Below are 72,089 nucleotides of genomic sequence, written 5' to 3' on the forward strand. Positions count from 1 at the left end.
TCAAATTTCAGATCTCTCCTTGTTTTGTGTCTTAGAAACCATAATTTCCAAATGAGCCCAAAATTTGCACGTATATAGAACATAACCAGACAATTATATCTCATAATTTCATCAAGTTCATATAAGGCCTTCTTGGGTATGGAAATGAGTATCAAAATACAAATACTAGTATCGCATTGTTTTCTATCTCACAAACCATTAGTCTGAATGAGCCTGAATTTTGTAGGCATCCAAAACGTGATCCCACAATAATATGTCGAAATAGTTCAGATATCGTTTTTGTATAAAGAGTGAAACTACTGGTCCAAATTCGTCTACATTTTGTATGCGGATAGATCATGACTAAACAATCATTTCTTGTAATAAAACCAAGGTCGTATTACGTCATCTTCACTAATCAAATTAGGGTTATTTTTCACACTTTCAATATCAATTTAGTGGTGAAGATGACCTTGAAAAAGTATAGTGTCGGAATCGGTCTACTCAATAATAATCATATTTGGGAACAACCTACCAGTCCAAGTTTAAAAGTCAACTGCATATATAATCATCCATCGTATCTGCGTCTGTATGACGCTGATGGCGTATCACCTAACTTGTCTCAGTGACAAGTTCAGTATAGTTTTTATTGGTTATTTTATAGTAGTTTTCAAAGTCAGCACTGCTGCTATATTGAATCGCGCGATGCAGCCAGAGGCGCTCCACTTGTTTATTTCTAGCTGTGAGGTCCTCGACGATGGACATTTTCTGACCTTTCAGCTTGCGTCGCTTCGAGATGAACTTGAATTAGCACTTAATCTCTGAATCAAGCATTATCAAATACGTAAATTCCTGGTCGAAGTGTATCCCACACTCACATTTTAGGAGAAGAAGTGGCCTGTAGCTCTACTTACTACTTACTTCTCCCGAATTTCCAGAATAAAGTGTACTTTTAAAAAGGCGGGGCAAAAAAGGTCAAATTTTTAACATCACTGGGCATTTATACTGTCCACATATATTGCTTATATATATATATATATATATATATTGCTTAATATATATCCAAACATGTTAATGAAAACTAATAATTGGGTAACAAATTTGCTCAAATAATTGCCTAGAATATATATATATATATATATATATATATATATATATATATATATATATATATATATATTACCAACATACATTACCAAACACAGTGAAAAGTATGTTGCCCAACATTTTAAGCGTAGTATTATTGATATCATCGATATCATTCAAGTCGTGTGAATTATTTCTTCTACAAAAATAGAAAAATGAATTCGTCCGATGGTGCATTCTAATACAAAAATATATGTGGGTCGGTCGCACCGCCCACGCCCCTTCGCCCAATCTTCCTTTAACAGTGGGAATGTATTTTAATCTCGACAAATTCTTACGTCTTGTATTTACTGCATTACGATAGATCGGGTCCAATGAATCCTTTCTTAATTGTGTGTTGACATTATGATTCATTTTTCTAAAGGCATTCATATTCTTTGTAATCTGACGCCCTCTCTCTGCATAAAGAACCATATTCCACTCTTATATCACATTTGTTAAGTGAAAATGTATAGAAATAAGGTATGAAAAAATCTTCACGCTTGATTTTAGCAAACTGTAAATTATTCCCATTACTTAAAGGACAAGTCTACCCCAACAAAAAGTTGATTTGAATAAAAAGAGAAAAATCCAAAAAGCATAACACTGAAAATTTTATAAAAATCGGATGTAAAAAAGAAAGTTATGGCCTGTTAAAGTTTTGCTTAATTTCACAAAACAGTTATATGCACATCCTGGTGGGTATGCAAATGAGGATATTGATGACATCATCCAATCACTATTTCTTTTGTATTTTATTATATGAAATAGGGAATATTTATTTTCCTCCTTATTGTCAAGTAAAACGATTAATTCCTCCCTGAACATGTGAAATGAGCATTGTATAATACTATATGATTTATTCAAAGTGGTCATTGTTGTCAAACTATAAAAAAATAAATATTGTACAATTCAAACAATAAACAAAAACATAAGAAATAGTGAGTGAAAGATATCATCGACTGGCACAGTTGAGTTGTTTTATTGTTTTAATGAAATCTTAGCAAAACTTTGAAATGTCATAACTTTCCTTTTTTTTACATCCGATTTTAACGAAATTTTCAGCGTTTTGCTAGTTTGATTTTTCTCTATTTATTCAAATCAACATTTTCTGGGGTGGACTTGACCTTAAAGGACAAGTCCACCACAACCAAAAATATTATTTGAATAAAAAGAGAAAAATCCAACAAGCATAACACTGAAAATTTCTTGAAAATTGGATGTTAAATAATAAGAAAGCTATGACATTTTTAAGTTTCGCTTAATTAGAAAAATACACCCTGGTCGGTATGCAAATGAGGACACTGATGACATCACTCACTATTTGTTTTGTTATCTTGTTATATGAAATATTAAATATTCTAATTTCCTCCTCATTGTCCTGTGAAACAAATTTTAATTTCTCCCTGAACATGTGGTATTACCACTGTTTTATCATTTTATGTTTCAGTCAAGTTGGTCCTTATTGTCAAATCTGCAAAAGCATTGAAATATCGTATATTAATTCAAACAATAGAAATCGAAAAAACTAGTGAGGGACATCATCGACTCTCTCATTTGCATGTCACTGAGTTGTGCGTTTAACTATTTTGTGAAAAATAAGCAAAACATTCAAATGTCATAACTTTCTTAATTTACATCCGATTTTGATGAAACTTTCAGCAGTATGTTTGTCTTTTTTTCTCTCTATTGATTCAAATCAACATTTTTTGGGGGTGGGCTTGACCTTTAAGTGTCATTTCGTCATTGATAAATCACTCCCTATTTTCTCTTGAATGTTATCCATTTGCATTATAGGAGTTTATCAAGGGTTGATTCTTAAAAAAGGGAAACGTAAAACAGGAGATGATAATATAGTCTTTTTGTAATGGCAGTTGAAACCTATCCCCAAATGTGTTTCTCTATTACCCGGCGCACATTACACGATCCGATACGGTGCGACTTTGAATCACATTCTGCATTAAATTTCGAAAAATCCAGGAAGTAAAATTATTGAATTTGACTTTTGACAGAATGCTCGGAATAATAGGATCAGGGGCCCGTTCCATAAAAATTATTGAAATAAAAAATAACAACAACAGTTACAAGCTGCTGAAATCTTTCAATCTGATTGGCTGATAGCGTATTTGTTATATAAATTTTGCATTTGTTATCATAACAAGTCTTTATGAAGCGGGATCCTGAACTTAGTTTTGCTGGAGGCCTTGTTGTCAGAGTGAAGCCAAAATCAGGTCAAAGTCGCAGTCGATGATGACGTAATTACGATTTGGAATTGAATTTGCTTTTATTTCCACTGAGAGTCTCGTAATACACTGATTCATGTTCATTCTAGTACTCATACCACTTTACAGGACTTTGATTGTTGATATTGAATTGGTTTGGAATGTCCGTATCACAAATTCTTTGAAAACTGGATCGCAAAGAATCGTGTGCACCAAATTCGACTTTTACGGGCTTTTACGTCGTACAATGAGACAATGCATGATATGTTTAGGTTCTAAACCTAATCCTAGCCCTAACCCTTAGTTTAGACGATAAACTTCTTTGGTATGATCATGTAGAAACACGTTAGTAAAAAAGTATGTTCTGCTCTCGCCATACTGAAAAGTGCTAATCCATTCATTGATGTTACAACGGCAAAACTAGTTTACAACTGTTCAATCCAAAGTCAAATTGACTATTGTTGTGTATTGGGTTTACGATTTATAACACAAACGAATCAAATAATAAAACTTCATAAACGTGCTGCCAGAATAATACTCAAAGCTAACGTCCTCACCCCATCTGATCAATTTTATATATAAAAAACAAGAATGGTTCTCCTATCCCCAAAAGTAATGTAATAGTATTTTATTTCGATTTATATTTAAGAGTTTAAATAATCTATCCTCCGACTTCTTTAATGATAACTTTAAAGTAGTATCCGAAAAACATAACGCAAATACAAGATTTGCCTCCAACCTACAACTCGATGTCCCAAACTGCAATACTGAATACTATAAATGCTCGTTCATTATATCCTCAATATCAACGCTTAATCACTTCCTTGCCCCTTCATTAAAACACCCTATCCACCCTGTCTAGTTTTAAAAAAGAACCCAAATCATATATTATGTCTAGCAAATGTTAAATTGTCAATGGTTCCTGTGTTACAAATATGTTAATGACTTCGACTATATGCCTGTCTGTATTCTAATATGTATGATTTATATAATGTATTTACTATGTATATTTTTTATCACTTGTATGTACTGTTTTGTTTTTATGCTTGTAGAGCACCTTTTAATACCAGCTTTTGTTGAAAGGGCACCCTATTGAAATACTGTTTAAATAAATAATTAAATAAATGAATAAATAAATAAATGAATAAAAGGCCTTGGAATTAAATTCAATTTATATTGATCGAGATGAAAATAGATGTAGTAATTTTCGATGACATTACTGTTTTATGAATAGATATTAATTTTCAGCTATCATGTGAGCAAGCAAAAAGTAATGATTAGATATAAATACATATCTTGTGTTGACTGGTAATCATTCGATTAATATCATATAAACTAGAACTATGATAAATTTCCCAACGAAACTTCCGACGTCATGAATAATACAAAAACACTCAGATCATTTCCTTGTTGTAAAAACATGCATGTATATTGTTTTACAATCAGAAAGGACGCTTTGATATTGACCTGGGACATGTGGTTTTGATGCCTGCGTCATTAAAAGGTCAGGAAATACATTGGCATAAGTTACAAGGACAGTCAGTGGTCTAGCATGTCCAAAAATCCAAGATTGCTTAAAAAAATTGAGACTAAAATTACTGCTCTTACTTAAAAATTAACATATTTTATTAAAATCCATTTGAAGATATGATGTTGGTGTCTTCACTGTAGTTTAAACGGTAAAATACTTTTGGTCTTGTTACAATGATATGCAGTTGTCCATTTTGCAAAAAAAAAAAAAAAAAAAAAAAAAAATCGAAAAGGGTTTTCAAAATGGCGTCCTACTTGTTTCCAGGAGTATCTTGCTCGGAGGATGGTCGGGGTTACTCTGTCCAAACTGGCATTACTACAACCTTTCTTTCGACCAAAACAGCCTCCGTCTGGGTCATTATCAGATAAATATCTTTGGAATTTAAATTCATTCTTAATATAATTTCACTCCGATTAGGATCCGAAGTCTGAACGAGGTTAGTGATGTATAAATGAAGAACAATCCATTCACCTTAAAGCCTGTCGTATAAAATTGGTAATTTCCCCCCATATTCCATGTCACTATTTAATGTCATTACTAGATTGTGTTTTATGCATGTGCTCCAAATCGGTTGTGGTGTTAAGCATATAAAACTAAAAGTTTACTTTATTGGACAAATTCAGGATTTTACTACCAAAATCTATTTGGGCCGGATCTAAATAGAATATCTGCATATTTTGTCTTATTTATCTTAAAAAAAAACCTTATCAAGCATGGAATGGGCTGAAAATTTCAGGATATAATCTTAGTCGGATGCTTTTATAAAATCCAATCACTAAATATTTCTAATGTAATGTGCTCGAACGGCAATTTGAATGAAAATAAAAGCATTAACGAGAGAGGGCGCAAAAATGCCATATTTAGTTTCTGATTGGTAAACATATTTGTACTACGCCTTGTTACATTGCAATGTTCAACGGTAATAGAGTATATTTCACATTACTCACACTACTGTATACCAAAGCCAGGCTTTAAAAGTAAAACATTTGCGCTTTCAGTTTCAATGATAAGGTTCTGCGATATCCGGTTTCAAGGCCTAACGACCCATAAATGAATGTCATTCGATAACATATTTACCTTCATCTTATAGACAATTAAAAAATAATGAAATTAAAAATAACCCCGGAAAATATAGAATGTGGGTTTCATCATGAAATTTTACTTCCTTGTCTTACTGAGGTATCACGAAGCCATCATTGATTATCCTGTACTTACTAAGAGTTGAAGTCTATCGACGATCTGTGTCAATTCCATCTCTATAAAGCAATACGAATACTTAATTGCACTTCAATCACGCAAAAGTACTCGGAGTCAGAAAAAACCGACGGTAAATATAACATTGTCCTTCTTTTGTCTTTAGATATGATTTATTATTTGTTTTACTATATATTTGTTTCCATTAGTTAATATCTACATTAGATATGAAGTATATATGGTCATAATGCGTGTTCCAAACATTCACCATTCTTTCAAACTACTCTTGGACTTATGTTAATACCCTTCCATTCAATATTAGAATGATGTTCAAATTTTATGTATACTATTATTATAATGATAATAAAAAAGATCGTGATTACAAAATAGTCTTGGAGATAGGGGCTTTATTCAGAATTTTCGGTGGGGAAGGATTGACAAGCTTATCCGGGGTAAGTATTTTGTGCTGAGTCCGAGAACAAGTGGAAGGCCTCTGGCAGTCTCGCCTGCATTACGCGATTTAATATATCAGCAGTGCTAACTTTGAAAACTACTATAAGATAATCATTCACAAAAACACCATTCATATAATGACATAATACCACGTTCATTGACCCTAGATGACATTTGAATGGTGGCTTAAGACTTGTCAACAGAACTGCACCCATGTCCACATTTCATTCACTCTATCCATAAACTTTCAAAGTTATGATGGCAATTCAACAATTACCCCAACATGACCTAAGTTTATTGACATTTGACCTTGGTTTTGTGACCTGAAACTCACAGGGGATGTTCAGTGATACTTGATTACTCTTATATCCCAATTTTTATGAAATAGATCCATAAACTTCAGAGTTAGGATGGTAATTCAACAAATACCCCCAACACAGCAAAAGTTAATTGAACTTAAATGACCATTGACCATGGTCATGTTACCTAAAACTCGCACAGGATATTCAGTGGTACTTGATTAACCTAATGTCCAAGTTTCATGAACTAGATCCATAAATCTTCAAAGTTATGAAGGTAATTCAACAAATACCCCCAACTTGGCCAAAGTTCATTGACCCTAAATGACATTTGACCTTGGTCATGTGACCTGAAACTCAGGCAGGATGTTCACTAATACTTGATTAACCTTATGTCCAAGTTTCATGAACTAGATCCATAAATTTTCAAAGTTATGATAGTAATTCAACAAATACCCCCAACTTGACCAAAGTTCATTGACCCTAAATGACCTTTGACCTTGGTCATGTGACCTGAAACTCGAGCAGGATGTTCACTAATACTTGATTAACATTACGCCCAAGTTTCATGAACTAGGTTCATATAATAATAATAATATAATAATAATAATAATAATAATAATATATGTGATTTGTAATGCGCCAAATCCACTCGGCAGAGTGCCCAAGGCGCAGTGAAAGAAGAGAGAAAGAACGAAAGAGAAAAAGTACAAATATAATAGTAATAGATTCAGGAGCAATTAAGAGTAAGAGGCATTGAATAGACGAGTCTTAAGGTAACGTTTAAATTTGCCAATGGACGTGCATTCACGGATTGTCAGGGAAAGATCATTCCAGAGAATAGGGCCAGCGTGAGCAAAAGCCCGAACCCCCCATGTCTTAACGGATTTAGGAATAACTAGGGAACCAGAGTTGGATGAACGTAGGGACCTGACTGGAGTGTATTTGCTGATTAGATTAATATTGTACTGTGGAGCAGAGCCATTAATTGCGTGGAAAACAAGGAGAAGGATTTTGAAGATGATGCGATCGTTGACCTTTAACCAATGAAGAGATTTCAGAATGGGTGTGATGTGAACATGTTTTTTAGATAGGGTGACCAAACGTGCTGCAGCGTTCTGGAGCTTTTGGAGTTTAGACAACTGGGTGTTGGGTAAATTGTACAGTAAGGCATTCCCGAAATCAAGTCGTGAAGAAATCAGAGCATGAACCAATTTTTCAGTAGCAGATTTTGACAAATATTTCTGATGAACCCAATATTACGGAGCTGATACCTTACAGACCTACAAATGTTGGTTATTTGATTTGACATAGACATTCCACAATCTAACATAACACCTAGGTTACGACACGTCTGGGACACATTAATGGTACATCCCGAAAAAGAGACGGATGACAACTTGACCTTACAAAGTTGAGCCCTTGAACCAAATAGAAGGAACTCAGTTTTGGAGGGATTCAATTTCAATGAATGACTATCCAGCCAGGAGTGAATGTCAGCTAAACAATTCTCAAGAAGGGCGATTGCATTTGTTGCATCAGCCTGATTTGGTTTGAAGGAGAGATAGAGTTGGATGTCATCGGCATATATATGATAATTGATGTTGTGGCGTTGTAAGATATGTCCCAAACTAATCAAGAAAATCGAAAACAAAGTGGGCCCGCCCACAGAACCTTGCGGTACACCGTGAGAGAGAGGCATACTTCTAGATTTGCAGTCATTAATACAGACAATCTGCGAGTGACAGGAAAGATAAGACTGGAACCATTCATATGCCTGACCCCTAACACCAAATGAACTGAGTGTATTAAGTAGAACAGTATGATTGACGGTATCGAAAGCGGAAGACAAGTCGAGTAAGAACATGGCTGAGATATTTCCTTTGTCCATACCCTGAAGAATAGAGTTGGACACATTGACCAGGAGAGTTTCCACACTATGGTTGGGACGATATGCAGATTGAAAGGGATCAAATAAATTGTTGTCCGAAAAATAATCAGTAAGTCTAGAAAAAACAACCCTTTCAAGAATTTTTAATAAGAATGGCAGATTAGATACAGGACGGTAATTTTGCAGTACCCCTGGATCAAGAGAACTTTTCTTCAGAAGTGGAGTGATATAGGCAACCTTCAAACAAGTGGGAACTTCAGCCTGATCAATACTTAAGTTAACTATCTGTGAAATAATGGGAGCAAATGTAGAGGAACAATCTTTTAACAAAATGGTAGGAATCGGGTCTAACTGGCATGATTTAGGGGGTATTTTGCTAAGAATTAATTGAATCTCATCTGGATTGGTAGGATGTAGAGTCTCAAGCAAGGTCGCAGTGAAAGGTTGAGGACAGGACTCATCTGGATGAAGAGTGTCGCAGATAGTCCGAACTTTCGCTTGGAAGAACTGGATGAACGTCTCAGCCATAACATGACTATCAGTGTGACGCGGTAGAGGGGTAGACTGCTTGCGATTCAAAAGACGGTTAGCAAGAGAGAAGAGCTTGCGTGAGTCGCTACCACAGTCGTCAACGAGACCAACATAATGTGAGCGTTTCGCCTTCATCAGCATGGAGTTTACCAAGTTCTTCTGAGCACACCATAGTTCTCTGTCGATGTGTAGCTTACCGTTGGAACGCCATTTACGTTCAAGTCTCCTGCGTTTCCTCTTAGCTGCGGAAATATCAGGATTGAACCAAAGACAGTCGTTACGTTTCTTGATGGTTCTCGTCTTGGCCGGTGCATGAGAATCCAGGAGTGTGCCGAGCTGTAGATTGTACAATCGCACAGCATTGCATACACTGTCCGTATCAGAGGCTGTAATGGTGCAGCTGGCAACGTCATTGGCAAACGTTTCTCTGTTTATTGCCTTGATGTTGCGACAGGTAAACGTGGAGTCAGTCCGAAGAGGCCTTTTATGACGAAGCTGGCAGGTGATGGCAGATTTGTTTGAAATACCAGGAATAACTTTCAGACCAGAGCAAAGCATGCAAGTTTCATGAACTAGGTCCATATACTTTCTAAGTTATGATGTCATTTCAAAAACTTAATCTTAGATTAAGATTTGATGTTGACGCCGCCGCCGCCGCCGCCGTCGGAAAAGCGGCGCATATAGTCTCGCTATGCTATGCAGGCGAGACAAAAATGAGAGTCTTGTTGACTGTCCTCACGACAGTCTGGCCAATTTTGACCAAAAATTACTATTTTGACCAATCTTTGGAAAATGGTACCTCAACAGAATGCTTTTGAAACCACATCCAATTAACAGGGTCTTTCCTAAGTAAAAATGCACCCGGATTCAAGATAAAGTAGTTTCATTTGCCAAATCAGAATAGAAGTGGTAATTTCAGCCATGTTTTGACGAAAAATGACAATCTTCATGATTTTTTTGTTGTCCGAAACATGTTACAAATATTGATCAGAATTACAATTAGATGTCTTTAGAAAAACACATTTATTTTTAAAATGTGTGTTGGATCATAACTATCAACCTTATGTAATTTGTTTTGTCAGTTTTGACATTTCAGGGTCATTTTGGGTACTTAAGACATAAATGACCATTCGCGCAGTTTTGCATTATAAACTGTGCAAATTGGCAGGAAATTCAGCATGATTTATCTCCTTCCCTTATCAAATGGGAATGTATTCAAAGGTCCATCTTAAGTAGAATATCATGCTGATTCATAATATATCAGTCTTAATGACCCTTCAGGGGCCGCGGAAGCGGGGGGGGGGGGGCTTCAGCCCCCACCTTTTTTTCCCAAAACCGTGTACAAAAACGTAAAAATGACCATATTATTATTATTTTTTTTTGAATAATATGATTGTGATTTTTTACATGGTCAGTCCGCCCTCTTTTGGCTCAGCCCCCCCCCCCCACTTTGAAAACCGTTCCGCGGCCCCTGCCCTATGCAACATCTTACGGTCATGTCATCAGTTCAATTTATCCAAAAATACTTCGAATGTTAACTGTGCAAATAGACAAAAAAATTTGAATAAAGCCCTCTATCCCTTAAAAATTTAACACAGTTGATTGTGACGATGATGATAAACAACGGAAACAACAATAATAATAATAATAATAATAATCATAATTGTAATAATGATTTAAAAAACAACAACTCATATTTCATTGAGAGTTTATGTTCGATCTCTTGTTTCAGGCTGGAATCTTTCATCATGGCTCACTTCTCCCTACTTCTCCATGTATCAGTTGTCTTGATTCAATGTTCACAAAGCCTTACAACCCATCTCCATCTGAGCCCGCGAAGATGTCATGAAGACTTGAAAGAAAAGACTGCAATGTGTGGTAAAATGGGGTTTAATTCTGTTCCTCAACATCCCCCAGATGGCATCGAGGTTCTACAACTGGAATACAACAACATCTCTTCTCTACTGAATTTTTCATTTACAAGATATCCTCTCATTGCCAAACTGGATCTTTCCACTAATCGCATTAGCGTGATAGAAAATGCAGCTTTCCACCCTCTAAAGAATTTACTGCGACTGATCCTTTCTTGGAACCCACTCTATGTGTTTGAAGGTACAGGTATTTTCAAATACACAAGGAATCTATCGTACTTAGATATGTCATACTTAGGTTTGAAGTCAATCCCTTATGATATGCTGGCATGGATTCCCAAACTGGATACTTTAAATCTTGAGTTTAATCTGCTCACCGTTATAAATTAAAGCTCGTGTGGTAGGGTAAAGACCGTCGATCTGACAGATAACTTGATTACAAACTTAACAGTAAATACTTTCAATTTCTCCTGCAATACTGATACTTCAAAGATTTATGGGAACTTCATCAGATCAGTGGACCACCAAAGTTATTGCGTCACTTCATGTGAAATCTTTAAGATTTCTATCTGATACAATGACAACAAAGACGTTGAGTAGCATATTAAGAGGAATATCCAATTCGTCAATAAAGAGTTTAAAAATATCAAATGGTATCAATATTAACTTCTCTTCGCCAGGCTTATTTGATCCACTGCGAGATTGTTCTCTAGAAAACCTCGACCTCTCTCAAAACGTTATACGCTCTCTATCTCCTAATATTTTTTCAAATCTGACAAGCTTGAGGAAATTTATCCTTAATAACAACGATTTCGTTGTTATAAAACCCGAATTCTTCTTCGGCATGAAAAATCTAAGAGTATTAGAAATTGAATATACTCAGCTTAAAAGCATAGATAACCATTTGGTACCATGGCCATGGAGCTCGGGATTGTCTGAGTTACGTTTATCTAATAATGATTTGATTAGTATTAATGAATATACGTTTATGGGGCTGCCCAACCTCACGCTTTTATATTTGTCCTCAAACGAATTTCTAATCTACATAGAAGACGGTTCCTTTGCTCATCTGAAGAGCATTGAACTAATGATTTGCCTGAATGCAACATCGTAAACTTTCCAAGCATGATGATTCCAAGGTTAAAATCTCTCTACCTTAACAATTTGATATCGTTAGATCCTATATCACATTATGCTTTTAGTAATATGCAGCATCTTGAAAATTTAGAGATGATGAGTGCGGACGTTTTTTTATATCAACCTATGGAACAAAAAATCGAATGCATATTTTTTCGACGGTTTGTCCAATCTCAGGACTTTGAATCTGAGCAAAAATCGACTATCGGGTTTACAAGGTGGAGATAATCTGCCTCCCGGAGTTCTGCAACAGCTCTCAGCTTTAGAAAGTCTCAATTTAGAAGAATGTGACCTGTCAGATATTCATCCCGAAGCCTTCACAGGACTGAAATCGCTGCAAGTCTTAGTACTGGGAAACAACAAACTTAAACATTTACCCGTTGTTCTATTTCAGAAATTAATTCATATAATAACTATTGATCTCAATGACAACATTCTGACGAGCCTCGAAAGATAATTTTTTTTGAATAACCGAAGGCTTGAAGTGCTTCTTCTTTCTAATAACAAATTAACGCGTCTTGACCAAAATGCCTTTAAACCGATATATTCCTCCCTTTTATTGATCGATCTTTCGATGAACCCTATAAGCTGTAACTGTGATCTCGGGTGGTTTCTTGACTGGTTAAGCAGATCACTTATCCTCCAAAATAGCAATAAAACTATTTGTGCGTCGGATTCTTTAGAGCCTCTTCAGGACCAGCACCTGCTTGATTTTGATCCTAAAGAATTTTGCAGCATCGACATCGTCCCCATCCTCCTTCCTTCCCTAGCAATAATTAGCCTAATTTTAATCGTTGGACTCACTTATCACAACCGTTGGCAGTTAAGGTACAAATTGATTCTTGTGAAACTAGCAGCCATTGGCTACAAGGAGATGCGAGATGCTCGGGATCATAATGACTATGAGTTTGATCTGAACGTCATTTTTTACGATGACAATGAACCAACCGGCTATCGCAGAACGGCTTCCGCAGTTTCAGAGAAATGTCTTTGGCGATGATGAACTCGTGCTGGGAATGTATTACTTAGACGCAGTTGACTACGTGGTGAGCCACAGTTACAAGACAGTCGTTATCCTTAGCAGAGCTGCAATTCTTGATCGGTGGTTTATACTTAAATTCCGTACAGCTATGGACCATGTCAGCGATACCCGAACATAATTTGTAGTGATGATCTTCCGTGAGGACATCCCAGATGATGAGATGCCATTCTTGGTGAGGTTGTTCCTTAGCGATGGCAGACCTTATATTTACTGGACAGAGGATGTGGGAGGACAGGAGTATTTCTTCGAAGAATTGACCAAACATCTTACCATTAATCTGCGCACCAATGATAGGCTACCTGTCGAATAAATCTGATGTGGTTTCGTTTCAAGTAAGCTGGTATGGAGAAAACGAGGATTCTGATTTTTTTTAATTAGCACATAATCCATGAATCGAGCATTATCAAAGGTGTAAATCCCGGTGCATGGTGTATCCCACCCTTAATTTTTTTAGGAGAAGAAGCGGCCTAGAAACTGTTACCTCTCACACCTTTTCAGAAAAAGTTGTATTTTTCAGAGTATCAAGTAATTGATATTTCTAATTCAAGTTGTATGAAATCATCTTTCTTTAAGATGCAAATAACATGGCTAAAACAGAAAATTGAATACGCCCAACTATGCATTCTAAAATGGAAAGACTCTTTTTCGGTCGCAACGCTATCTCGCCTTATAACACAACGTGAATATATTTTAGTCCCGACAAATTCCTGCGCCTGTTACAAAGCTTGTAAATGCACTGCACCACGATAGAACGCTTGTCATGTAATTATGTAATGTGTGTTGACGGTATGATATTTTTTTCAAAAGACCTAAATATTATACAGATATTGCCTACCTACACTGTAAAAACTGTGGTGTTAAAACTGACACCAGTTGGTGTTAATAGAGGACCACACCTCGAGGTGTTAAAATTACACCCTAGAGATTGAACATAACACCAAAGAGTGTAAATGTAACAACCAAAGGTGTTGTAATAACACCTATAGATGTTAAACTAACACCATCAATTTAACACCGGAGTAAAATAACTGGTGTGGTCCTCTATGTACACCGGTTAACACCACAGTTTTTGATGTGTAGAGTTTGAATATAACATTTCCTCTCCCCGACGGAGTTATATTTTACCCAAGGGATTATATTTCCCCGAAGCGCGCAGCGCTGAGGGAAAATATTCTCCCGAGGGAAAAATATAGCTTCGGAGGGGAGTTGAAATGTTATTTATTAAAATGATAGACCAGGCAATATCTGTTATATTACATAGTCTATGTGGATTCGCCATCAGAGATTGCATTCATCATCTGGCTCCAACCCGAAATTCTGGCTACAGCTCTGATCCATTAACGTCATAATAGACTTTTCTTTGAAAATACATCAAGCGCATTCTCCATGCAATCAACGCGTTAACACTAGCGCGTACATCATTACACAACTTGTGATGCTAAGTTCACACCAACGGCGAATGCCGCGCTTTAAATCGGCGATCAATTCGGCGTCATTTTTGTGTAATTTTCAAAAAAATCTCACGATCTCCTCAGATATGTTATGCTCTGATAAGCTCTGATACGCTCTGATGCGAAGTTCGTTCCCGCTTTGATCGACAAATTATTTTCCGAATCGCTACGGCTTCTCACGCTTTGATGCCGATTGATCAAGATTTATTACGCTTTAAATCACGCTTTGATATGCTTTATTACTCTTTGATAAGCTTTGATGCGCCTTTCACGCTTGAAATAACGCTCTGATACGATTATCAAGCTCTCTTGTGCATTGATAGGCTATGTTAAGCTCTGTTACGCAATGACAAAATTCGAGATTCTGATTGCAACCCGCCTCTGATCCAGAGTATATAGCAGATACACGAAATCATTGCACCTTTGCGAGAAGAACAAGATATGGAAGTTCAATATGAACCAGAGTATGAACCATCTTATGATGTAGACATGACTTTTGTCTCCCTGCTATATAACTAGCCCTCGAGGCAGAGGAGAGAGAGGAAGAACAGCAAAGACAAGAGGAGATTGAACTACCAGCAGGAGGGAGAAGACCATTCATCAGGTGCTGCTGGACCAGGCCATGGCTCACTGAAGAAAAAAGACAGCAGTATGACCAGTACACTATCCTCTTGGACACACAACTGAGGTTAGAGGACCCTGTTGCCTTCACACACTTCACTAGAGTGACCCTTTAGGTGTTCGATGAGACCCTTGCGAGAGTGGCACCAGTCATCCAGAAGCAAAAGACTAACTACAGACACCCTTTGTCAGCTGGCCTCAAACTGGCAATCACCTTGAGACATCTGGCCACTGGGGACAACTACAGATCACTGGCATACGGTTTTAGATGTGGTATCTCAACCATATCAGAGCTGATTCCAGGAGTGTGCAGGGCCATTGTAGAGGCATATAAAGATGAGGTCTTCAACATACCTACCACTCCTGAAGCATGGAGCGCCCTTGCCCAGCAGTTTTGAACAGAGATGGAATATCCCCTATGCAATTGGTGCCTTGGATGGAAAGCACATAGGCATTAAGAAGCCTCTTCTCTATACCACAACTGGCATTGGTAGATGCAGAGTACAAGTTCATCTTGATTGAGCTGGGAGGTAAAGGACACATGTCTGACTCCCAGATATTCACAGACTCTGAGCTCTTCGAATGCCTAGAAGATGGGTCCATAGGGCTGCCCCCACCATGCCCTCTCCCTGGAGAAAATCAGCCTGATATTCCCTACTTCATCCTGGGTGACGATGCTTTTGCCCTGAAGAGCTACATGATGAAGCCATACAGTAGAAGAGGAATGACAGATGAACAGAGGATCTGCAACTACAGGATCTCAAGGGGGAGAAGAGTGGTGGAGAATGCCTTTGGCATCATGGCCAACAGGTTCCGGTGCCTATTGGGAACACTGGAACAGAAGGTAGATAACGTCAGAGATTTGGTAGAGACTGCTGTGGTGCTCCATAACCTGCTAAGGAAGAGGGTGGCGCTGGCAGCCAATGCGGTGGACCACGAAGATGAAGAGCACAACTTCGCACCAGGGGCCTGGAGAGATGGACCTCACTGGGAAGATGTTCCGCAACCACCTGCAAGAGGGAACCTCGCCACTCTGGATGCCAGACATCAGAGCGATCATCTCAGAGAATACTTCGTCTCTCCAGTGGGTGCTGTTGACTGGCAACAAAGAATGGCTGGGGTGGTACTTCCTGGTTGAGTTAAGAAAGGAATGGCTCAGATATCGTCAGAAGCAGATGATTAAAATAAAGACTTTTGTGTCTGAAAATAAGAACATTCTCCCATATGCACACTTTGTTTATTTTTAATATAATTTTGAAATAAGTTTTGTATTATGTGTATTTGTGAAGATGTTATTATAATTATTGATGTTATTGGTGTTGTTATGTATTTCATCTGCTTGTAAAAAATATAAATACAGAAAAAATCAGATAATACTACTATTGTGATTCAGGAGTGAAAATTTAAAGGAATCAAGTTGCAGAATTTGAAATTAAGATATGTGCGATAAGATATCTTGAAAAAACGCAATTTTTTGTTAAATTGATTATTACAAATTATTACAAATTGATTTTCTTACTAATTAAAAAATTAGTAAGAAAATCAAATTTAATATGTGAAATAAATAACCCTTATTGTAACAGAAAAAATAAAACAAAGAAAATAAAGTATAAGACATTATAAAATTAAAAAAATAAATATAATAAAAAAATAAATAGGAAAAGCTTTGTGGAAAACTCAAAGTTTTCAACAGAGTTTGTCTATTTATTGTTTTTTTGTATTGCCTTTTCTATCTTATTATGTTTTATACAGGGTGTCCCATAAAAAATGCCCGGTACACTTCCGGTCGTTTTTTTGTTTCATTATTTTTTTATTCATTGAAGAGACCAACTCTTCATTTAGTAACTGATCCAATAATACCAAAATCACATTCAGTGGTTTTTGTGTTATAATACTTCTTGCAAAGGTCTGTAAGCGGTAAAAATCAGGCTGATCCTTAACTGTAGGGCCTACGGGCAAATTATCAAAAGTACATGATTTTATTGCTTGCATCCCTTTGCAAAAAGTGTAATAAAATAAAAAATTACCAAATCATATTTCGTGATGTTTTGGTCAGTTACTTATAAAATGCTGCTCTTTCCAATGATATAACACTGTTGTGCATTCCGGACCGGAAATGTGAAGGGCGTTTTTTTTGTAGGACACTCTGTGTTTTTATTTCTTTTGTTTTATTTTTATTATTTAAAGGAAGACTTGAAATCATGGTTACGTATGTTTCACAGGCTTTTGCAACAAATTTGATTTGTAAAATAATTAAATTGAATAGTTTTCAATGATATGTATTTTTATTTTAACATGTAGGCTTATAGCTTAATTTGTTTTAGAAAAAGTTTTAATAATAAAAGATCGTGCTTTAATTTACATTACATAAACATATCGGCAAACTTATTGATTTGCGACATTCTGTTTTTGTCGGGTCTGATGAATGGGTAACTTCCGAAATAATCATAATTTGATGTTCAAATTTTCGGCAGTACAAGTTAACAATATAATAAAGAAAACTTTTACCGACAACTTTCGATAATCGGTCATTACTTTATTTTTTTGGGGTAAAACTATTGCGACAAGTATTTCACTGAATTGTACATATTTAGTCGTTTCGAACCTTTAATATGATACATTTAAACGTTTCAAAGCAAACATTATGATCACTGTTTCCAAATCATTATAATATATCCAACTTGATATAACACATATACAACTTTCAAAGCAAACATTATTAAATTTTCCAAAACATTGTAACAAACAAAAATCCTTCTTTGTCTTATCATACATAATACAATGTACAGACAAATATTATAACATCAAACTATAAAAAGTACATGTAGCATAAAAAATTGAAAAATCTCCCGTGTCAATTCAAAAAAAGCTACTGAATTCACTTCTTGGTGGTGTCATCTTCCGGTCCTGGAGGAAATCCCAGAGGAGTCAGAGGAGATGGTGGCCTGGTGGAGATACCTGCAGCGGTTATGGCACTGTTTACCATGTCAGTCGGATTCAGGGAGTCGGTAGTATTGTCAGCAGCGGCAGTAGCATCAGCACCATACCCTTGGGAGCTGGTAGCAGTGAAGGGAGTGGATGATCTTGGTATGGGTGAGACGGGGCGTGTTGTTCCCGTGTCCAGGTCCACGAGGACGGGGGATCTCAACGATCGTTGTGAGTACATGGCAGGGAACTGTGAACTCATGAACTGAGGGTCCTGGGAGCGCCAGAGACTGGTCTGTTGTCCTGTCATCTGGATTGGCCACTGGGATGGTGGAGGCTGCCATTGGTGATTCTGTGAAATCAATCTGGAGGGATCATGCCTACTGGTGGAGCTTGGAAGGTTCGGCTGAGGGTGTGGCTGGAAGGGGCGACCTGTTGCTGCTGCTGTGGGAAGGTATGCTGCAGTATACTAGGCACCCGCTGCTGCATCTCCTGGCGCTCTTCAGCCTGTTTCTGCCCCTCATGAAGAACGGTCATCAACTTCATCTGTGTTGTGCGTCTGATGTCGATGGGAAGCTCAGTGAGTCCCTCGCCTATATGTCTGGCAAAGGGGGAGGAACCCACTTTCTTGGAACCAGAAATGTACTCCATCAGAGTTTGTTTGAGGTCAGCACTCTCTTTGTAATGTCTTCGAGAGGAGGGGTCTGTAGACTGTGACTCTGACCCAAAGTTTGACTGGATGTTGGTGCTGTCCTGCCTGCTACCCTCCCAGTTGTGCCATGGATGCTGACGACGTTTCTGCGCTCAACTGTCTCGATGTGATCCTTTAGAAATGAGAAGTTTTCCCAGATCCATCGATCAGTAGCAGACAGGTCCTCCAGAGCATCTGTACCATCATCAGACGTCCCAACACTCTTCTTCAGGCGGCTCAGTTGGGTTCTGTTTGATTTGTAGAAGGTTTGCAGGGCTGCCACCTCCAAACCCATCGCTTTGGCTTTGTCTTCCCATAGCTTCTCCTTTTCGGGTGCGTCTTTGAACTCAGTCAGCCTCTTGGAGTAGATGCACGGGTTCTGTTTTAACCAATCAATCAACTCTTCCTTCTGAGCCTCTGTCAGCTGGGCATAATAATATGGCTTATTCTTACGCCTTTTGCGGGCTGCTGAAACTGATGGGATTTCTGGGAGATCTTCCCCAGACTCTATGACAGGCTGTGGCTGCTCTGGCACCAGTATGTCTTCTTCTGGCTACGGTGGAGTTGGAGATCTAGCCCTCTGAATCTCAACGACATGGCCTCTTCGTCCCCCTCTCTGGTTCTTCCTGGTTGTGTCTCGACCTCTCTCGGGTCCCATATTTTTACTTTATAGTAGATTTAGGGTTCACCAGATTTAGAACTTCTTTCACTTGGACAATTGGAATTGTAAGAACTCGAGTCCCATCGGTATTTATAGGGATGGTGACAGAGCGTGTGTGTCGTGGAAGAGCGTGACAGAGCCTGACAAAGCGTGTCAATCCTTGATGAAAGCGTGGAAAATCGTGTCAATCCTTGGTGAAAGCGTGGAAAAACGTGTCAATCCTCGGTGAAAGCGTGTCAAGTCTTGATGCCAGATCTTATCAAATCTTAAGACATCTTAACAAAGCGTGTCAAGTGGTGAAAGAGCGTACAAAGTGGGGTCACCGCTTTGAACCAAGCTCTCTTAAACTCTGTTAAGCTTTCCTACGACTTTGTTAAGCTTTGTGACGCTTTGATAAGCTTTAATACGCTCTCCCCGCTTTAAGCAATCCGTGATAGATCGCCTCAAAATTTTAAACAGTTTAAACAAATTTGGCGCTCTTGCCGAATGTACCGAATTGCTCAAAACTTTCTCATGCTCTATTACGGTCTTTACGCTTTAATTACGCTTTGCCGCCGCTTTAAAGCGCCATCAAAGCGCCGTTGGTGTGAACCTAGCATGAGCAGCGAGTGACGTCACCTTAGTGAATATAACGCCGCAATTGACAATGTAACACCGCAATTGACAATACAACGCAGTTATATTCACTGAGGTGACGTCAAAACCTGGAATATAACAAATGCGATCCTCGCAGCTATGGTCACGTGATGGCGTATTGACCTATCACTGATTTGAAACTACATAACCTATGTAATATTCTTGTTTACACTACGCTATTACATTCTCATCTCATATTTATCAGTGAGAAACTCTACAAGTAAGTAAAGCATGCCTTAACGCTCGCTCGATTTCAATAGCAAACTGCTGTTTCTTTCCCTAGTCATTTCGTCATTGAAAAGTGATTCCTATTTTTCTCTTGAATTTCTGTCCATTTGCATATAGGAGTTTATCAAGACTTATTTCATAGAAAATGGTAAACGTTAAACAGAGATGATACTGTAGTTTGCAGTCAATTTGTAATTCCAGTTGCTTCTTACCACGAAATGTGTTTCCCGATCGATGTTTTTTTTCTGAAATAAACTTTTCCTTAAAACATCACATTTTAAGCCCGGCGAACATTACACGATCCGATATATTTTTAACAAATGGTATTTGTATTAAAATGAGTTCCATGAAGTAAAATGTAGTTCAGCATAATGTTAGGAAAGTTAAAATCGAAATTCTGTTTGGCTGCAATTGTGGTTGGGTTAAAATCGCAGTCGGCTTCAAGTCGCAGCCGATGATGGTATCATTGCGATTCGGAATTGAAATTGCTTGTATTAAGCTAGGGTTACACCATAAGCGAATCAGCTACGAATTCATCCGAATACACGTATGTATTTGGGTGGTTCCGGGAGTATTTTGTTCTCCCTCCGCGAATGCGAGAAAACTTGGGAACATTCGAATCCACCGTATTCGGGCAGAATCAGTCCGAACTTACTCGGGAGAATTCGCCTTTGGTGTAACCCGGCCTTAACGAGACAAAGATGCTCAAAATAGATTGGAGTTTCGATTTCAGTATTCATAACACTATTCGGGACTTAGATCGTTAAGATTTTATAGGTTGTAATTTTCGGATCAAATACTATAATTACAAATTCTTTGAAAACCGGATCGCAGAGAATCATGTAGTGTGCACCGGGTTTTACAATGAGAATCGATGCGAGCGAACAAAATACTTGTTGGGATATTGCATGATAAATCGACTTCTATATTGTATCATAACAGACTTCGTCATAAAGGTCTTCGAATGTAACCAAATCTGATTTGATCGACATGATCGAGATGAAAATATGTTATCTTCGATGGCCTTACTTTCTTGATATAGATATGGATTTTCAGCTGTTATGTGAGCAACCAAAGTGTGGTGATTAGATATAAATAGGTCGTGTTGACTGGTAATCATTCGATTACAAGCATATAAAATGTGATGAATTTCATAACGAAATTCTAACGTCATGAATAACGCAAACCACTCAGATCATTTCATTGTTGGAAATACAATGTATATTGTGTTAAAATCACAAAAGACGCTCCCGAGGCAGAGTGGCGCTATTAAAATGTTACTCTACATTCAATAAACGCGCCCTTTTCATCTAATAAGAGCACAGTTTATTCTCGTATAAGGGTCTTTTTCTCTCCTACTAAGTGCGCTTTAACCTTTTGATATGGGCCCTAACACGGGGTGGTTGTCCGGGGTAGTTGTCCGTATACAATGAAAAAGGCGTCACATATATTCAGCTTTTATTTTAATAATCGAATTTATTAATTCATTATGATACAGTTAAAAAACCATGAGTCTTACCATCAACCATTAGGGGTATCAAATCACTTCATTCATTTTTAAACCTTCGTACTTCTGTGAGACTAACTTTCACTGATGATTTGTCCTCATTCCTATACTCCTCTCCAAACCTGCCTCATTTATTTTCTCCGTCATTCTTTATTCCTTTCCCTCCCCCTCCAACTTCAAGTCACCCTACCTCAATCTCTCATTTTTCTCCCTCTCTCTCGCCCTCTTTCTCTCCCTCTCTCATTCATATATATAATTTTTCTCTATTTTTTGTTTATCTCTCTGTCAGGGGCGTAACAGGGACCGATGGCCGGAGGGGGGGGGGGGGGGGGGGGGCAAGAGCCAAACATTTCTCGGTCATACCATGGTATGAACAGGCAGTGGCACAGTGAGGCAAAAATCATTTTTTTGAAGGGGCGTATAGAGCAAAAAATTTTTTTTTTAAGTTGTGAGCAAGCAAAAATTTGGATATTGTTATTACAAAAATCGAATTTTGTGATAATTTTTTTTGGTAATTTTTGTGATAACATTCAGAAAATAATAAACTATTTCATCAATCTCTCTTTCCCTTTGTCTTGTTTTCTCTAGGCCTGTATTTCAATTCAATTCTTATTCCATTTCCATTCAAAACATAATACAAAGTAATATAAAGTAATACAAATCAAGTACAATTTTACAGACGAACATTCTTACTTCGTAAAACAAAAAAAGTATAATATTGAGCATAAATGGAAATGAGGGGGTCCACTAAAAAGCAAAGCTTGAAAAGTGTGGATCCCCCTTGCAAATGAAGAAAATATAGTCGACTTATTCATATATGCGTATATATACAGGAAAGAAAAAAGATAAGGAACAGAAAGGTCGAAATCATATTGATGTTAAAATAATTACTGAACAAATGCAAAGCTATTCACACCAAAGAGGTCTTCGTTGTGAAGGATATGTTGCGCAAGACAGAAGAAAAGCAGAAAGAGAAAGTAGCTGTACGCTATACCGTGACGAGGATTTTTTTTCATGATTGTATGTGAGCATTTTATTTATAGGGCGAAGTTCTGTGCGGCAGTTGTTTTTATGTTTTTATGTGTTAGATTTCTTTTAATCTTTTCTCTTCCTCCCTTTCTTCCTTTTGTTTCCATATCTTTCTCTCTATTTCATTCTTTCTCCCTTTTCTCTTTTCTCCGTTGTTGTTTATTTCCCCGGTGAAATCCCCTTGCCCCCGCCTGTTTCGCCACTGCTCTCTCTCTCTCTTTCTGTCATGTCTATATATTTTATATATACATACTGTATATATCTACCCCTCTTCCTTTCACTTCCTATCAAAATTGATAACCATGATAACGTAATTTCGTCCGATATGAACAAAATCATTCTCGTTTTGATGAAGTGACACACCTGTAATTACAACCCCACCCTAAGCTTACCCGGAATAGCCAATTTCGAAGGATTGTCACAAAAATTACAATGTCAGGGTCGGTTAGGCATCATTAGAACAAACCTTAAACCAAACAGGTGCACAAATTAGACAAAATTGATTACACTTTACAAATAGGAATTTCCATTGGTTCTTTTTAATTTTCGTTTAAAAGGTTTACGAGTTGTTACCACCCATAAAAGAAAATTGTAATGACTATGCGATTTACAATTATTACTTATTTATGAATACATTTTGCTAATGCACTTTATTCACGTCCAGTATATTTGTTGATATAAAGGAAATATATCGCCAATAATTATTACGGACTAATTTGTTTTCAAGGATATGTTTCTTACACGTTGGCTAGAGCATAAATCAGCCCTTTTTTGAGGGGGCACCTCAACGTAAAGTATATTTCAATAAAATCAGAAAATTCGATAAATATAGTGTGGCGATAATACATAACAAATAAGAGAATCATATTATAATAAAAGTAAATTCCACCAGAAAAAATGATTTGAATCGATAGAGACAAATCAAACAAGCAATGGGCTGAAAATTCCTTCGAAATTGGATGTAAAATAAGAAAGCTATGACATATTGAACTTTTCGCTTATTTTTCACAAAACAGTTACATGCACAACTCAGTGACATACAAATGAGAGAGTCGATGATGTCCCTCGCTCACTATTTTTTTTTAATTATAAAATATTTCAATTTTAACAGATTTGATAATACGGATCAACTTGACCATAAAATATTAAAACAATGGTAACACCACATGTTTGGGGAGGGATAAAGCTTTGATTTACATAACAATGAGGAGAAAATTCGAATATTTTATATTTCAGATGATATGAGATACAAAATAAATAGTAAATGGTTGATGTCATTAGTCCCTTCATTTGCGTAACGACCAGGGATCCGCAACACAAATGTTTGCAATCCCGCGAAACTTAAAAATGTCTTAACTTTCTTGTTTTACACTCAATTTTGGTGAAATGTGTATTGTTATGCTTGTTGGATTTTTTTCTCTTTTTATTCAGATCAACTTCTTGATGGGGTGTACTTGTCCTTTAAGTTCCAAAGTTTTAATTTGTAACATCCTACCCAAGCAGCTACATGTATATCACAGACTGTCTTTACAATGACGATTCAATATATGTTTTTATAGAAGTATCAAAACATACATCGTCTAAATATAATTGAATGCAAATATAAAATCATTTTGATTTTCCAAGAGCATAGAAATTTAGGGAATAGATTGACCCAGTCGCATGACATATGAGGACGCTGCTCGCATGTGATATCACAAATTCAAATAAAGAATTATGATTTAAAAAATATTACTGATATTCTCTAATCAATTTATCCCATTGTTCTTAGCTATCGTAATTCCATGGAGAGGTTTATTGTCGTCATGTCTGTAAGATAGAAATATAAATCAACATTAATGATAATGAAATTACTTAATGACATCATTGAATCTTCCATTTATATATCACTGTGTTGTACATATATACATGTTGCTTTTTGTGAATAATGAACGAAACTTTACGATGTCATAACTTTAGTATTTTACATCCGACTTTGGTTAAATTTTCAGCATCAAACACATTTGAATTTTCTCTATTTATTAAAATCAATTTTTGGGGCATGGTCTTGATCTTTAAATGAATACATTAATTAAATCTTGGGCATCAGTATACATCAAGACAAAATGATGACATTACTAGGTGTCGCCATAATACATGTACGATAAGATTCAAATAATTATATCATTACCTAAACTTTAATGTCTTTTACAATCGTTATGATTATTCTATACTGACATTTTCGTCATCTTTCCATAATTATGTTCTATTTTGATATTTTTTAATTTACAATCTTGAGTCCGCCTGCAATCACCGATTATGCCATGGTAATAAGGAACAAAAAGTACAATCTGAAACGAAATACAATTATATATTTGGAACAAACTCCCTCCATCTCTTCGAAACCTCTCTTCTCTTGACCTCTTCAAAAAACATCTCAAAACACACTTATATAACCATAAACCTTAACTTGTCTTATGCAATCAACAGCGCTTTGTATCCTCTGGAAAAAGCGCTATATAAATCCAATTATTATTATTATAAGGTTCATCCGTAAAATTTGTATCTTATCTATATTATATTATGTTACATTATATTATGCTTGAATGGAAATAAGGAATTTGATTACAACAATTAATCGTTCTAAACAAGGACCATACCTTTGTTTCCATTCCCCTGCCATTAAGAATAGTTTCACTATTAGTTTCTTATTGTTATTTTTTGAAATATATAATTGTATTTCGTTTCAGATTGTATTTTTTGTATATTGTAATCTTTGTATATATTGTGATTAATATGTATGTACTAACCTGCTTAAAAACTTTGGCTATTACCGTGTGAAAATCAAATCAAATAAAATGAATATAAAACGAGCTTGCCTTCCTCGAGCTTTCTTTTTACTATAGGCCTTTTATTTTCTTATAAAGGAGAAAGTTGCTTTAAAAGACAGAGATGTAATTCTAATCCATTGTTAACAAAGTGATTAAAGTTGTTATTATTAATAATATTAAGTTTATTTGGCTTGTGTCTGCTGCATTTCTTCCTCTGCATAGTTGGATAGAGTGATCTTGCCATCGAGGGACTTGAAGATGAGAAAGACTGCTTTCCGATCTTCACCGGTATGGGCCTGAAAGGTGATACATGGAGACGAAAGAGGAGGGGGTTTTGAGGCCTATACCACATCAATGTCAAATTCAATATTGATAAATGAGGAAAAGTCAAACAAGTACAAAAACACAAAAATGCACTCTATAAATGTTGGGCAACATACTGTCTACACAACAATCGGTTACAACTTTATCAAATTCTGGGTAGTTTTTAACCAATATAAAATTATGTGTGCTTTGGGTGAAAACTACACAATATTGTTTGAAAAAAAAACCACAGAGTTGTAAAAAGAAAATTAACCAATTGCTGTGTGGACAGTATGTTGCCCAACATTTTAAGAGTGTGATAAAAACAGCATTTCAATAGGTCTGGTAATAAGAAATAGACATTTGAATAGTTAAATCTTTCCATAATTTGTAAGATCATCAGCTTATTCTTTTTGCATACCGCCCCCTGGGAGCACTACCGAATCTTATCACTAATATTTCATTATCGATTCTGATCATCATTTAACCCTAAATCTCCCGGGGTATTTTGATTCTTGTCATTCCGGGGGGGGGGGCATTATGGCCCCCCTTAAGATCTCAGCCGCGGATTGCGCGATCACAACGAAAATTTGCATGATGGTAGAGAATGACGTAAGCTACGCAGTTGCATTGGTAAATCTCACTGAATTCATATATTAGTTTTATTTTATATGAATTAATTATGCCAATTTATTCATGAAATCATACTTTTTGCTCTGATTCACTAAATAAAGCTCCTAGAATGCTATTTTTTTGTGAAAATATTCTTTATAACATTCCTGACAATTGTGAATGAAAAAAATTCTGGTACCAAGACCGATTTCTTATGTATTTTATTATTCTTTTAATTTCTTATGTATTTCTATGTTTTTTTTTCTTTTTGTTTTTTTATTGTTTTTTCGATGGAAATCGTTCCAAACTTAATTCTGATCATAAACAAGGCAAAATTAATAAAGTTTAATCAGTAAAAGTAGAAATAATGATACATTTATGAATTTTGGCTAAATACACAATTTGCATTGGATTTGAGCATGAAATCACGTTTATGAGCAATTTTGGGTCTGACATGCACTTACAAATGTACATAATGTTGCGTAATGTCGTAACCGCGTACCCGGGCGTCACAAATTTGGTCTCAAAATTTGCGCGAGACCTGAAAGTAAAAAGTCAGTGAGCAGCGAGGTCAAAAAATTTTGCGCAGCAGATATATTGCGAAAATTGTCGAGGGGGGGGGGGGGGCCATAATGCCCCCCCCCCCCGGAGAATTAGGGTTAAAAAAACAATTGTTTACTTTTAGGTCTGTTTGATGTTTGTGTGAACAAAGTCATGTCCCGTTTTTTTATCTTAAAAGGATTTTTTTTTTCCTATTTAATATCGCCTCGCTTTTTCAATAAAAATAATGCTTTCTTTCTGTTGAGTTCTTCCCTGTAGATGGATTCGAACCCGCAACCTTGTCATTGTATTGTAAATGTAATGATTGTCCGGTTATCCCATTTTATTGCGTCACGCTAACCAGATGCTCAAGATGTTTCCAATTACATTAAAACTTTGCAATTCGTGTTTTACATTCATGTGCATTTTAAAAACTAAAAACCCTAAATTAACGCGGGGAAAGAAAAATTCGTATAGGAAAAAAATCGCGGGCGGGGGAGATGGAGGGGGGGGGGGGGTTCTGCTTCTCTGTCAACTTGCAATTACTAGCACGATTTCATGAACATACCCTGATACGATAGTTGAGACCAGCGACGACTTGGGTAGCAAACGCCAGCGGCTCCAGAACTGAAAATGACCTATTAGCGTTCACCTGGGCTGGTTCTCGTACCTGAAGATAGAAACAAAATATAGAAAGTAAAAAAAACCAAAAAAACATGACTGCACGTTAGTTTTTGGTGCGGGTTGGGTTATATTCCGCTCTCCCTCCATGTCTCGGGGAAGGGGGGGGGGTGTATATCCCGTGAATATGTCGGGGTGGGGTGGATGCCTTTCAGTAGTAAACTCGATGACGATATACTCTTAGGGTTTTTTCATATAGGAGTCGTAAAATCTGAGGCCCCCGGGGGCATGGACCTGGCCACGGCTCAGATTATCTATTGTTACTGGGGGTGCTGTGACAATGCTCAGCACCCCAGTAACAATAGAATAATCCACCAAGGACAGGGTACTTCCGGGGGGGGGGGGAGAGGTGTCCTGTTACGGATCTTTTAATTCCCCATACAATATTTCTGTACCAGTCTAAGCGAGGCAATTATTAAAAAATATTTACGCCCACCCTTATTCCATGCATGTACGGGCTCAAAAGTAGTCTAGTTCTAGACGATTTTAAACGAATCTATTTGCACCACGATATATACGTTCTATTCCGTGCGTACGCCCAGCCGAGTGTGCGCGCAAAACCGAGAACCTGTACTCCAAACTCGGCTGGGCGTACGCACGGAATAGAACGTATATATCGCGGTGCAAATAGATTCGTTTAAAATCGTCTAGAACTAGACTAGCTCAAAAGGAGAAAAACACCCCCGTGAAAAGGGGGCGATCAATTTACAATTGCCTGAACGGAAAATGATTAAACCTGAGATATCTCGGCCAGGAGTTATAGCCCTGCAGCTAGGCATGCGGATATGAGTTATCCGTTTAATTTTGGTTTGGTTTAGAAAGGGAAAGGGAGACAACTTACTGCCTAATCATTCTACAACACGATTAAATGGCGTTATATAACTCAATTATCTGATTATACATAAAATTGACTGATTTAGAACATACATAAAGAAAGAGAGAGAAATTGAACAAGCAAAATGAAAATAGTGAAACTTTCACTATGGGCCTACTCGGTTAACATTGGCATTATTTAATATTTATTCATTTATTTATTTCTGTCTTCTGTAGACAGTGTGGTCTCTTCAGAACGTAAAAAAAAATGCTTTTCAAGAGAGCCCTGTACTTATAACACTCATGATATAGTAATGAACAGTGGAAGTAATAACACAGAATTAATAAAAAGAATACATGCTAAAAGACATGAAATTGGAAATCATATATGTACACATATCAAATTAACAATACATGATAGAGGGGGCATAGAGTGATCTTTCGTTGTACACGTAGTTGAAGCGTGTAGGGGTTATAGGGATCTACAATAAATTATAAACTTAGTTATAAATCTGACTTGCCTTCTCCAGAAGATCTTGAAGATTCTTGACTTCTTCAGACGGAAGCCCACCCACTAGAGTCATGTCGGTCCAGCCCCCACATACTGCCCCCTTTGCCTTCGGAATCTGCTCGGAAACTTGCTTCTCTTGAGACATGATGATAACAATCCCAATCAACAAACGATGTACCTGTATAGACTAGATCGGTGAGCTCAAAATCATCTGGCCACTATCCCTATATACCACGTTATGAGATTGAAATTGAAACGAAAACAAGTTGGCTCACTATAATCACATATATCCTGGGTAGCGGACCGTTCATGCATGGCTCCAGACTATGCTTTTGTCATTTCACCTTCAAACAAAATTAACCTCATTGATCATAATTCAGCTCATATTTTTTTGTTTAATCTGATTTTTTTTTATAGAGTGGGTGGGTGTAGACTAAATTAATGCTTTAAAATCCTTGAAGCAAGTCAGCAGCACTTTTCTACCACTAGTCATGCAATACTATGTAGGACTGCAAATTTGCGTATGCCATTTAGGTGTGCAAAATTTTTATCAGAAAAAAAATGTTTAAATCTTTTCGTGAGCGACATTTTGGTTGTTCAATTACATGTTTCGGATGAGGACTCTTTATTGGATATCAAATTCGATTTCACTGTTCACGGCACTTATCACATCTGGTGGGTGTTTCATGAAGCTGTTCGTAAAGTTACGAACGACTTTACGCACGACTGGAACTTGTTCTTAGGTCATAACTCAATTACATAGAGATATCGCAAAGCACAAGAAAGGATCACCATTCGTGCGTAAAGTCATTTGTATCTTACGAACAGCTTTATGAAACACCCACCAGGATCAATGGACTTCCCTCTTCATACAATCATGGACTCTACTTTCTGTAGCCATTTTGGGTGCATTTATGAAGTTGGATGGGTAGCAGGCTATGTGGAGAGTGACACGATCCACCCCCCTCTGGGTACATCATACATGTCATTATAAAAATGAAAAAAAAAATCCATATTTTATTGTTCGAACTCTAAAATTGTACCTGATTTGTATTACCTTATATTTCTTCGTATTGTGTTTTGAATGGAACTAGAATAAAGAATTGAATTGAATTGTTAATTAAAATGAAATCTGAAATATAAATACTTCGAAAATTCGTTTTGCCCAATTGATCGTGGGCCCGGCAACCACTGTAAAGCAGCAGATCGACGTATATAGCTCTATCCCTTAATTATTGTTAAACGCCAAACAGGGTAGCAGCTACTCCCATCTTTCAATGCCTTATGGTCTGACTCGGCCGGGGTTTGAACTCCCGACCTCCCGGTTGTGAGACGGACGCTTTATCAACTGAGCCAACACACCGGTTATCATTATTATTGAGCCACTGCTATCGAATTAGATTCTATGGCCCCAAATTTATTGTTCTCGAGTCGGTCATCCCAGCTACCAAATCATTTTTCCCAATCCGGGTCATTTCTCTCCCCCCCCCTCTTTCTACTCCTCTCTTTCAAGTGTTTCCCCCCCCCCCCCACTTCTTTTGTCATTCCATTAATAGAAAATTTCATCAATCCAATCTCATGCTCTCTGAACAAAAATCAAGTTCAATCTTCAAAGGAAGTGAATGAAATTTCACTAGATTGAGAGTGATTTTCACTGTTGATGAGCGAATTTCACCCTTTGTGAAGTAAAAAAAAAGAAGGTGAAATATTAGTATGTTCACTCTAGATTCACTCCAAATGGAGTATTCCTTGACGTCACTAAACCAGAGATGTAGTCAGGGCCCGAACTTCCAAGTCACGAGGCCACTGGAGGAAACTTTCTCCCGTTGATTTTGTACGCATGATTCGGCCTGAGGCCTAGGCCAAGGCCGGCAAAATGTGACCTCGACTATATCCCTATAACCATGGACTCTAGTAGGTCCATGCTATAACTAACAAGGGGAGTAAAAAGAGAGTGAAAATTCACTCATATATCAGGGGAGTGTTTCACGAAAAGTTTTATCTTTGATTTTCACTGAGTCAATCAATGCAAGGATGCCCGCTAGGTACATATCACCAAGGATATATGGGCGATATGATAATTTGTACCGTTTGCTGACCAATTAGAAGGATGTCATTGTAGAAAGTTTGCTGCTTTATCAAGAAGTGTGTGATAATGTTAAAGGCACACACTAAGGAGTGATTATCGTGTTTTATATCCATTTTAGTGCAATTTCGACAGTGGAGAGCGATGCACATCTCTGACATTTGCTAATACTTCTGCATAGATATGTAGTCTCTTCCATATCAAGAATTAAACTGATATTATTTTATTGAAGCATAAGATGTTTACAACGCATTTCCACTACACACGTGTACAGAGTGTAGCAGGGAAATAAGATTGTAAAAAGTAAGATCAAATACCTGTGTATTTGTGATTATTTGTTAGTTATAATGCATGTCGTTTTGATATGTGGAACCAAGTTTTAGGCACATAGTTTTTTCTCCTTTTTAAACGAAGTCACACACACACACAAAAACATTATCCTTCAGTGATTCAGATAATTTGGCAGTAATTTGTGAAATATATTTCCATGACTACCCCATCCCTAAAAATAAACGAACTGGGGCCCATTTCATAAAATATTGATATGATGAAAACTGCCATGACAACAGTGAAACTTCTGCTTCTTGATTCGCTCGTTCAATGAAAGTTGATATTTCATCAAGAGTTGCTCTCGTAGTAACTTTTTATGAAATGCAGCCCGCATCAGCTTTTTACTATTGTTTATTGGCACAGAAAAAAAACTTGGTTTTGCAAAATTTTGTTTGTGTCTATTATTTTTAAAGCTTAAGCATGATTTTTTTTTTAATAGATTTTACTTTGCGAGAAAGTGAAGTTTTTTTTTTTTTTTTTGGGGGGGGGGGGGTTATGGGCAGGGATGAATCTAGGATTGACGTGGACAGGGGCTTTGGCCCCCACTTTTTTCCAAAACACATGTATAAACATGTACAAAATTGCCATTTGATTGTGATTTTTTTTGGCATGGACAGCCCCCTCCCATTTTCGAAAATTTTCTGCGGCGCATGTGGGGGTGGGCACTCCCCCCCAAAAATGATAAGCTGCCCCCCCCCCCAATAAGAATTATAAGTAATCCTCTCCCATCTGCCCCTGGACATTGGATCTGGTTACCTCCTCCCATGTTAAAACTGCGCGCTATGACAAACTATATATAGTATGACAAATAGTCTCCATAATATTTTTTGCATGTAATGTGAGTGTGTGGGTGTGGGTACATGTGGTTGAATATTTTTTTTATTGTATTCGCCTAGATGTGTATGTATGAAATTATGTCTGCACTACACGAGATCACCTCGCCTATGTTGGGTATTACAAAAGAACCAACATTTCCCTAACATTAGCCCGACTACCCATACAGCCGAGGGGGGGGGGGGAACCCCTGATTCAATTGGCCATCTCTAATTTAGATATGAATTAGACTCTAATATTTTGTATACACATTGTACATGTGTCCAGGTACCAGGAAACATTTAAAAAAAATTCCAAAATTCCACCTATAATACCCATTTTCCCAGGATGGGCCACATATTATGTAATTACGATTTGTTGGCTCAATATAATCACTCGTTTACAGACAGACTTGAAAATAATTTCTTTGATTTATTTGACATTTCCATTGCAAATTAAGAAAACAAGATCGTGATATAAAACCCCAATACATAATTACTCGTATCACTCTGTCAATATTGACAACCGAGTGAAAATCAAATGGGCTTCTTCATTTTAACCCCGTGAGTATCTGGCGTATATTGAAACGGTCACACCACCGAACCGACTCCAAATGGACCGATGATTATGGCAATCGAATAACGTAATAGCTCTGATCGGTCTGTAGACGGTCTCACTGGTCCGACTGCAGCTCGATTGTGAATGATCTACTAGTATTTCAAGACAAAATATTTCAGGTTGACATTACTACAATGAACGAATATATGTGTTATATTCATAGACTTTTATTTACTCTTCCACTGATTTATGCATATTTATTCAAGTGATTTCATGCACCTCCATTTGCTCACTGGGAAGCTTCTGAAATTAGAAATAAATCAATCAATTATCTGCAAGGTTTGATACTTACTTCCGAATTGTCAAGATTGTAAGCATTGATTAGTCTGCAAGCACAGACTCATTTTGACACTTAACCCAGTAACAGGTCTAGAGTGAAGACTAGACTCAAAAGACTCTGCCCGTGTCCTTGGTAGAGCCAGCTACAATACATAGCGAATCTAGTCTCACTGCTTCAGACTCTGCATTATGCACCATGCGAAATTGCGAACACCAAGGGTCTGTGCCCGCAGACTAAGCATTGATCGGTACCAGTATGACAACGGCACGATATACCCACGTTAACACCCCTTGGACAATTTTACAATTATTCAAGATATTTCCCTGTTCTAAGATATCTCGAATGTGCATTTTGTTCACATGCTCATATGCCTATTATTCAAACATACAATTTTATGTCAATCTTTCCTGAATCACGTGGTATCCTCACAGAAAAATTAAACCTTTATCAGTCTTGAATAGACAACTAACAGTATTTGCGATTTTTACACTCGTTCTACATCTATCATGTCTATTTCAAGATGCTATCTAGAGCTACAATTTCCATATTTCAGAAGGTTTGTCGAAAATTAAAAACTGCCTTCACCTCTAATAACATAATAATAATTTAAAAACTCTAGCTTTAACAATAAGTCAAAAATTTTCGTCGCATTATGCATCATTAGCATTATTTTATGGCTACTTTAGGTTACGTTACATGAATAATTAAGAACGACCGACGCCATTTCTTTTCGAGTGAATAAAAAAAAAGAAATGAAACGATTTTTGTTTTAGTCCAAGGGGGGGGGGGGTGGTCAGTATTTTATTTATTCGAGGACTTCTAGGTGGATTTTTTGGACAGGAACTACATACAAAATGGATTCTTGCATCAATTAACAATTTCCCCCATTTAACTTAATTTAGCAATAATGGACTTCTGTCGTTCCTATGTTCATATACCATGTTTACTAAATCTTAGATAAGAGCTGACAACAATTATCTTAATTCCCCGCTGAATACGCATAGAAAGTCATAAAGATTTTTTTTTGAAAACTATTTACATTAGATATAGTATACGTATATACATGATATAATTTACGTGAAGAGGTATAATCATTTCAAATAGATGTCTGCATACAGCGAAATATATAACTGTTTAAATTGAATATAACAATATACATACTTCAAGTCATTGATAAAGAGAACAAGTCACAAACATTCACGCAGAATACAAAATAGTCAAGAAATTCCCGCTCTTCATGTTTAAGTGGTTAGGTGGTCTTTATTATCTTTATTATAAGGCGCATGCGCATCTCTAATAGATAAGGGGGTGGGTGGAATACACATCTATAAGACGTTTCAAAACTCTAGGACCCTTTCCCCATCAAATTAAATAATCTAAAGTAACATTTCCGGTAACAGTAGGCTATGTTATGTTCCTTTGATTGGATGTATGTACCCGTTATTTCATCACTTCGAAATGGAGGCTTTGTTGCAAATAAATATAAATCACTCACCCAGCTCTTGTTCTCATGTTGAATGGGGTCGTCGATGTTCGGACAATATTTGCTTAATTTCTCTTCATAGTGAATAAATGCTTAATTCTTTGGCACAATTAATTTTTTACTACAGTTAGTTATCATAATTATGCTGTAGCCCAAAGCTTTAAAAAACAAAACCAGTTTGTGGATTCATTTCTGACTTTTCATTCATGTATAGGGCCTCACAGGATTAAGTTAAAAATTACAGAATTTAAGCGCTCTGGTGAAAAATAGTGTAATACCAAGACTGTTATGAAAGACAGATCATTAATGAATGTACAGTAGGCCTTATCTTAGTTGCAATAATGATGGTTTAAATACCAATCAGGAGTGTGTGTTGCATTTTGCAAAGACCCAACACAGGTAGGTTGGTCAGAGACTGAGCAAGTGATATCACTAGCAGGAAACAATTTGGGACATCCCGTCTAATACCTGAATGTCAACTTTAAAGGTCAGACCCCCTGAATCATAATGATTATAATACTTATTCATATCACATGATATAAATCGCATGAACTATTATGAATAAATCTTCCAAATTTGAAATGAGAAGAATTTTCAAGATAAAATGACAGTGTGTCATGGTCTGGTAGATATTACAAGGTTCGGGGTTCGAATACCTCCATAATATAAACGCCATTTGGCAAGGGGTTGGTCTACATTATTTTGGCACGCTCGAACCAGGGTGGTGTTAACATAAAAATACGCAAGGCCTTGCGTAAACTTGTGCTAACTATACACAAGAAATGGTCACCATTTCACCGTTTAACTTTATGAAAAGATTCAGTTATGAAATAGCTTTATGTAAAACCCATGATGTAAATTTAAAAAGTAAATAAGAAAATGGCGACCCGGCAGGAATGTATTCCAATAGAAATGTTAATTAAACCACCTTATCATAAGCTATCACTATCATTAGAATTGTCTTTTTATCTGATAAAAGCGCTCAAAGAACCGATTCTTTTTACTATTATTATCATATTATTACAATACGGATTTGTATACTTAAGGATAAATTACACTCTTAATTGCAGGGAATTAAAATAAATCCACATGGACTGTAGTTAGGTACCAATCGAATTGATTTAGTTTTAATCCTACAAAGTTATTTTTCAATCTCAATTAATCTGATTTTCAATCCATTGAGATTTAAATATAGGGTGGGCAGACTAAGAAGGTATTAGATTTAATATAGAGTTAAAAAAAACCTACACGCATTATCTCTATCTGGGAGAGCAACGGTTTCTCTGCTCTGACAAGAGGCTATTCTACGCATCTTCATAGTTTACTATACAGTGCGTCCCAGAAAAAACGAAACCGAGATTTATCAATGATTTATCATAACTTTATCACAATTACAATAGACAAATGACCTACCATTTTAAAGCTTAGAATCTCCTCTTTTATCTTAAATTACTTAGTTTATTTCTCTGTGATTAAGGTATCAAATAAAAGAGCAGATATTGAACTTTTTAGTCATGTGATTTTCTTTTTGAAATTCAGATACCCCCCGCCAAATGAGTTTTTGGCATCCTTTCTTCGAATTGTTTTTGCTCACTCATGCGTGAATGAGGAATAATCTAAGTAATACCAGATGAAAGAGGAGATTCTAAGCTTTACATTGGTAGGTAATTTGTCTATTTTATTTATGATTAAGTTATGATAAATCATCGCTAAATCTCGGTTTCGTTTTTTCTGGGACGCACTGTATTAGATGGCGCATAATCAAAACTGTGTTTATTATCATTGACATCAGTCCCCCTTTCTATATCGTTTCTTAAAGACTATTGATGAACAGTGCGATGGCGAATGTTATTTATGTTATATATTCGGGGTATGAATATATCTTACTCTGCACTCATTTTCTTTTCGAGTTAGAATATCACTCTAAGAAAAAACACTCTGAACTAGTACAATCTATAAATTTCTCCAAGGTAAGATATTAGGAGCAGATATACACAGACGCGGTAGTAATATGAATAAAATGTGGAAACACCAAATAATATACAAAGTCAAAAACGCCCTGATAGTATTCAAGTTTTAGCAGCAGTATATAAGATGACTACTCCAGCCTTGCGATTGAAGCCATCAAAGTTCTCTGAGCTGAAATGGGATACACAATCTTGAAAAACTTAAACGACGCCCTCACCGCATAAATTTTGTATAGGTATAACTAGCCCATCACCGTTAGCTAGGCCTACCTCACTATAATTATTTTTATACTAATAGATGTTTTTAAATCATCTGAGTTCATAATTGCATTCTCAAACTCTGCTACATTTTACACTTCAATACTATCCTTCATTTCCTTTCTGCGTGTTCTTTTAATCGCTGTAGGCTTCCTAAAACTTTTTAATTACATTTTCTTCTTTAGCTCCAACTCCTATGATATTTCCTCTGGAAATGATGGCGTGTTGGACATTCTTGGCAGCTGTACTTTTTAATATCGCAGCAAAGAGCAGGCAGCCATCTCAGTCAATGGTATTCTTATGTAGAACTTGACGGTAGATCAATAACATCAAAATATAAGATCTGAAATCTCTTCAGGAAAATGCGCCATGATTACTGTACGAATCGTCCAATATACGTCCTTCGGTTCGTATCGTATTCGCGGACTCTCGTTCAAGACTGCATCCAGAAAGCAATCTACAACAGGTGAAGGATCCGCTGAACCGATTGTCCTTGAGAACCTAACGATATCGACCATGTTATTGAAATCCTTCTCGAAGACAGCTTTCTGTTCCTCTTTCATGTTCGCCCACAGCTCATCTCGGACGTTGTCGATGTTCTCGTTGGTGTAGATGTTGGTAGCGGCCATGAAGTTACCGGGCTCGACGATGCTGACACGGACACCGAAGTTCCGGAGCTCGTATCGTAGACACTGGGTGAAGGCCTCGACACCATGTTTGCTGATGGAGTAGTGCGAGAAACCGGCTGTTCCTTGACGTGCCAGAACGCTTCCGATATTCACGATTCGACCTGTAAAAATGATCGATGAACATAAAGGACTATAGTCTTAGAACATTGGACTTGGAATCAACATATATTCATTGCATGTTTGACATATCATAGCTGTTAATAATACCTCTTAATGATAACCCCGGCTCTTCAGGAGAGCATTAAACAATCCTTGGAAAACCAGGTATCCATCAAATTCACCTTGGGTGAGTGTGGCAAATATGAATTCATGCATGTCTTTGAAAAAGAAAGTTATTGGCGTAATGACACTCGAAATACAAATCAAGGAATCAGTTTATGCTACAAGGTATGCAAAACCAACTTCCAATCGACAATGGTATGTATTTGGAAATAGTTTTGGTCGGTCTGGGGCCTGTTGTAGAAAGAGTTGGAATTAAACGCAACTCTCAGGGGGTGTTGCAAGAAAATATTTGCAATCAATCACAAATATTCTGTTGCAATTTTACAGTTGATTGATCACTTTTAACTTTTAAAGTTAAAAGTGATCAATCAACTGTAAAATTGCAACAAGGAGTGTAATCTGATTTGCTAAATTAGCAAATCAGATTACACTCCTTGTTTCATGGAGCAGAGTAGCAATCAATTGCAAATTTGCAATTAATTGCATGGCATATGCTTGATTTCGGGAACAAAACTAGACTTGCAATTAATAGTTCGCAAGTTTCTTGCAACGCCCAATAAGAATAATGCGTAACTTGATTTTTCAACCAATTAACGCTCATTTGGGACTTGCGATTGATTATTTGACTTGCGTTTAAACGCAACTCTTTCTGCAACGGACCCCTGGAGTTACTTTCGATTGTGTGACTGTGGTATTACCAGTCGCACTGCTCGGTATGTAGAAGTACTAGTATCGCAAAGATATGACACGAGCATATGTATTGGAGTTGAGTCACTGGTGTACTGATGCGGAGGGCATGGGGCGCATTTCACGACCAAGAAAACGAAAAAGAATGAGACGGAATGAGTGAAGAGTGAAAAATGATATAATTTTCTGGATATTATGCAAAAATCTATCACAAAATTTAATTTTTGTAATAATAATGTCGAAATTTTTTCTCGCTTAACTCGCTCGCTACTTATCTTTTTCAAAATTAATTTTACGCCATACATGGCCCAATCGTTTTGGCTCATTACGCCACTGAGCTGAGTCAATATTTGATCTTGAGAACAATAAAATGGTTAAGCTTACCTTTTGATTTTCTCACAAGATGAGTGAAGGCGTTTGTAACCCGGACAGTCCCCCAGAGATTGACATCAGCGATTCGTTTGAACATATCAACACTGCACCACTCAGCCTGACCGAAACATGAAATTCCTGCATTATTAGCTACTGCCCACAGACCTGCAGAAAATGATAAAAGATGAAAATACCAGGGATATTAAACACGAACTTCAGTAATGTGCAGGCATTATGTGAAACATTGACTCGTAGGAGGCACAAAATGTACGCCAAAATATCATATTCACTATGTATCCTTCCTTCCATCATTTCTTCCACATGACACATCCACTTGAGTTATCTTATATTCTTTTTTTTCATTTTCCATGTTACAATGAAACTCATCATAACTTTATGAACGCACACTCCTATTTTCATTTTATAATATTTTAACAAAGATTTTTACCTTCAGCACCAAGTTAATATTTTCATTAAAAAAGATACAAAAATGCGATAACTGTCACATACATTTAATGTGCATGTAAACACAATTAAAAAGTAAACTTTTATGAAAAAGAATAAAGTACTTTTACTGTCCCAAATGAGACTTTCTTGCACAAGTATGGTATCATGGACTTAAAACGCACTATAACCGGATAAATAAAAAAAAAATCGTTGAATGACACAGAAGAAAGCAAATTTAACAACAAGGAAGAGAATTTCTCAATTTTTATTTTCTATTGCATTTATTTTCAAACGACTGAGGCAAAGGCCGTAAAGCGGCATTATGGATGAACGCGCTTCTGTTGGAGAAAAGAACATAAAATGTTTGATTTTGAGTGTACACAATACATTATTTATTTGCTAAGATTCAATAAACTAAGAGTTTAGTTTACGCGAAATCATAAAAAAAAACGTTAAAGGTAAACCACATCAGTCATAAAAGTCTCAACACATTATCGCAACATCTTGAAAATTAGCCGATTACAACACTGCCTCTCGATCAATTATCATAAATTTAGCGGAACAATAGGACCCCTGTCACATAACCCAAGCCGCAATAACTACATGTCACTTTAATATCACTTTAACGAAAATGACAACGTCAACGTTCGTAGGGATGTTATAACTGATTGTTACGAGTTTAATTTTCTTATCCAGAAAAACTTACTGACATTTTTTTACGTTTATTATTTTTTTTATGATGTTTGATAGTGTTAAAGACCCCCCCCCCCCCTCTCTCTCTTTTTATTTATGTATTTTTTTTTACATTTCTTCCAGTCATTCAACAAAGCCGATTGGTTGATTTTAACGCATTTTTCTTGCAAAGGCTAGCCCACGCTTGTGACCATGGGGACATTGACCTTTCCTATGTTCTTGAGAGAACAGCCACACCACGGAAACCCATTCCAAATCGATCGATGATATGTCATTGGTAATAACGTAAAAGCCACAATCGGTTTGGAGGTGAAATTTCTTTATGATGTGACTTTGCCACAAGGAAAAAAGATGGGATTGGATAGGTAAGACAATGGACCTATTAGAGATGGACATTCAACGCGAGATCATAATGATGGTGTGCATCTAATACGAGTTATTTCAAATCAAAAGTTAAGTAAACTTGGGGTCATCTTGTCTCTGTCCTCCCCCTCAAAACAAATTGGCGCCACTCCACTCTGAGCAGTTCTTATGCCTTTTTGTCCCCTCCCCCTTCACACCAGCCCCAAGAATCTTCATGTAAAGGTCTAAAGGTCAAGAATCTACACGAAAATAAGAGAGCAATGATAAAACATCTGGCACGAGTTTGGGAAAAATAAGACGAGGGAGAATGCAAGTTACTTGTGGAATTTGTTTCATGCTTGATCGTGAATTCGAGCAAGCACAACATGCATGCAGGCCGAGCTAGCGCACAAGGGGCATTGGCATGGACAGACTAGGGGTCGATGTCCGAACGGTGAAGACCCATCGTCAAGTCAAAATGACAGAGAAGACAAAGGAATTGACTTGGATGACAAAACATATTCCGAAGTTACTGACCGAAGATTACTTGCCTTGAGACATTAAAATGATATTTTCCCTCGCTCAACCTGACAAGTTATTGTCTTATCACCTAAGCATGATAAACAAATATAATTGGTTAAAGGCCTCTTGGAGGGTCATAATTACTTTCGAAGATATCGCAGAGTGGATGTCCGGTGATTCAAATCTATGATCAAGAGGTGTTTAATACAATCATGGACATGTCTTTAATTGCACTTATATCTGTAATAAATTACTGAAATCATTGACTTTGATTGCCTGAGTGTTATTTTTTCCGTGAAAGTCACAGATACTTCATGAAACCTAGGTCTCTTGGTATCGTACAGTTGGTATCGTACACTTGGTATCGTACAGTTTCTATGACGCCAAAGGGCAATGACCTCAATTCTCAAGGTCCGTGGAAAGTTATCAACGCTAGTGATAGCAAGGAGAGGTAGAGAGATATCTCCTTGGTGATAGCATCGCTAGAGTTTGTGTATGTGAGAGGGCGCGTGTGCTTGTGGTGAGTTGGAGAGTTTTTAAACTTCCATGAAATTACGGGTATTTTACTCAAGGAACAAGCAATATTCAAATTTAGATTCATGGTGTCCATGAAAACAGACAATTCAAATCACAAAGATTATAACATGTATAAAGTGGTATAAAACAAGCTAAAGCATTCTTTAATTTATATAACCACTGATAATTTTTCATGGAAGTTTATTTTGATAAAAAAATCATTCTAACTCTTTATGATACATTTTTGGCAGAAGACAAATTGATACACTCATACACCAGTAACAGGCATCAGCGAAGAGTGCCATCGACCTAGCGGGCATTGACCCGGTGTGCTTGACCGAGGTGCCGTTTGGCAACGATAAGATGGCCGCACGGTGTCTGCTGAAGGTTTGCGCTTGTTTGGAAGGTAACTAATATATTTGGGGAACTTATCAATGGCGTAGAAAATGCCAAGCGATCCTCGAATAGTTGCCGTTTTCCGGATACTTACCATTGAGCTACAAATGAATGACATGATGAGCTAGGGCAGCAAAAGAGAGATCGAAACAGATCGAGGATTGAACAACATGTTGGCAGTTCCGATCAATGGAATTTTGTCATTATTTTTTGCTGGTGGTATGAAAAAACATCTTTATTTTAATTCATTAATAAGGATATATTTTTTTCTTTCCAGAGGTTGAAAGTTTGATAATTACTAGCTATCGCACGGCACAGATTCCCTGTAAAACATAAAATCGAATATGAAATTATTTCAATTATAAGGAAAGCAGTACAAAGGTTATGCACCTTTATGCACAGTTTATAATTGTAGACCCCTTATTACCCTCTGAGTTGCGACCGACCTGGTCAGATATAAATATAAATGAATAAATAAATGAATATATATATATATATATTAAATCGCTGAACCACTACTCCACGACACCTCCACAAATATCATCTCATTTCCCTTATTGACTGCTCACCATTTTCAATAGAAGTTAACCTTCATTCTGGTAGGCAAACAAAGTGCGCCCTCTGATGATCACACTGCTCGGCACCGTGATCAGACTTTGCTCTGCCATACATAACAAAACGGACAGAATCATCACCAACTTCAGAGTCCGTCCTCTAATTTGAGACTTTGGGTGAAATTCCATACTGGTGAGGATTCAATCCAACCATCATAAGCAGACGTTTAAAAGAGTGAATAGTCTCAAACTTCAGGGAGAAGTTCACCTTCATACTAAGTTGGTAAAAGCAGAAGAATTAAGAACCATATTGGAAAAGACTGAAATAAATCCTTTAAAAGTTTTAACGGAGTTATGAATTTTAAAGTTTTGATTTAAGACGTCACTGACGAGCAGCTTCCCCGTTTGTCGTCGGTACAATTTTTAAAAAATGTAATGTTTTCCCCAAAACTGATTTCCAAAAAATCATTGCGGTGGATATATGATTAGCTAATTTTTTCATACCCCTTTTATATGAAAACTACTTGTATTTGTAGAATCGTGTTCTATTAATCAGTTAAGTAGTGGAATTCATGGAATTAATATTTCATGATGCATGGGAGAATGATTAATGTAGATGGATCAGCTCAAAACTTTGACTAGAATTGAGAAATTAATAGATGTTAATTTTGTTATTGTTGTTTAAAACTTTTTTCTTACTTCATGTTGGAAGGGACCTTCGCCATGTTCACACATCTTATATAATAATGATAATAATAATAATGATAATAATAATAAAACAAAAGCTTTTATATAGCGCTTGATACATCGGAACGACGTCTCTAAGCGCTTTACAGATATTTTATTACCCGGTCATCGGATCCTGGCATGCCCACACACAATGTATGCGAACCACAAAGTGTGGATTAACGCCTTGCCAAAGGACGCTAGGCCATGGTGGGATTCGAACACACGACCCTCTGATTGCAAGGCGAGAGTCAGAACCGCTACACCACGATGCTTCCTCAAATTGACCAACATTGTGTGGGGTCTCTCACTGACTGTATGAAAAATACCTATTCTTCAAACATACCTTATGCAACTTTTAAACAGCAATTTTACCTGTGCAGTGAAACTTCAATAACTATATTAGGGTAAAATACTTGTTAAACGGAGAAGTCCACCCAACAAAATGTTGGTTTGAATGAGAGAAAAATCAAACAAGCATAACACTGAAAATTTCATCAAACTCAGATGTAAAAACGAAAGTTATGACATTTTAAAATTTCGTTTAATTTCATGAAATAGTTCACATCCATTAACATAATGCAAATTAGGAGACTAATGACATCATCCATCCACTCACTATTTCTTTTGTATTTCATTACATTAAATATGAAATATTCTAATTTTCTCCTCATTGCCATGTGAAACGAAGTTTTATTCTTCCCTGAACAGTGCTGAACATATGTAATTGTTGTTCTAACATTTTGTGGTTAAAACAATCTGTAAAATATTGTAGAATCAAATGATAGAAAACAAAATAATTAGTGAATGAGGGACAACATCGACTCTCCCATTTGCATGATTTGCATATCACTGAATTGTGCATATATCATTACCCGTTTTGTGAAAAATAAGCGAAACTTTAAAATGTATTAACTTTCTCATTTTACGTCCAATTTGATGAAATTGTCAGTGTTGTGCTTGTTAGATTTTTCTCTTTTTATTCAAATAAACTTTTTGTTAAGGTGGACTTGTCCTTTAAAACAGAGTTCAACAAATAAGATTTTGCACAACCTCATAACTGGGGAGAGGGCAGGGAGGGGGGGGGGGTGCTATTCCCTTTATGATTTTCCAGGTCACTTTGGCGGAGGATTTTAACGGGTAATTAGCCCAAATACGGCACCTGTTGTTGATATCACGTGTCACTTACCTCACCTGGTCAAGTCAATACCTGCCGCTGTCGGCTAGATCAAAGGCAAGCAGTGCGACCATTGTCAGGCAAAGTGCGAATAGTACTAGTCTCCGCATACCAAGCGTTTTGCTACAGGCAACTTTGAATTAGCATTTATTGACGGCAAATTGTAAGATTATGAGAGTTTCATTCAATGAATAGATTCATAAGTTTATGGATAATTATTTTTTTTTCACAGGAGAGAAAAGAATGATTTCAACAATGGAGACCGATCGTTGAAGGAATTACATTATCATATTTGTCTCGTATGAATCAATACCTGTAGGCTATTAAGAATTCAAGAAGTAATCACGATTAACTGGATAATACTATATGCCTTATATGTTTGTTTAGGGCAATTTACCAGTTTAATAATATGTATAAAGCAAATAAGGTACTGTGTATTGATAGTGTATATATCAGTGAGTGTTTGTCTGCCATTTCGCAGAATAAACGAGGATTTCTTCACAAAGAAATGCTTTTATATTTAAGTTAACGAAACCATCAGGGGTCATGATATAATGCAAAGGATTTGTATAATTACAACACATAATCTTGGAATGAAAGAATGCAGATATTATATTCTAACAAATCAAATTTTTCCGAAACCTTTATATTTAATCACCGCACTCAAGCCAACTGGACGTTTAAATGCGCATTCTCTTGTGATTTTTTAGTAGTTGAATGGTGTATTTCACAAACATTCTACTATCAAACAAACAAAAAATCCATATTTTATTGTTCGAAATAGACATTAAATGAAATGATCCGAAAATCTGCTTTGCCCAATTGATCGTGGGCCCGGCAGCGGCCGCGCAGCCGCTGTGCAGCGCCAGATCGACGAGGCTCTATCCCTTTAATCGTTGAACGCCAACCAGGGTAGCAACAACTCCCATCTTTTAACGTCCTTTGGTTTGACGCGGTCGGGGTGTGAACCCCCGACCTCCCGGTTGTGAGACGGACGCTCTACCAACTGAGCCAACACACCTAACTATAATTTTAATTTGGTTGTATGATATCTCTTTACTGTGATTGATCTTTTTATAGCATTTTGGGAATATTGAAAGAATATTATTTTTTACCAATCCCCTGTAATCAATACATAAATAACCTTGAATTCAAATCTAACTTCAAATAATCAGATATATAATTGAAGGTAAATTTATATTTAATAGATGTTGAATTCATGTACATTTTATATTTCATTGTGAAGCACATTGAATAAAAATAAATCATGAAATAAGCTATATACATGTAACTGTTTCATTATTTCATGCATTAATAATTAAACATAATCTAAATCACAACCAGTCCAAATGTCCTTTCTGAATTACCATTTAAATCAGATATTGCAATTAAGATCCATTAAACTACATCAGAATGTATTAACAACATATGGTGCGATCGTTTCATGGGGGGGGGGGGAAATAATCGTATCAAATACTATCAGCAAAATGATAAATGACACAAATAAAATTAACCATAAGGCCCGTATCCTATTTGCTTCGAAGCAATACGAATATTATTTCGTTATATTAAATTTCTTCGTATTTTATCGGGTTTAACCAGAATAAATCTCACTTACACGATTTGTTTTTGTTAAACAACAGTTGGTAGGTATATTTAAGCAATTTCTTCTTCTGATAGTTTTGCTGATGGGAAGCATACTGTGTGGTCAGATACTGCTGCTGTACTATGTGACGATGTGATTTATAATTTAACAGTGTAGATATGATTTAACACTTTGACCACTTTAATAGTCATGGCAATGTGAGTGCTTGGTGTGGTCACACAGAAGACTACGTAAATATGTGATTTACAATTTAACAATGGAGAGATAATTTCACACTGTGAACATTTCAATAGTCCTGATACTGTGAGTGCTTACAGTGTGGTCACACAGTAGACTAAGTAAATATATGATTTACAATTCAACAGTGTAGAAACAATTTCACACTGTGAACATCTCAATAGTCATTACAATGTGAGTGCTTACAAGGTGGCCACACACTGGACTACGTAAATATATGATTTACAATTTAACAGTGTAGAGACAATTTCACACTGTGAACACCTCAATCAGTCAATAGTCCTGACAGTGTGAGTGCTTAGTGTGACCACACATTGGACTACGTAAATATGTGATTTACAATTTAACAGTGTAGAGATAATTTCACACTTCATGTTGCTCATGGTGAACTGTAAACCTTCTCCACGTTACTTATACTTTTATTAATAGGGAAACTAAACTTACAAGCTCTGCTTTTTAATAGTTTGCCCTTCATATCCTCGTCTTATTGATTATATCTGTCTCCAATCTGAACGTTCAATTGTATAACATTTGTGTTATTTATTACGAATAATGGTGATGTATTGTATTATTTTAGTGTTTTTGATGGAAGTTACATTGTATTTGATATTTTATGAGATATGAAAATATACCAAACTGAAACTGAAACACTGTGAACGTCTCGATAGTCCTGATAATGTGAGTGCTTGGTGTGGTCACACAGTAGACTACGTAAATATGTGATTTACAATATAACAGTGTGGAGATAATTTCACACTGTGGACATCTCAATAGTCCTGATAATGTGAGTGCTTACAGTGTGGTCACACAGTGGACAATGTCCAGATGCGATTCTTACTATAAAATGCCCGAACTGAAAGGTGTGAAAGTAATTTCACACCGGGATTTCAAATTGTGAACAGTTCCCAGTGTGTTCACATACTGGACTATGTCGGGAAGCAACCATACGGTTAAAATACTCACATTCACCAGTGTAAAGATGATTTCACATGTTGCTCCACACTGTGAACTCCCTGTGTGAAATACTGTGAGAAACTGTGTGATAAACACCAATGAACTGTGTGATACACTGTAATGAACTGTGTGACACACTGCGTAACAAACTGTGACGAACTGTGTGACACACTGTGACCTCTGTGTGATAAACTGTGAAAACACTGTATGTTTTCCAGCAGGGGTATGGCTGTACGCCTTCGATACAGAGCTGTACATGTATACATCTCATTGTGTCGATATGTTTTAATTATACGGACTGGATGACGGGTTTAGTCAGGGTCAGAATGCCCATTGGTTAGGCCTCTGGATGTCACGCTTTTATCCGTTGACATTTCCATGACCGAGTTTGAGTAGAATGGAGAAAAGGGGTGGGTGTGTCGGAGGGCTTGAGAAGGGCAATGTTCGTAGATTAAAGTGAGAGGGGGAAGGGGAGAGACAGATTGAGAGGGGGTGGGTGGGGGTAGCAGGGAGGACATATGGAATGTGAGGTGTATAGTGTATGGATCTAGAGGTGGGATGATACAGATATGACATGCGAGGGAAGGTGAATGAGTGGCAGTCACACCAGCAAAATCGAGTCTAGATCGGCCCAAGTCACCACCTTATTTCCAATGACATACCATTTGTCGGATTGGAACTGGTTTCGGAGGTGTGACTGCATGCAGCATGACCCTACGCTATCCATCGACCTTGTCCTATATTGTAATTACCGACATCTAATCTTGCAGCCCCATAAACACGATGGAGTGAATCTACCAATATTCGTGTGCGTTTTATATAGGACAACCCAGCAACAAAAAGTTTATTTGAATAAATACAGGAAAATACAACAAGCATAACACTAACAAATTTCATCAAAATCAGATGAAAAATAAGAAAGTTATGACATTTTAAAAGTTTCGCTTCATTTCACAAAACAGTTGAATTCACATCCTGGTCGGTATGCAAATGAGGGGACTAATGACATCACCCACTCACTATTTCTTTTGTATTGTATTATATGAAATATGTAACATTTTAATTTTCTCCTCATTGTCATGTACGTGAAACAAAGTTTTATCCCACCTGAACATGTGGAATTACCACTGATTTAACATTTTGTGGCTAGGTCAAGTTGTTCCTTATTGTCAAATCTGTAAAAAAATGAAATATTCTTAAATTCAAAAGACATATTGAGTGAGGGACATCATCGACTCTCAACTGATTATTACTGAATTGTGCATATACATGTAACCGGTAACTGTCTTGTGAAAAATAAGCAAAACTTTATAATGCCAAAACTTATTTTACATCCGATTTTGATGAAATTTTAAGCGTTATGCTTGTTTGGTTTTTCACTATCAATTCAAATCAACGTTTTTCCTGGGTGGACTTGACCTTTAAGAACACTAGTGAGGAGAAGGTGAGGGGGTGCAAAAGCATTCGACCGAACATCAGTTGAAAGAAGCACAGTCGTGTGGTATATCATTCACTCCAGCCATATTCCAGCCATATTGTTACATCACGACCGGAGCGAATGACCGACAGTTTATCTAGCTGATACGAGATAATTCATGGCATGAGATTAAATTCAGTTCAAGAAAAGTTTTCAAGTACTTTTTTTTTCTCTGCCAAGTGCTCGTGTGTCGAGATGGAAACGGATGACGATTCGCTTCATAATAATTTCTTGTTGTTTGCGCAATCCCCCTGAGGTGAACTCAAAACGTTTATTACTGTGAAAAAGTTGAATATAATGTATCTGAAGATACCATTTGACGTAATTCTCTCTTCGGCCAGAATGAGGCTGTTTCCTCGTTTTCTCTCTTTTTATAATTAGTATGGACCTCATAAATAGAGACATACAAAGTGGATATTCACTGGACTTTTGACTAAATGATAATTAAACCATGGACCATGATTAAACTAAGTGATTATTTTACCAAGTGTATTGTGTAGACCAAGCTACAAGCATACACCAAACGGGATTAGCTCATGTCATCATGGTGATATTAGACTATTTGATAAATAGACCAACTGCTTGTAGACCGTCCAGTTAATAGAGAGTTTTCGAATTTACTACGGAGACACTCTCTCATTCCTTTGAAAATACAATTAAAATCACAAAGGAGAGCTGAGAGGCTTTTGTCAAAAGTTGGTGGACTGGGACAGCAGATCATCCGGAAAATTGCACCGGGCGAACAATTGCAAATATGTAGTTGTCCGGAGTCAAGTCCGATGCTATCCCGGTCCACCAACTTTCGACAAAAGCCTCTCAGATCTCCATTGTAATTTGACTTGCATTTTCAAAGGAGTCGTTGCGTTGTAGAGAGTGTCCGCGTTATAAATGCGAAAAGCCCGGAAAATAAGCCTTGAACGCTTAAGCGCCCATGCTATCCAGAGAACATGTCTAACCCTCAGAATTAATGTTTCACATATTTCGTAATGAAGCGGGCAAGTTCACAAGATTTGTTAGAACACAATGAACATGATAGACAGGAGGTAAAAGGAAGCAACTGGTCGGTTAAAAGTCAACCGGACACTTTAAATCTTTCTTCAGTCGAGGTGCTCATTAGGAATGGAGAGTGGCATTGAATTATGCTATTTTCTTTAATACACTACTTGCAAAAGGAGACCAGGAAAAAAGCGGACTTACTAAAAAAAACATCCTTTTTAGTAAATGGTCATGACCATGGACAATATTGATTAGAGAGTGTCCCGGGCGTTCAATCCAAAACACCACCCCAAAAGTACATTAATTCTACAATATTTGAATGGAATACCGGTGGAATCTGATCTTAAGCAGACTGCTGATTTTATCATGTTTATTGTGGCTTAGTCATGTTTGTGAAACCGTCCAAGAACCATTCCCAGTTAACACCAGGAATGTCGAAACTAATCCTGGATATTTTCTTAAATTTCAAGCACAATTTCTAATGTTAACATACATAATGGGTATTCCAAAGATATATGTTATTCCACTGACATGAAATCTTATATGCCCGGTGCGCTTGATATGAACTTCTGTCATCTATCATATAACATACTTTTAGTGTTCAGATCACATTTTAGAAAGTGCAAGTATAATTCAACAATGTAATTATGCGATTTGGAAGAAAAGGGTTCCTGCTGGGTTTTCGTGTACATGAACAACCTGACAAACTTTATAATTGTTAGGTTTCGAATTGGATATGAAAAGAGACCAACATTTGTAAGCGGACGAATATTACTATTGACGTTTGGTGATGAGGTCAATTCTGTAAAATGTTGCATTACTGCTTCTGCTATGTAGCCATGGTGACGGTCGTTGGAGGTGACGAGATCTTATGATATCGAATCGAGGATGTTGTACTTTGGGCATGTTTGGAAAAAAAAAAGAAACACCACGAATTTTTAAGGCGTATGAAAGAAATTTAAAAGGGGAATCAAACATTGGTAGTATGACAATATGTGTAAAAGGGGAGAAATGAAGCAACATAGAATTGTAAAAGATTGAAAGAAGTGAGATTTAGTTTCAGAGATGAAAGACACAGGACTACAAAGCACCCTTCTATTTCATCCTATTGAAAAGGGTAGGTTTACGGTTATTTCAAGACGAATTGCAATACGTTCGTGTGCCATGTTGAGTTCATTTGCATAAATGCATAATGCAATGTGGCCTTGTTGTTATGTCTCACGTATTATTCAGAGGGTCGTGGGTTCGAATCCCCGCCATGGCGCGTTTCATTCAACATAAAATATACCCACAATGCTTCACTCGACCCAGGTGATGCGAATGGGTACCTGGATTTATTCCCTCAATGCGCCCACCAATGTTGGAAATGGCAGCTGGAGCTAAAGCCGGGGTAATAGTGCGCCTCGGATTAGATAATTTCTAGGTAATGTATATGTAAATGTCTACTATCATTAAACCAAGACGCGGGCTGTTCGGTTGAGAATAGTATTAGTTTGTATGAAGTGAAAGTGACATGCCAAATAATCAGACGAGAAATCGTTTCGCAAGCTCTAAAACATCCACACAATTCACTCTAGAAAAAATGCAGCGGGATCACTGACCGCTTAAGATGGCAATCAGGAATAGTTGGCTGGACGCGAGACTACGCACATCACACAAAACAGTTATTTCAGTTACAGCTATTATCGGTCCATCTGCACAAATTCGATTTTGTCACGATGACACAACTTTGAAGAGAGGCTCAACGGTTCTATTAAAACTGGGTTAATTCGATCGGAGGTCCTCGGAAATCTTCGCGGGAATATTTGTTTTGAAGGAGTACGGGATAATAGCTGAAGTGCTCCATGTCTGAGGGCATTGCTTTTCCCCTCTTTCCCCATAGTCCTAGTAAAGCATGCGACATGTAAGCTAATAACCTCTCTTTCGTGGACCTTATCATCCCTTACATTACACGATTCTTCTGTTGTCATGGTTGGCTAATGAATTCCTGCAACCATAGACGATGTTTGCAAAGACAGCGGCATGTGTTCTAGATAAGCGTTCCATTTTAGGCCGGATTTAAAGATAGGATCGCATTAAAAAAAGTTTTCACCAAAATTTATAGTCTCGAAATTTCTGGCTCTATGTAAAATACACAAATGTTGTAATTTCTCAAGCAATTCACTGCTACTCTCTCCCTTTCGATGAATCGCTTTTCATGATTTAATATTTTGAATATGTTAATTGAGCCAGAGTTTGACGTACAATATTATTACATGATATATCTTGTATTGTAGGTCTAAATATTTACCAATTATTTGCACGTAAACCCAACAAACAAATAGACCTACACCCAATATTTGACCCAATTAGTATGTCAATTAATCCCTTTTTTAATTGTACTAAGATTCATAGCCGAGAGCAAACATCCTATCATCACAATAGAATACTCATTTCCACGACACCAACTATAATGTGAAGGTGACATGTAATATCGTTAACCAAGGAGATTCAAGAAATTTTCGAGTAAAACAATGATCCATTCCGACCACTCCACGCGAAAACACCAGCATGATGCCTAGTCTCAATCCCCTCTCATCCTTCACCACTACATGTATTACACACCAGGGAGTCACAGCCAAACCTCCTCAGGCGATGCCGATGACCGGAAGTGCAAGATCATGTCGTGCGATGACTGACCAATACAACCCGATAAGGTCACAGGGTCACTTGAGGACACGGAGACACGCGCCTCTCACTGCTGTGTTTCGTCTCACTTTCTAAGAACTCGGATCAAATGACAGTGATTGTATAATGACTTGCTCCTCCTGGCTATCTTCCCTGCATTGTCTTACCGGAATCATTATGGCATCTGATCTATCTGATTTTTAAGAGACTCATTCCATCTAATACGACTGTTCATAAATCTCAGGGGATAAATCAAAAGGATAAGAGGTATTGTAATAAGGCAAGATATACACGCATTACATCATCTAAACAATATGCCCAATCTCCTTGTATTTCCTTATTAGGCCTAAGCATCGTCCATTTTGTCATGTCTATTGTTGGAAAGCATTTACAGCAAGATCTCCCATTTTAATTTCAATTAAATCAGCAGATCAAATATAGTTCATCAGACTTTAAATGATGGCGCCTGTTCTGCGGTATGATTTTATTCCGATACATTTTGTCTCAAATATGCCAAAGCAAGATAGGAAGAATTCATTTATCAACTTCTTGATTCCACTTCATAAAGCATTTTGATCATTTTACCCTTTTGCTAAATTTTAGACAAGGGGCAAACTATTTTACAAAAGAAAGTGCATTGTGCACTGAGCCATGTTCTCACAACGAAGAAGTTGGGCATGGAGTCAATGTCATAAGAACTGGAGATATAGAACATCATAAAGTTGCAAAGAAATACCCGAGGCTGCAACTGTAGCTGATTTTATGCTTTGATAAGTGATATTGGTAAAATGATCTACGCTCTACGACTACGAGCAAATTATGCCTAAAGAAGGTGAAGATCAATATGAAAGAAAATTCTGAACAACAACTAGAAATTGCTGGAGGGAACTGTGCTGCAATGTGCTACATCCAACTCAGGTGAGGTAAAAGGGTACCTCACATGAATTTATTATTTGAAATACATGTGCGCTGTAAAAGGCTTTGCGGGCTAAAGCCAGAGTAATAATATCCACGTTCTTTACGACTTTAATATTAATTGGTACATGACGGATGTGCTAAACAAAAACTAAAAATAATTTACTTTTTTTTTGCCTTCAGCATGTTCAGAATGATGAATGTTGTAAAGCATTACCATTTACCACGCCAACGCACGTCGTGTAAACTCGGCAACATAATGAACATGCTCGCTCACTCATCATCATTTTCAACTACTCGATCAAGTTCGGAGAAATGAGCGAGTATTTAACACACTTAAAGTGATTGGTTAACATTGGTTTGACTTTTAAAAAATCTGAGCTAGAAGGTCACACTTGTCACCTGTGTCTGTGATATGTTAAAAAAATGAAGCCCAGAAAAAATTGCGTTCGAAAATAATTATTTAGTGCTTCAAAAATTGAAATATAAAGTGACCGGAAACACCATCTTAATTTCATCCCATACACTTATGTGTACTATTTAGGCGTCTATAAGACGCCTATTTACAAAATCGGGGTTTGCCTTGTAGTTTTAGCTTTTCATTCTCAATAATGATTGTTTTCAGGGTTTATTAGTTCTAATACATGCACTTGTACACATGTTTCATCTTGGTTTGAGATTTTTTTTAATCGGCTGCTCACAAAGTTAAACAATACCTTTAAATCAAATCATGGATCCTACTAGAACGATGATATAATTTATACTAGTTGCTAGCCCGGTTTATTTTCATTTCGTCCAGTGCCAATTCGTCCAATTGCCAACTCGTCTACTATCATTTGATCTATCATCAGTTCGTCCAATATCCACATTGTCTAATTGCCATTTCGCCCACTCACCATTTCGTCTAATAACTAGTTGGTCCAATGGCCATTCAGTCCATATACCATTTGGTCAAATTAGACTATGTGTTAATTGGGCAAAAAACGGAAAATAAACGAATATTCGACCAACTGGTTATGAGACGAAATGGTCATAGACAAACTGGTGATTAGACGAATGATGATTGGACCAAATGGTTGTTAGACGAAATTTTGATGGAAGGAATAGCAACAGACTAAATGAAGGTAGACCATGTGGTGAGTGGACGAGTTGGCAGTGGACGAATTAGCAATTTACCATGGTAAACTTAGGTGTTAAAACTGACGCCAGATTGTGTTCCTAGAAGACCACATCCTTGGGTGTTAGAATTTTGATATGACACCAAACTCTCGAACAGAAACAACCAAAGGTCTAGTAATAACACGTATGGGTGTGAAAATAACACCACAGATCGAACACCGGGGTAAAAATATTGGTGTGGTCCTGACAGGTCCTTCATGTACACCAGTTTAACACCAAAGCTTTTGTTGATACCCCAATGTCCCGATCATGTATAGATGAGGGTGACATCTGCTCCCCGAGTGATCGTGGCCCCTACACCTATCCCTGTTCCTGGGACATATTTTTATTTGCCACTCAACTCTGCTAGTACGGATCATAAAACATGTCAAAACATGGTCTCAAATCTCGCTTTACGTCTTTAACCTCGAGCGTCACGTCGTAAGTCAAGTTTGATGTTCTGTCAGGAGTTCCCTGCTATGGGTTATTCCTATCTGACTCTCTATGTTCACAGCGCCAGTCCCACTGCCAGAATTGTGGCAGAATTTTGGTGCTCAGCCCCCAGTTCTAAAACAAAGTTGTGGCCCCTAACTTTGTGAGGGTGCGTGTGTAGCACCCTTTTGGTGTTACATAATATCTAATATGTAGTTAAAGGGATGAAACCCCTTGAGGTACTACCCCCCCCTCCCCGTATGGATATTGAATACCCATAGTTATATAAATCGAAAACATGCAGAGGTTGAGTGAGAGAGGGAGAGGATTTGGATGACCTCCTGTACAGACTGGGAGAGAGTGAGCGAAAGAGAGAGCCAATGGTCAGTTCTGGCTAGTGTGAGTCAGGGTCTGGTGGTCATTATTCTCAGAAATAATGACGTGAATGACATAAATGACGTAGAAGTATTTTGGGGAAATGTTGATGGACTCTTCCATCTTTGCTACCCTAAAGGGGTAAGCAGTTATTGTTTACTGGTTTTTTGTTTGTTAAAAGAGATGACCAAGGATAAAAAAGTATTACTAGTTATAAGCATACACACCCCTTCTCAAAAATAATGGTACTGTCGAAAATACCTTTATATAGAAGTTCTGGAGGCATCTTCTTCACAACTTTCGAGATGGAGAGGAAACATCCTCCATAAAGTTACGATCATGTAACTTCTCTTTTTTCCTGATTCTCAGGTAAGATCCTAAAGTCATCTTATATTTCAGTACTGTATTTGATATTAAACTGATTGCTTGTTATACAAAGTTTTTAAGATTATTGGATAATTGATCTTACAAATTTAATATTCGATTTAAAGTTATTTGTCCACAATTGTCTTTTACACATTTGGCTTATTATCAATCTTTGATTGAATAATATGTAAAGTTTAGTTTTACATATCTGATGATAGATATTGTTCTATAATCTACATCTTATTGAATGTTTTAATTTCTTATAATTGCTACTAACCATCTTTGATTATTGTTCATGGTAAAGCACTTGTTATCTATGATTGCCTAGCAGCGCGAGCATGGTGCGAAGTTTTATAGTTGAGCCTTTTGAACTTTGCGAATTACACATTCTAAGCAAGTCGCGAATCCAAAACAACTGAACGGTATTATTCTGGTCAAGCGGATAGGCTGAGTTCCCTATCTTGCCGCATTAATACCATGCGGACTCTAATGTATCTTATTAAAGACTTTCCTGAATATCATTGTGCTAAACCACTTTATTTCATTATTGATTTGATATATTATTGTAAACTGAATTACTAATCCTAGTTGAAATTATTTGAGATTAAGTTTGATTTTTGATATTTAGTATAAGAAATGATTAATCATGTTTTGATTAAAATGAATACACAACTTTCGAGATGGAGAGGAAACATCCTCCATAAAGTTACGATCATGTAACTTCTCTTTTTTCCTGATTCTCAGGTCACTGGTCTTCTGACCATGAACGGCATCCACATTTTATTTCTTTCTGCACTGAGACCCTCAATGTTAATAGGTTTAATGTTATGGTAGTCTTAATATCAGTAGTTGTTCGACAACTTGTTTTAAAGTAATGTTGAGATAAATTCTAAGTATCATTTGAACTATATGTTCATACCCGTTCGGATAATTATGTAGCCAAGAGTTACATCATCTTTTATCTTTGTAAATATCATGTATATAATGTTCATTTATTAGTGTAGAATTAAAGGAACATATATCCTTTATATAATGTGTATGTTAGTTTATTTTATCGAGTATTATTATTTTCATTAGTTAATAACATAGTGTGAATGTGTTGTTGATTGATGGTGTTTGATTCTGTGATGTGTGATTATTATAAAGTAAAATAATTACAACCATATAGTTTTATTTAATTTCTACCTCTGTAGACGGACAGGGTGGGGATTCTTCGTATAAAAATCCTTCCGCTGCGCTGTTATTATTGTCAAGTAAAAGATCCTCCCCCACCCAAAACGGACCCGTGCTACACGTGCGTGGGTGGGTTCATGTGTGTGTGTGTGTGATGAAATGGGCTATTACAGCCGTATATCAATCAACTAAATTACGCTTCAAGATAAAAAAAAAACACTGACAGGAATGCCAGGAAGTTTTAGTCGCTGCTCTTGAAAAGAAACCACAACACATAAAAAAGCCAATTAAAAGGCTTTGATGAGTTGTACAGCATAACACCCGAAAAAGTTTGAGAATGAAAGTTTCCATTAAAATCAGGATCCCTCTCTCTAAGACTGGCCTCTCTGCATGGTAGAGGCATGGAGCTTGATAGCTCCATGGTAGAGGTAGAGATGACTTATTAACATGACCAGTGGCGTAAAAACGGGGGGGGGGGGGGCACGTGCCCCCAATCGGCTGGCCAAAAAAAAAAACGGGGAAAAGGAGAAAAAAGGAGAAAGGAAAAGAAACGTAGTGGGAAAGAAGAAATTATTGTTCATTATAATGTTATATTATATTATAATTATGTTATGTTACTGTATATTACATAAAGAAACATTTTTTTCATAACTTTATGAAACATAATTTGCTCAGGGCCTATGTCTTAATTGTACCTGGTGCTCGCATTGTCTATTTAACTTGATATAATACATAATATATTTTTTCGGAATACTATAGTTTTCAAGAATATTTGAGAGACGTGACGTTGTCAAATCAAGTCAATATTCACCAAATATATTTCCTCGCACTTCGAGCTATTATTGTTATATATAGTGACATATGCTTCTTTTTCATGACTTCTTAAAGTGATCGCCCCATTTTAAGGTCTTAATATAACAAAATTTCTGTCCGTGCTTACGTTCGCATTAAAGGATTGGTAAGATGTGTCTGCTCTTCATGAATTCCTAAAATCAGTCCTTAAAATTTCCCTTTTTCTGACCTGAATATCAAAAATTTTCAGCCTGCGCTTCGCGCTCGCATCATGTGGTTAGTGAAATACGTATGGGCTTAGTAAATTCCTACAAACAAGCCGTAGAATGCCCCTCTTCATGTATGAATTTCCTATATTTTCAGCTCACGCTTCGCGCTCGCAACATTTGATTAGTGATATGCGTATGATAATGATGATTACAATGACTACAAAAAGTGCTTCATGTGTTAAACGGCGTTTAGATGTAATTCTAACCAAATCAGCAAGCGCTTGGCACTCGCATTAGATGACTATGGTGAGATATGTATACTCTTCATGGATTTCTAAATATAGTCTTTAAAATGTCCCTGTTTGGGGTCAATATATACAAACATTTCAGCTTGCGCTTTGCGCTCGTATTGTTTGTTTAATAGCGAGACCGGTACGTAACATGATAACAAGAATTTGCTTATAATGTCCCTTTCTAGGTCTGAATATCAAAAATTTTCAGATCGCGCTTCGCGCTCGCATTATTTGATCAGTGAGATACATATCCGTTTAATGGCACTGTCCTTAAAATGTCTCTATTACGTCAGTATACCTGGCAAATGAGCGCGCTTCGCGCGCTCATTAAGTGACTCAAATTTTTGCTGGTGCCCCCCCATGCCGTGACCCACGGTACGCCACTCAACATGACAAAAATACCTTCCTTTACTCAGGTAACAACTCCTGGTAAAAGTTTAAATGTTTGGGTCTCCTCCTAACATTTAACCGCGCGGTGCAAGATGCAATTAAAGCTGAAAGTGGGAACGAACCTTCTGCTGTCGCTCTTCAAACGTGAAGGACTGGGTTCAGGAAGTTCAAATATAGCCACACTTCTTGGCCTATGGCCTGTCACACTGGTCGTCTGCGGCTTGGTCCCCTATTGGGTGAATTCCACCCTGAATATGTCTTTGTGTCTTACCAAAAATGATTTCATAATGAGGAGCAAAACCCATCTGCAATTTCAGTAACATTCTATTCAACCAGAGGTTCGTTTCATAATACTTATATGATTTAATGATATTCACCAACAGAACACAATATACGCATATTTACATGAATGAAAACGAGATTCATACAAAGTGAATCTATACATTATGATACATATGGAACATATAGTAGCTAGTAAAATAGGACCATAAATAGCGCAAGTACTAGTTGAGCCTAGGATATCATATTTTGCAATTACAGAAAATATTGAACCCTTCACTCTGACTGGCTGAAAATAAATATAATCAAATTCCGAACGACAAAAATAGTGCCTTCACTCGGGAAAAATATTAATGTTACATGACGTCATCTTTGACAGGTATGACAAGACTAGCTAATTCTCAGCAACTTTGTCTCGTATAACATGTTTGATGTGCTGAAAGTAAAAAATAACAGTGTCCATCCGGACACAGTCATTCCTCTTTCATATTTTAAGAGAGGTAGAATATAGGCCAAATATATACATAAAAAGATGATAAGATATTTGTATCCATTCGGACGTTGCCGTTGGTTCGCGCCCGCTTTCTAAACCTCGTTTGATATCGCGAATGCCTACAAGATTTATATCAGTTTATCCCTATCAAAATAAAAGCCAACAGCTGAGAAAAACGAGGATATTGAAATAATTAGAGACAGTCTCGGATAAAGATTTAATCGACGACAAACGCACGTGTCAAGGAATATTATAGATATCTTCTGGCGGAGAATAACATAAGCTGATATCAGACGAGCCAAAATAGAATGGGGGAAACGGGAAGATAGAAGGGGGAAACGGGAAGATAGAAAGGGAAAACGCATAAGAGAGCTCGAGATAAAGACCGATTTGAAAGGTGAAAAACCTCACACTTATTTTTCTCTCCGAGAGTTGCTGCGCACGAAAGCCGAGTTTAAACATTATGTCAGAAGGCCCCGGGGGCTGGTCGGGCGAGAAGTGTGTCAATACGGCCTTCTATGACCTCAGATAACCTATATAACAAGCAAAGGGAATTCAAAATGCAGCTATACTAGAGGGAGGGGAAACATGAAAGGGGACCTGAAAAAGAGCAATAACAGCAGAATACAAACATGAAAGAAATGATTGAGATATTAATTGAGATACTCTGTTATTTTCATTTTAGAATAAATCAAGTGAAAATCATAGTTAATTGGATAAACGGATAACTAAATCTTTTTTTGAAAGAGGAAAACCACAGAGTTTGTTAATACTCCATATGTGACTTTCATATTCGACTGACACATCTATGACATTCGTGGGCGTACATATGGGGGGGGGGGCTTGGGGGGTCTCTTGCCCCCTTCCCCCCAAAAAAATAACGACCAAGAAAAAAAGAGACAAGGAAAGGAATAAGGGTGAAATATTATATAATTTTGCGAATATTATGTCCAAATCTATATCACAAACTTGGATTTTTGTAATAAAAATTTCAAAATGTTGCTCGCTCGATTCGCTAGCAACTTCTTGATACAATATATGGGGCCCCCTCAAAATGTCTGGCTCATTACGCCACTGAGACCTTTTTTTTTGGGGGGGGGGCTGCATATTGGTCTATAGATCTAGCGGATCCGTCTGATCTCCGTATTGTCTTCATCTCACATTGTCTAATACAAATCTTTACAACAACAACAATGGTAATTGTCACTATTGTTTATCCCCGAACAGTGAAGAACAATTAAAGATTCATATATAACATAAACATACAGTTGTTAACATCATTATTTCTCAGCAAATAGTGCTTATATACATTTTAAAGAAAATACCTACATAATCGATTACAAACGATTACTGAATTTCCCTATGCAACTATATACATGGATTAAAAGTTATTCTACGCTCTTTGCTGTTATACGAAACCATGCTGAACAATAAATAAACCTTTCATTTCGTTACAATATATATATATATATATATTTGGTCAAATTTACTTGGTCTAATTCCATTTAGTCTACATGGTTACATTTGACTAGGGTAAACAAAGAAGGAAAGACGAAGTTGAAACTAGATCAACTAGGCATTGTCCTACACTGTTAGAAAATTTGTCCATAAAATAAAAGAAGTTCCTGCAGCAGAGTCTCGAGAATACCTGTAATCTTACCAGATTGTGTAATCTTACAGAAAATTGGTATTTGGTGTATGTAATCTTACAACCGAGCGACCAGTAAAAATAGACCGACCGCCGAAACCCAGGTGGGCACATTTATAGGGTAAGGTCATCGGTATCAATAGGTGGAAAGAAGTACGACGCGCTATTTTGAGGCCAAAAAAGGTACCCCAAAAGGTCAAGCGCGCACAAAGTTCCATACTGATTTCTATTGAGTGTGTGCGTGCGTGTGCGTACATGTACATGGAGTACTTTACGAGTTGGTATGGCCCATATTGTGTACTTGGAGTACTTTTCTTTTGTCTCACGGTCTTGAGCGCGGCAGGGTACAACGAGCTCCATCCAGCTGATGGATATTGATGGGTCAGATTGTATATTATACAACTCCCAAGAATGTTATGTAATCTGATTGGTCCAAATCGGATCATGATAGTCAGCGAATTGCACTATTGCATCCAAAATGCACTATCCTGCACTCTGACGTCATACCAAATACACTATCATGCACTCTGATGTCATACCAAATGCACTATCCTGCACTCTGATGTCATACCAAATGCACTATCCTGCACTCTGACCTCAGAGTGCAGGATAGTTCGAGTTCTGGAATTATCTAGAATTATAATAGAATTTAGATCAATGTCATTCGGGGCAACTCAGTAACATGGGTGAGTGGGGAGGGGTTGTATAAAACAAACAATACACGCATTCTTGTGCATCGAGGACCTAAATAATGAACTCTGTGCTCGACTCGCCAAATAGATTTACCGCACTTGGTCCTGTGGACCTCGGTGCGGTATAGCCATCGGCTCTTCTCGCACATCGTTCATTATTTGGCCCTGCATGCACTCGCTTACATGCACTATTTGTATACTGTCCGCTAGTCTCAACTCTACCATTTGCCATTCTCCGCCCAGGTGTAGAAAATGGGTACCCGGGATGGGTACCCGGTAGGAAGAAACTCCTTGAATGCTCGAGCACCCGATCAGAAAAGCTGTGTTAAAGCTTGGTTATACCATGGATCCTACTAGAACTTGTAGGATCCATGGTAATAGTATGCAGCGCTTAAAACATTTCACCAAGCGCTTTATGAATGTTACATAATCATCTTCTTATTGTTATTGTTATTCTTCTTCTTCGTTGTCGTCTTCTTCTTCTTCTCATTCTTAATAACCTTAGTCACGGGGCCTTGTCAAAAGGTTACGAACTTCCCGGAACACGTGACCTAGAAAAGGAGTGGAATTTATTCCTTTCACATATTATGCACCTGTATGTTTGCCCTAAAGGATGGTAGCTAAAATAGGATCAATCCAACAACAACCGTACCACTACCTATATAATCACCCCTTCCCCTCCATGCGCTCCGAGCCACTGAAAGGTTACTTGCGGTAAGACTTTGTTGAATGTATTTGTGTCCTTACTTTAGATAGTGACGAGACTGATGGGACAATGAAATTAATTCAAAACAATAATTAGACAAAAAATTATGTCGCCGTGCCTCCTACCTTGGTTAAGGAGCGTCGCATGCAATAGACCAGTTCGTAGTTACTTCATGGACAATTTTGGTCAAATTACCTTTCATTTCTTTCATTATGATAGTCAGATTTCAAAGCAAGATATTACGTAAGCTTGCGTTACATAGCAGGATGAAGAAATTGAATAGACCAGGTGACTAAAATAGCACACCAATGAAGGTATTTGTTGCATTCCTACTTTGAATGCATATCATAGCATGTTGCACAATGTACTTGGCAAACTGTGAAATACCAGTCGTTCGTGGACGCATTGTTGTTTTTTGTTGATGTAAATGAAAACCACTATTCAAAAGAATATATGAATAATCAAGACATCAAAGTTGGTGCTTATCTCATTAGATTTTAAACCACCATGTCACTTTAGTACAACTGACCTTCATCTGGTAGAATCTTTTGAGCATGCGCAGAAAGGAACTACGAACTGGCTTATTCCAATTATTAGCGGGCTGATTAGATGCAGAAAATATAAAATATCTTCGCTAGATATATAAAATATAATGAAACATTTTTAAACGTTAATTAGGGCTTATGTCGCAGTCACAGCAACGAAACTGACTCCAAACCGACCGATGGAATGTCTTTCTAAATATCGTAATAGCTGCGATCGGTTTGGAGTCGGATTCATTGGTGTGACTCTAACCGAAACCGACTCCAAACCGACCGATGGAATGTCATTCTAAATATCGTAATACTTTCGGGCGGTTTGGAGTCAGATTCATTGGTGTGACTCTTACCGAAACTGACTCCAAACCGACCGATGGAATATAATTCTAAATATCGTAATAGCTTCGATCGGTTTGGAGTCGGATTCATTGGTGTGACTCTAACCGAAACCGACTCCAAACCGACCGATGGAATGTCATTCTAAATATCGTAATAGCTTCGATCGGTTTGGAGTCTGATTCATTGGTGTGACTCTAACCGAAACCGACTCCAAACCGACCGATGGTATGTCATTCTAAATATCGTAATACCTTAGTTCGGTTTGGAGTCGGATTCATTGGTGTGACTCTAACCGAAACCGACTCCAAACCGACCGATGGTATGTCATTCTAAATATCGTAATACTTTCGGTCGGTTTGGAGTCGGATTCATTGGTGTGACTCTAACCGAAACCGACTCCAAACCGACCGATGGTATGTCATTCTAAATATCGTAATAACTTCGATCGGTTTGGAGTCTGATTCATTGGTGTGACTCTAACCGAAACCGACTTCAAACCGACTGATGGTATGTCATTCTAAATATCGTAAAACCTTCGATCGGTTCGGAGTCGGATTCATTGGTGTGACTGTTGCATTTTAACCAAGCCACTAGAATATTGACACTTGGTAGCGGAATTCGATGGTCTAAATCCTAAATAGGCTATTTAGTTATTCACAGTATGCCTAGGGGTAAATTACCAATTCGTCTACTGCCAACTCGTCCACTCACCAAATTGACTACCTTCATTCAGTCAAATTTCATTCCGTCCATCAACATTTCGTCTAACCACCTTTTGGTACAATAGCATTTGGTCCAATGAATTCAATTCAATTCAATCATGGTTTATTTCGTATAAAAACAATACATGTTACAAAGCCAGAAGGCTGAAATTAACATGTTTACAATAAAACGTTCACAAAGCATGGATAAAAGCAAACAATTACAATTTACAATGTACATAGATAATAAATAAATTTTAAAGAGCAAGTGTACATAAAAAATCATTAAAAATAATAAAATAGAACGAAAAAAAAAGAAATACAATATTAAAAAGTGATGAATATTAGACAATTAAAAATTCAAATATCAATTGGATTGAAATGGAGACTAAAACAATGGCAAAAATTTGAGTTGATTTCAAGGGTATGAAAGTAACAATTTATTTAGAATTTAGTAAATCAATGAAATATGGTATTGCACTTTTTCTAAAGCGAGCTGTTTTGCATTTTAACTGAGCAAAGTTTGGAACACTCCTTAATGAGATTGAGACATTTTTCCTTTTTGGTAGCCAGTTATTACAGTAAGGGTTTTTTAAAAGAGATTTAGCAAACTCCAAACACAGTCTTTTTCGTCTTCTTTCAAGACATTCTAATCCACATTTTGTTAATGCATTTTCATAATCTATAAAATCTGAGCCAAGAATTATTTTGCAAACTCTTTTTTTGTATTTTTTCTAAGTCCTTAACCTGTTTAGCAGTTAGTGTTCCATTGAAAACCGGTACACAATACTCCAAAATTGGACGAATATATCCAATGTAAATTTGAACAAGGTCTGACATAGGGAGTTTATATTGTTTGACAAGTCTGAACATATACAATTTTCTGTTACACCTTTTTATAATATCTGAAATTTGTTTATCCCATTTTAAGTTTGACTGAATATAAACACCAAGTATTTTAACAGTTTCTGAATATTGCAGAGAAGTGTCACCAATATGCAATAGATTAGGTAATGGTGGATTTTTAGAGAAAGTAACTCTGATTACATTGCATTTATTCGGATTTAGTTTCATATGATTATTAGATGACCAGGTAACAAGTGCATTTAGATGACATTGTAATACAGAAGGAGTTTCTACTGAACGATTCTCAACTATAGTAAGATCATCAACATATTTAAAGTGCGGTAAAGAATCATTCTGACACGCATCATTAAACATGATCAAAAATAATATCGGGCCTAATTTCGTTCCTTGCGGCACTCCAGCATGATTTGTAATATACGGAGACAACACGCCCTGATATTTAACAGATTGTGAACGATTTTCTAAAAAACTAACAATCCACTGAATTATGCAAGGTCTTACGTTAAATTCAATTAATTTTCGAATCAGAATATTATGGTCAAGTCTATTGAAGGCTTTGGAAAAGTCTGTGCAAACTATGGTGGATATTGATTTAGATTTTTCAGTTGTCCAATACACAATGCAATAATTTTATCAAATAATGGGTAGTTGACAGACCTTGTCTGTTTCCGTATTGATGAATGTCAATATATTTAGAAATATCTTCCAATAACCATTTTGTAATGAATGATTCTGCAATTTTAGCGAATTGACATGTAAGAGAAATAGGTCGGAGTTCTTTAATATTCGGTGGTTGTGACTTGGGAATGGGAACAACCTGACTTCTCTTCCACTGCCAAGGTACTAACCCTTGTTGAAATGATGTATTAATGATATTGGCAAGAGGATGGCTTAGTTCACATGCAAATTCACGAATTACACGAGGGGGTAAGTCATCTGTTACACCTGCTTTACTGCATTTTATTTTCTTTAGCATAGAATACACCTGATAAGGTTGTACTTCTGGGCAAACACAAGGAGAAGGTAAGAAAGCTGGTAAGCAAATTCTATCCAACGGCGCCAAATCTGATGCTATATTAATGAAATGCTTATTAATGGTATCAGCAGTCTTCTCTTGACGATCTTTATCATTAGGTTCAACACCAGGTACAGCAATAACGTTAGATGTGTTATTCTTTTTTGTAATAATCTTGATTTGTTTATACCAGTCTGCTGGATTTGTTGATTTAAGATGAGATACACGTGTGTTGTAATAATGTTTCTTTGCACTTTTTATCATTCTATTTACTTTGTACTTTTTATCATTCTATTTACTACGCCACAGAGGTTTGCTATTCTTTTCGAAAGCTTTTTCTCTTTCAATTATGATTGATTTTATCTGTGGTGTCATTCAAGGTTTGTCATTATCCTTTATCTTAATTTTCTTAGTTGGTAATAATTCATCCAGCTTTTATAGAGTAGTTAGAATAAGACGAGAATATTTTTCAGAAGGATCTTGTAGCTGTAACATATCATCCCAAGAATATTGAGTGATCCATTGACCATATAAACGCAAACCACTGTCTGGTAGAGGGCGGGCAAGTTTTATTTTCTTTCTTGAGCGTGCCAAACCATCAATTGGTCCTAGCAGTACACAGTTATGGTCACTTTTTCCAAGAGGTGATGTGACACTAACAGGTAAGTTAAACTTATCACAATTCATTACAATATTGTCAAGTATATTATTATCTCTTGTTGGAATATTTACAACCTGATGAAAGTTATCATTATTCAAAATTGGTTCAATATCAAGGTCATTCATGTCACCCATCACAAAAATGCCAGCATCAGGATGTTTTGTAAGAACATCATCAATCGTAGAAATAATATGATCAATATATTCCTGCCCATATGGACTACGTGGTGGAAAGTACAATACACATACGACAATACGTGATATTTCACGAGGTAATAATCGTGGTCGTACACAGACCCACAAAGCCTCTACATTATCAGGTACCAAAACAGGAATAATACTAGGATTAAAAATATCTTTAACGTATAAAGCCACTCCTCCTCCTTTTCTTCCTCTCCTTGGCTTTGAAAATAAAGTATAACCATGTATAAACTCAAACAATCCATAGAAGTTGTTTCATCAATCCATGTTTCCGTCAAAGCAAGAATATCAACTTTGTTTATATCAGCAGCAATGTCAATTTCATCAAGTTTATTATTGATCGATCGTACATTTGACAGAAAAAAGCGTGGTAAGTCAAAATGATGATTTTTGTCAATCAGTACTGTTATCTGTTTAAGATTGTTTATGTCTCCATTTCTCGTCTTAAAATGTCGGGTATACTTTCTTTGTTGAACCAAAACTGGTATAGGGTGATCAAAAACATCATGTTGTGACGTTGACAATACACTGTGCCTCAAATTTAAGTTCCTAGCCCTTCTCTTACGACCTTTAGATCCACGATGATCACTTTGTCTAATCACCAGTACCTCTATGACCATTTCGTCTCATAACCAGTTGGTCTAATACCCATCTTCTTTTCATTCATTTCCCAATTAACACTTACAGTAGTCCATTTAGACCAAATGGTATATGGAATAAATGGATATTGGACCAATTATTGGCTATTAAACGTAATGGCGAGTGGACGCAGTAGCAATTAAATTATGTGGATATTGGGCGAACTGACGGTAGACCAAATTATAGTAGTTGAGTTGGTAATTGGACGAATTGGCATTATACCAATTGGAAATAAACCTTCCTATGACATGATCCAAACGAATCCCACACGCACAAACTCTCACCAACACCCACCAAAACCCGCACACATTGGTAAAAACACCCCTACGTAGTTCCACAGCGCTCTAACACGAACACCCGCAAGCTAACCCTCACGCACGCGCACGCCCCGAAATAAACCACCCACTGCTTTCTCTCGGCATGCCTGGAGTGCATGATGGGGAGGCTCGTCGATATCGGTCGATAGGGGTACACCTGACGAGACATGGTCGCGAATACCCGATCACTAATAACCTGATACATGCCAGAGGGCTTCAGATTGGGCTCACCTTAACATCCGATTCCACTCCTCCACTTGTTGTTATTGCATCAAACAACTCCAATTGAATTTGGCCAGTGTCTGGTTTATAGAGCGGTTAACTGTGCGCAACGAACGTATTCTTAATATCAATCGAATGTTAGAAAAAAAATGTTTTCAGTTGACCCCTCCCACCCTCCCCCCCCCCCCACAAAAAAAAGAGAGAAAATAATCGGTTCATCCTCACAATTAAACAAATGAGCCAAATTGCAGGTAGGTCCCTTAAGAGGTTCTTTAGTTATCGAGAGGAGATACTTTCATGCATATAATAATCTATGCGACCTTTGAACTTTGACCTCGTGCCCCCATATCTATTCAAACCACCGTCATTTACATAATACACACATGAGCTAAAGAATGAGATAAATTTGATATCTATAATAACCTCTGATATCTTGGACCACGACCATAAAATCTAATCATATCATGGTCACTCCTAAATACATACTTGACAATGTTTGAAGGTGAATAAAGATGACAGACGGACAGATGGACGAACCAATAGCATAATACCTCACGCAAATGCGTATGGCCAGGGGCAAAAAGTATACATTCATGTAAAAATACAAATTCTTTATGCCCCCACAGATTATTTATTTTCAATGACAAGGGGGGGGGGGGGTGGGGCGTGAGGTCATTTTTACTTTGGGAGCTTCTTTTATCAATTTTGATTAGAAAATGATAATAACAATAATTCATATTTTCCAGTCGCATAAATTCAATCAATGTGTGCCTAAATTCCTACTCTTATAATTTTTTAAAATGTATAAAATATCTTTGTCAAAGCTTGGTCGCTTCGCTCCCTCGGATGCACGCTCGGCATATACATTTCTGCATGTGGCATGAACAGAACATGCGTTTAAGCATGACATATTTACAATAAATTTGCGTTAGGTTGCATGAACTCTTTCTTAAAAGTTTGTTGATTCTCTCGTTTTTTGTGGGGGCTTCTTGGTCTACTGGTTATGACTTTTGTCTCTCAATCTGAGGGACGTGGGTTTTAATCCCAGCCATGGCGTGTATTCCTTCAGCAAGGGATTGACCCACATTGTGCTGCATGCAACCCAGGTGAGGTGAATGAGTACCCGGCAGGAAAAAATTCCTAAAATGCTTGAGCGCCTTTATGTTTATGGGCAGTGAAACTAAATCTGGGGTAATAATAGCAGCGATTTGTATCCTCAAGCAAAAAAAAGCGCTTTACAAATCCAGGTATTATCCTGTTATCATTGATTATTTATTTCTAAGTAAGAGAAGGAGCAGAATATTTCACAAGATACCTCACAAAGTAAAAGTCAATATCAAAGTTTATGACAACATCAAGAAGTGATAACTGACAAGGAATTGGATTATAGTCTGGCGAAGTGTTTGCGGTAGATCATGTACATTGTACAACGCAACGCTCCCGGAATGGCGTCAGATTATTCTTCGTGGAAAAAGTGGCGCCATAAATTTGTTTCCATGATGGCTTTTTGCTTCTCACAAATCATCGTTGGTTAAGTGCCACTTACGCAGATCTGAGTAAGACGACCTTGCTATGTCAATATAAAAGCAAAGTTGTGTAGATTGTGGTGCAATAAGTGGGAAAGGAACGAGTTAGTTATAGCGATAGAGTCAAGTTCAAGGTCGGGTCCACCATTGTCATATGATATCAGGTTAATATCGTCGCCATTTCAATGTTTTAGGCATAGTTTCCGATATCCAAAACATGATCAAGCATTTGTAAACCCTTTTTCTATGTGCATCACGTAGCAATAATTGGTGGGTGATCGCCTCATGAAACTTTTAATCGTTAACATGTTTTTGATATTCCCAATACCTCGCAGATATTGGAAGAATAACGAACTTTCTCATGTTTTCTTGGTAGTTTGACATTAAATGTAAATTTTAAAGTTGACTTCTCAGGATCTGGTGAATACTTTACTCGGATTTTGTGTCTTATTTGCAACATAAAAGCAGGTTTGATTAGAAAACAAAACAAAACAGAAAAGATCCCAACCCTTACGTGCACACAAAAACGGGTCAACAAAGAACCAAATTACCAGCAGAAGAGAATCCACCCCCACAAAAAGAGCCAAGATGAGACAACATGACATGACCCAAACCTCTCCTTTTATACCATTTTCCCTCCTTTCCCTCATTTTCTACTTTTTTTTTCACTACTTGAAAAATCATCGGGCTCCCCTCCCCGCTTTAGGAGCTGCCCCTGAAGATGAATAACACATCTATTAAAACCATAACCTAGCATGGTATTGTATGGATATCATAAGACGGGTTCACACATATCCGAACTGACATCCGGTAAGGTTAATTAAAGGGTAATTTAATTTATGCGAAACTGAAGCCGGTAGATGGGCGATTCGGGATCAGTTATCGGTCAGCGGTTCACCAGAAGGTCGGATAGTCACCCAGAGGCTCCGGCAATATCAAATCATGAAGTAACCTTTACGGAAGCATCGCCTTTAATCGTGTAAACGATGGTGTCTTCTCTCAGAGATGGTTGGGCAATTACGAAAGTTCAGTTTAAAATGGACTTCAGTTACCCCTTCGGATGGAATACTTGCTTTTTCGCTTCCTGTTTTCTATTATTCGATATTGGACTGTTTGCTTAGTTTAAGCACTTTTTCATAAGCAAAGGGATAAAGATGAATATATGGAAACAACAATTGATTTCGGACCAAATTCATACTAATTTGGGGGACAAAAAATCTTCAATTATTTTTCTTCATCATGATCTCACTGTTTCGCTCTCCTCTAACAATAGGGGATACACTAATCTCGGCTTCTTAGAATCTTTCGATACTTCGATATATGATCAATTTATCTGTGCTTTTCACTTACGCCTGTTACAAGGTACTGAAATCCTGGTATCTGATTGGTCAATATTAAGTTAGTAAAATGAACAGAAAAGATGGTTCATAATTATGGTAGGATTGTGGCGGGGATGGGAGGGGTGGTGTCCTCAAATTAAGTTCAGAGTAGTTCATGTTGCAAATGCTCCGTTGTAACGAACTCGAATCTTTCAAAATTCAAAACGGGGATAGATTTACACGGTCCAAAATGAAGACAAATAGTGTTCAACTTTAAATTTTAATCCTTAATGGGTTCTCCATACGCTTGTATAGCACAATCTTCATACATTTCCTCTCGAATTCTATACAAGTATTATTTCATTGATTATCAATGGTACAAAAATGAAAATAATGAGATCTCTCGAGGAGTAGACGGGCTTTATTTCGTGTTTATACTATTACGATCCTATCTTACGTTGAAGCCACCTCACACTCTACCTTGCACCCCATAGAAATAATACTTCGTTGTGCTCCGAATGCTGATTCTTATATCTTGTTAAGACTGCAGTCACACCTACACAACCGACTTCAAACCGACCCATGGCACAGTCAAAGAGATAGTAGCTCCATGGTATGTCAATGGGAATAAGGTAAATATTTTGATCGGCATGGTGTGACTAGCGCTACATAAGACACACACGATTCAACGTTAATGACAATGAACTTTCTACGACTTCCTCGTAGCACTTGCCGTATATGACCCAGACCTAGATAATTTAACCTGGCCTCACAGCAATCCTTATAGAACGAAATCTTCCTCCTTCCTCTGGTTATCTTCTTGTCCTCTCCCCATTCTATATGTCTGTCTTTTTTCTCCATTTATTTTTTTCTCTCTCTCTCCACCTCTCTCCTAGATGTTTTTAAACGCCTTGTGAATTCCTGAAATCTATTAATATTCGCACCGTATTGTAGTATAGATAGTTTTCGCTTATGCCAATATGTAATGTAATCCTAATGCTAAATTAACTTATTACATGTTACAAGTGAGGGGTCTGTGTATGTGCCTTAGTATGAGAGGGAATGTTAATGTGTGGATGTGTGAATGTGTGAGTGCTTTCATGTGTTTGTGTGTTTCTAATGAATTTGATGTCGGTAGAGAGGGTTGGGATTCATTAAGTTTTATTTCTTGTCTATTTTGCATGTATATATATATATATATATATAGTTACAATTATAATTTGTATGTATTTTATTTAACAGAGCCCAATTGTTAACCAGTTTTCTTTTCTTTGTTAATGTTTTATCGTGTACACCTGAATTGGTTACCCTGTATAAAGATGTGAAATAAATGAAAAAATAAATAGATAAATAAATATTAAATAAATAAATAAGCTGTCCCTCTTCCTTTCTGTCTGTATCCTATGTGTATCTT

General features: G+C 37.0%; 3 protein-coding genes and 1 pseudogene across 3 annotated transcripts; 1 reads left to right on the forward strand and 3 right to left on the reverse strand.

Annotated features, from left to right (window-relative positions):
• Positions 1-12,807: 12,807 nt before the first annotated feature.
• LOC129258650 (toll-like receptor 4) lies at positions 12,808-13,585 on the forward strand (annotated as a pseudogene).
• A 5,337-nt stretch (positions 13,586-18,922) lies between these two features.
• Positions 18,923-21,480, reverse strand: LOC135153842 (uncharacterized). The gene is made up of 2 exons (XM_064098019.1): positions 21,433-21,480; positions 18,923-19,516 (listed from the first exon to the last, which is right to left on the reverse strand). Exons 1-2 carry the CDS (start codon positions 21,478-21,480, stop codon positions 18,923-18,925), a joined length of 642 nt encoding a protein of 213 aa, XP_063954089.1.
• Positions 21,481-23,547: 2,067 nt separating this feature from the next.
• Positions 23,548-29,631, reverse strand: LOC129258718 (cystatin-B-like). The gene is made up of 3 exons (XM_054896948.2): positions 29,305-29,631; positions 27,858-27,959; positions 23,548-26,130 (listed from the first exon to the last, which is right to left on the reverse strand). The coding sequence occupies exons 1-3, from the start codon at positions 29,437-29,439 to the stop codon at positions 26,017-26,019; spliced, it is 351 nt and encodes a 116-aa protein (XP_054752923.1). The 5' UTR covers positions 29,440-29,631; the 3' UTR covers positions 23,548-26,016.
• Positions 29,632-36,434: 6,803 nt separating this feature from the next.
• LOC129258717 (D-beta-hydroxybutyrate dehydrogenase, mitochondrial-like) lies at positions 36,435-39,260 on the reverse strand. The gene is made up of 2 exons (XM_054896947.2): positions 39,112-39,260; positions 36,435-37,919 (listed from the first exon to the last, which is right to left on the reverse strand). The coding sequence occupies exons 1-2, from the start codon at positions 39,194-39,196 to the stop codon at positions 37,459-37,461; spliced, it is 546 nt and encodes a 181-aa protein (XP_054752922.2). The 5' UTR covers positions 39,197-39,260; the 3' UTR covers positions 36,435-37,458.
• Between the last annotated feature and the right edge of the window lie 32,829 nt (positions 39,261-72,089).

The sequence above is a fragment of the Lytechinus pictus genome, chromosome 4 (assembly GCF_037042905.1).
Source record: "Lytechinus pictus isolate F3 Inbred chromosome 4, Lp3.0, whole genome shotgun sequence".
In the NCBI taxonomy this organism is placed as follows: domain Eukaryota; kingdom Metazoa; phylum Echinodermata; class Echinoidea; order Temnopleuroida; family Toxopneustidae; genus Lytechinus; species Lytechinus pictus.

Coding starts and splice junctions, on each gene's coding strand:
- LOC135153842 (XM_064098019.1), bottom strand. CDS start 21,480: ATGTCGATCAAATCAGATTTGGTTACATTCGAAGACCTTTATGACGAA. Junction 19,517..21,432: donor TCGAAGACCTTTATGACGAA/GTCTGTTATGAT, acceptor ACTCCACCGTAG/CCAGAAGAAGACATACTGGT.
- LOC129258718 (XM_054896948.2), bottom strand. CDS start 29,439: ATGTCTCAAGAGAAGCAAGTTTCCGAGCAGATTCCGAAGGCAAAGGGG. Junction 27,960..29,304: donor TTCAAGATCTTCTGGAGAAG/GCAAGTCAGATT, acceptor TTCTATCTTCAG/GTACGAGAACCAGCCCAGGT. Junction 26,131..27,857: donor GTCTCAACTATCGTATCAGG/GTATGTTCATGA, acceptor ATCACCTTTCAG/GCCCATACCGGTGAAGATCG.
- LOC129258717 (XM_054896947.2), bottom strand. CDS start 39,196: ATGTTCAAACGAATCGCTGATGTCAATCTCTGGGGGACTGTCCGGGTT. Junction 37,920..39,111: donor TCTTGTGAGAAAATCAAAAG/GTAAGCTTAACC, acceptor TCATTTTTACAG/GTCGAATCGTGAATATCGGA.